Source organism: Brachypodium distachyon, chromosome 3, assembly GCF_000005505.3.
Source record: "Brachypodium distachyon strain Bd21 chromosome 3, Brachypodium_distachyon_v3.0, whole genome shotgun sequence".
NCBI lineage: Eukaryota > Viridiplantae > Streptophyta > Magnoliopsida > Poales > Poaceae > Brachypodium > Brachypodium distachyon.
The window spans coordinates 23,771,025-23,842,820 of NC_016133.3; the positions used below are offsets into that span (position 1 = coordinate 23,771,025).

Consider the following 71,796-nt stretch of genomic DNA (forward strand, 5'->3'; position numbering starts at 1 on the left):
TCCTGCCTCCTAGCCCCCGGGCACAGAAGAGTCGACCTGAGAGTTGGGTGTGAGCATTCTCATACTTCCATGGTTCCTTACCGGCATGTAGCACGTTGGGGATGGATTCGGCAACTGCTAGGCCTTGTTCCGGGGCGTCTCGGCAACGAGCTTGGTTTACGGGGTTCCAGCAGCCTCCTGCTCACAGCCAAGGATGAGGAGGCAATTCTGTGCACCTAGAGCAGGAGACAAAAGCTCACATTAATAATAAAGCACCATATTCATTGAAACGACACTTATCTTTATTCATTAAGGGGCTTCCCAGGCAACCGTCTTGGGATTGACAGAGGCACCTTGCTGCGTTCCGCTGCCCACTTGGACAGTTCATCCGCAACAAAGTTGTCCTTGCGCTTCACGTGCTCAAACCGAAGTCCCTTGAACTTGGACTCCCGTTTTCGCACTTCCTCCACGTACGCTGCCATTTGGGGGCAGTCGTAGTCCTTGTTTACCTTGTTGATCATGAGTTGGGAGTCCCCGCGAACAACCAGGCACTTGATGGCGAGGGCGATCGACGCGCATAGCCCGGCCAGCAGCCTCTCGTACTCTGCTGTGTTGGCGAAGTCGAGCTGTATCACGAATTTGAGATGGTCTCCAGTGGGCGACTCGATCACAACTCCGGCACCGGCGCCCTGCAGGCAGAAGGCGCCGTCGAAGTACATGACCCAGTACCCTTCGTCCAATCTGCCGGGAAGGCTTGCTTCCGGCTCTTCTTCCTCTATGCCTGTCGGTACTCCGCGATGAAGTCGGCGAGAGCGGCGCTCTTGATGCTTTTGGTATTCGCAAAACGCAGCCCGAACTCCGCCAGCTCCATTCTCCACTCGGCCACCCTCCCGGTGGCTTCACGGTTGATGAGGGCCCACTCTAGGCAGAACTCCAACACCACCGTGATGTTGTGCGCCTGAAAGTAATGGCGCAGCTTCCGTGAAGCGAGCAGGATCCCAAGCAGAAACTTCTGGACCTGCGAGCCAAGGCTGCCGACGACAAGGAGGAGAAGAAGCGGGCGATGAGGGCCACACTCGCCTTCTACCGGCCCGGCTACAATGGCGAGGCTCTGGCCAAGATCCGGCAAGCCGTTGCCTCCGGATTCAACGAGCACGGGGAGACCGTAATTTTCCCCGCGCGCGCTGACCACCCGGAAAACAACTTCCGGGTGTTCGGGCGCTTCATCCTCACCGGGTTGGTGCCGCCCTTCTCTCTGTTCCTCCACACACTCATGGAGTCGTACCAGCTGCGGGTGGCGCAGCTCAACCCCATGTCTCTCTACCTCCTCGCCACCTTCCAGTTCCTCTGGGTAGCATTCGTCGGGGTAATGCCGTCGGTGGCACTGGTCCGGCATTACTTCTACCCCCAGATCGATAGGGTGGTGTTCTGCGCCCGCGACCGGATGAAGTTAGAGTTCACCGTCCGGTCGGAGAAGAAGATCAAGAGGGAATGGCGGGGCGACTGGTGCTGGGTCCAGGTGCAAGACCCCGAAGAGTTCATCCTCTCACCCACCGAGCTGCCGCAACCCAACAGCGGCTGGCGGGACCGATACCACCGCGACGCCGATCTCCTCCCCGTCATGGAGAAGAACAAGGCATTGCGGCTGGCAGGGCTCATCGACGTCGATGTGGTGCGAACCTTCATCAGCCGGCGAGTCGCGCCGCTCCAACTGCGCTCCCGCCCCACGTGGATGTACACGGGGTCTAGAGACAGGACACGCCTCCACCGCGAGGGTGTAGACCCGGAATCCCTCCAGGTGTGGGTGAAGGGGATCTCCGGCGAGGACATCCCCGCCACGGGGTTCCCACTGGGGATTATCCCCCTCCACGCCGGTGTTGCGGGGCTCAACGACATCGTCGCCTCCTTCCCGCCCTGCAACGAGTGGGGGTTGATGGACGACTCCCCCACTCGGACCCCGCACGCTCCTGCGCATGCACCTCGCGGGAAGCAGGTGCTTGAGGAGAGCGGGGGCGAGTCGCAAGTTAGCGGGCCCTCCCTTCGGTCCTCAAACGACGAGGCGGGCCAGCCTACCGCGTCCCAGGTAGTCGTCCCCGTGGACGATGACGAGGAGGACAGCGACGACGCGCCCCTGATCGTGCGAAGATCACGGGCGCACGCAGCGGCCGCGGCGACCTCCACGGTGGCGGCGGCGGCATCCGCCCGGCGGCGGATCCCAGCTCCGCATCGGCGGCCGCCGGGGGCACGTCCGCCGGCCCCTAAGCGGCGACCACACCTGCAGCGGTTGCCGGAGCCTAAGCGGCCCCTAAGCGTTGACCACAGCGGCCGCCACACGGGCGATGGCCCCCGACGTCGCGGCGGCCCCGTCGTTGGTTCCCGCGGTGCCCCGAGACGCGGCCAACCCATGGGCACCCACGGCCCTGCCCGCTCGGGGGATCTTCCGGGGCCTCGCGCTCCGGTGCAACGCGCAGAAGGCCGATTCATCGGCAAGCGCCAGCAAGAGGGGGAGGGACGACTCCCCGCCTGTCGCGCCGAGCAAGAAGGCGCGCGCGAACGCCGGCAGCGTCGCCGACCCGGCCGGCGCCGGAGCTAGCGGCGTAGCCACCGCGCCTGCCGGTGACTCAGCCCCGACGGAGGTGGCGCAGGCAATAGGTTGAGCTCTTTCCCGCTTCCTTACCAGCGTTTTCATTTGTCAGTTAACCATGTAGCTGTACCTTCTCTTTCCGTAGGCGACGCTCCGCCCGCAGCAAGCCTCCTGGAGACCCCTGCCGGGGCGGAGGAGGAGGGGGAGGCTCCCCCCGCAAGCCCAACGGCCCTGCAAGGTAACCATCCTGAGCCCCCGCACCGGGGCCGCCGCCGAGGCACCCGCGGCCCCTGTTGCCGCGGATGCCGTCCGAATGGTAGTTACCCATCCGATCCAAGGAACAGTGGTTGTCTAATCCTACCCTAGGGTCTTAGGCCCCTAGCAACGGAGGTGGCACCATGCACGCCATCAGCTCACCGGGGGGAGTTGCATGCCTCCCCGTTGGACACTTGTAGCTCATGCACCGTGGCACATGTGGCATCCCCTTATGTATAAAAGGAGGACCCATGCCGACGGTCAAAGGGGTTAGTCAGTTAGTTGGTTCGGACAAAGCTCGCTCGACAGACGCTTAGTGGCTCCAGTAGGCAGCCAGCAGAGAGCGGTGAGGAGTCTCTAGCCACTGAGAGAAAGCTCGGGAGCTTGCCCGGCAGCTTGTAGACATTTGATCCATAATCAATATCAGCTCAGACAGGCAGGACGTAGGGTTTTACACCTCCGGGTGGCCGGAACCTGGGTAAAAAACGTGCATGCATCTGTTCTTGGACTAGCGCGTACCCCTATCACTTCGTCTCGCCGGCCCCGTAGGGCCTCATCGGCCGTGCCGGCGATCACCGGGTCTCCGCCCCAGACGCCCCTACCGAACCTAAAAGGGGGACGTGGCCGCACGCCCCCGGTGTCGGAGCACCGAGCGACGACACAGTGTTTTTCGTCGGAGTGAAGAATGAACCATTTCAGGCTTCACAGAAACTTCCGCATGAAGTCTTCACTCTGATTTCGCTTTCGTTTTGACCACCTAATCTAACCGTTATGAGACAAAGAGATAAATTGTGAGCTGGAGTCTCAGGGATCACTTTATCCAACGGGTCACAACGGCTGGATCAGCCGTGGCCAAGGCTATGTAAGACGACCCACCCCGAATGAGTTTGGTGGTGATCCCCAGTGAGTTATTTTGAAGAACACCAGATAAAACTCTTAGAGCTCAACTGAGCATGAAGAATGAGATCCCCTCTCTAGCCGAGCACTTGAATCTTGTTACTCTTGGTGATTGGCATCACCTAGACGGCTAGGAGTCAGTGTTTAAGAGCAATTGAAGCTTGTGATTTGCCATTTACCAGTCTGTGAAGGTCCGGAGATCACCTCAAGATCTACCACGAGTAACTGGGCGAGACTTAGGTCTTAGCTCAGGAGGATTGGGTGGACTTGTGTGTCCGTGAGTCTTGTGTGACTCAGCCCCCTCAACGGAGACGTATGATTGTGCCAACAATCTGAATTTCGGAAAACAAATCCCCGTGTCTTCGTGTTCTGGTGATATTGTTCCTCAATCTTTTACTCTCTCTTGAAGTACAACTATTCTTACTGTTCTTGTCTTCTTTGCTACTGCTTAACTTGTTCATCTTTCTTCATTCCGCTGCAACTCTAAAATTTGCTAAGTAAAATCGGAAAACAAATCCCCGTGTCTTCAGTCCTGATGATTTCGTTCCTCAACCTAATACTCTCTGTTGAAGTATGACTGTTCAAATTGTGTTCTGTCTTCATTGCTATTGCTATAAACTTGTTCATCTTTCTTCTTTCCGCCGCTACTCTAAAATTTCTAAGTGTAATCACTGTTGTTGAAGTACTGTGACTGTCTTCAGTCTTCAGTCTTCATTTTTTGAAGAAAGATTTAAAACTGGTCACATTCACCCCCCCCCCCCTCTGTGACGTACTCGATCTTTCACTTCGTATCAGAGCAAGGCTTGCTTGTTTTGGTTTAACCACCTGAGGAAGAAGTATGTCTAAGGAAGGAAAGTTACTTGTTCTTAGATGTACCAATTATGTTTTTTGGAAAAATCGCATTAAGACTCACATCATATCTACTGACCCCTTGTGCTTGGGAAGCAGTCACAAACGGCTTTCTTGTTCCTCAGGGACCCATCTCTGGATATGATGCTATTTTTTTGAAGAAGTATCAAGCAAATGCCAAAGCTTGTGATATCATCTTCTCAACTGTCAGTTATGTTGAGTTCAACAAGATCAGTAACCTTGTTGATGCAAAGAAGATTTGGGATCTTCTCGCTGAAGTCCATGAAGGGACAACCACTGTCAAACATTCTAGAGTTACTCGCCTCATGAGTCAGTTTGACAGACTTATGCTTGAGGCAAATGAGACTGTTTCTTCACACTATGATCGCATGAGCACCATTGTGAATGAGTTGAATACTCTTGATGATCACAATATCACTGACTTGATGCAAAATAGAAGGTTTCTTCGAGCTCTTCGCATGGAGTACACCACTGTCTATGAGTTGATCAAGCATAGGCCAGACTTCAAAGAGTTAACTCCCACCTGGGTGCTTGGAAGAATTGTGTCCTATGAGCTTGACCAAGAAGAAAAGAGGTTGATCCATGGTTCGGGATCCAGTTCGAAGAAGAACAACATTGCACTCCAGGCCAAGAAATCATCCAAGAAGATTGTTAGCTCCAGTGAAGAATCTGAATACTCATCTTCGTCTGATGAAGAATCCAACTCCAGTAACGAGCTTGCTCTGTTTGTGAAGAGGTTCAATAAGAAGTTTGGAAGAAAGTTTGGAAACAAACTGAAGCAGTAAGGTGAATCCAGCTCCTCCAAGTTTCGGAAATCTGCTCATCAGAAGAAATCTGAGATGGCCAAAAGAGCTTGCTTCAATTGTTGCAAGAAAGGTCACTTCATTGCTAAATGTCCCGAGAAAGCTGATGAAGACAAGGAGAAGAAAGGATTCAAGAAACACTCTCACAAGAAGGGCCATGACCGTCACAAGAAGAAGGATTGGAATAAGGACTCTGCTCACAAGAAAAAGGGAAAGTATTACTGTAGAGCACATGTTGGTGAATGGAACTCAAATTCTTCATCATCTGAAGAATCATCTGACTCTGAGTCTGAAGACGGCGTCGCCGGATTGGCCATAGCTATTTCATCTGCCAGAGAGAAGACTTCACTGTTTGACTCTGCAGATTCATCTGAAGATGCCTCCGGAGACGATCGCACCTCGACATCATGGTTCATGGCAAAATCCTCTAAGGTATCATCTCCTAGTGAAGTTGAAGTAAATTCTAGTGATAATGATGAAACTGATAATGAAGAATCTGAACCCATGACATATGAAAGACTTCAGTTCATCGTTGAGAAGCAAGAAGACATGCTTATGACTGAGATCAAGAAGAACACTAACATGGCTAATGAACTCAAAAGACTCAAGTGTAAGTTTGGGGCCATGGAAGTGGCTCATAAGGATCTGAAGAAAACTCATGCTGAGATTAGTCTTAACTATATTTCGATCAAACTCGAGCATGATAATCTGAAGAACTCTTATGAGGACCTCAAATATGAGAATCTTGATCTCAATGCTAAGCTAGTCAACTTACCTCAAAACGGTGATTCCTCTGAAGTATGTTCTAAATGCAATTCTTCATTGAACAACATTCCTCAAATCACTACTTCATATGATGTGACTCAAACTGATTTCCCTGCTTCAATTGATTCACCTGATATTGCTTCTAGCTTTACTACCATTGGTGAATCTTGCACTGCTGTCACTAACCCTTCATCTAGTGATCTCTCACTGGCTGAAGAAAATGCTAAGTTGAAGAAGCAGATTGAGTCTGGTATCCTCAAGTGTCACCAAAGGACTGAAACCTTGAACCAGATTCTTGGTCTTCAAATTCCTCGCCGACGCAAGGATGGTATCGGTTTTGAGAGAAAGTACAATGTCAACGGTGATGCTTGGCTCCCTGAGCAATATTCCCCTACAAAAGTTGTCTAGGGAAAAGGGAAGTATACTAAGGTTCCTCCATTTGTGGGAAATCTGAATCCCCGCAAGGATGCTTCAAAGCGTCCCAATACTTCACGTGCTTACCCGATATTCCATGTTAATGAATCTTACATTTTGAAGATGGGTAAGGATAATAAAGTGAGAGCTAATTTCACTGGAACCATAATGCGTGGAGAACATGCAAAACCTCAAATTTGGGTGCCAAAATCTGTCATTGCATTTTTCCGTGATGCCTTGTGTTCTTCAAGTTCTACTAACATGTAGGATCCCATGAATACATGGGTGCCTAAACGAGCCTAACTTTCTTCGTAGGCATATGCATCCGGAGGAAGAGAGTGGGTCATGGACTCAGGATGTACGAATCACATGACCGGTGAGAAGAAAATGTTTAGCTCTTTAGAACTTGGTCCTCAACATCATGAGAACATCACTTTTGGTGACAATGGTAAGGGAAAGGTAATTGGTCTCGGCAAAGTTGCTATTTCTAACGAAAATGACTTGTCTATCAATGAACTACTTCTTGTTGAATCACTTAGATATAATCTTCTATCTGTTGCTCAACTATGTGATCATGGACTAATCGTTTGTTTCACAAGACCATATGTGTATGTTACTTCAGAAAAGGATAACTCTTTTGTCTTCAGAGGGCGAAGAAAGGATAATCTCTATCTTGTAAATTTTGAAGACTCCTCATACTCACCCCCTACATGTCTAGTTGCAAAATCATCACTAGGGTGGCTCTGGTGTAGAAGACTCGCTCATGTGGGCATGAAGAATTTGAGTAAACTTGTCAAAGGCGACCACATCCGAGGCTTGAAGAACGTTTCCTTTGAAAATGATCGTTTATGCAGTGCGTGCCAAGCTGGGAAGCAAATCGGAGCGTCTCATCCCATGAACAATGTCATGTCTACTTCAAGACCTCTCGAGTTGCTTCACATGGATCTTTTTGGTCCTGAGGTAACTCATATGGATTTGTGATTGTTGATGATTATTCACGTTTCACTTGGGTGTTCTTTTTGGATGATAAGAGCATAGTAGTTGAGATCTTCAAGAAATTTGCACGAAGAGCCCAAAATGAGTATGAAGTATCCATCAAGGGGGTGCGAAGTGACAATGGTACATAATTCAAGAATCTGATGATGGAAGAATTCCTCGATGAGTTTGGCGTGAAGCATGAATTCTCTGCACCTCATGTTCCTCAACAAAATGGGGTGGTGGAGAGGAAGCATCGCACGTTGATTGAAATGGCCCGGACTATGTTGAACGAGTACAAGACTCCTAACCGTTTCTGGGCTGAAGCCATCAACACCGCTTGCCATGCTTCAAATCGCTTGTATATTCATCGACTCCTGAAGAAAACTCCATACGAGCTCATCTCCAACCGCAAGCCTGATGTGTCATACTTCAGAGTCTTCGGAAGCAAATGCTACATCCTCAACAAGAAGAATAGACCAGCTAAGTTTGATTCTAAATGTGACGAAGGTTTCTTCTTGGGTTATCCCTCGAATGCACATGCTTATCAAGTCTTCAACAACACCACAAAAGTTGTTGAAATTGCTAAGGATGTGCACTTCGATGAAGCTAACGGCTCCCAGGAAGAGCAATTGCCAATGTCTGTAGATATTGAAGAAATTTCAGGAAATATCCAAAAGATGTCCATTGGTGATATTCGTCCCGAAGAAGTCAAGCAAAGTGAATCCAGAATCAATAATGAAGAAGGTGCTTCACAAGCTGAAGAACCTAACCAAACCGGAGCTTCCACCCCAGCTGAAGAACAACCTCCTGCTTCAAATGAAGCACAACCTAGCACTGCTGGTGGTGAAGTACATCATCTGAAGATCTGCAAAAGAATTCAGACGGATCATCCTGTCGATCAAATTCTTGGAGACATCAGAAGAGGTACTCAAACTCGCTTACCTGTTTCAAATTTTTGTGAGCACTTCTCTTTTGTGTCTTCAATTGAGCCAAAGACAACGGATGAAGCATTATCGGATCCGGATTGGGTAATGGCTATGCATGAAGAACTGAACAATTTCAAGAGAAATCAAGTCTGGACCCTTGTTGAAAGGCCAAGGCAAAATGTCATCGGCACCAAGTGGGTCTTCAAAAATAAGCAAGATGAAGACAGAATCGTCGTGAGGAACAAAGCACGTCTGGTTGCACAGGGCTTCACTCAGGTTGAAGGTTTGGATTTTTGTGAAACCTATGTCCCTGTTGCACGTCTTGAATCCATTAGAATTCTTCTTGCATATGCTAATCATCATGACATAACTTTATATCAAATGGATGTGAAAAGTGCATTCTTAAATGGTGAAATTGAAGAACTTGTTTATGTTGAACAACCTCCTGATTTCGAAGATTCAGAACATCCTAATCATGTCTATAAACTTGATAAGGCACTCTACGGCTTGAAGCAAGCACCTCGAGCCTGGTATGAATGCCTCAGAAAGTTCTTAGTCAAAAAGGGTTTGAAAATTGGTAAAATTGATCCAACACTTTTTACAAAGAAAATGAATGATGATCTCTTTGTGTGTAAAATATATGTGGACGATATTGTGTTTGCTTCCACTAACCCTGATTTCAGCGAAGAATTTGGGAAGATGATGACGGAGAAGTTTGAGATGTCTATGATGAGAAAATTGAAGTTTTTCCTCGGTCTTCAAATCAAGCAAATGAAGAATAGAATCTTCATCTCTCAAACGAAGTACATCAGGGACATGCTGAAGAAATTTGGGATCGAATCTGCCAAGGAAATTGAAACTCCAATGCCCACAAATGGTCATCTTGACCTCAACACAACTGGTAAACCTGTAGATCAAAAGGTTTTTCGTTCCATGATTGGGTCTTTATTTTATCTTTGTGCATCTAGGCCAGATATCATGTTAAGTGTTTGCATGTGCGCAAGGTTTCAAGCAGATCCCCGAGACTGTCATCTCATGGCTGTGAAAAGAATCCTCAGATATTTAGTTCACACCCCATTCTTCGGTCTCCGATATGCCAAAGGAGCTTCTTTCAATCTTGTTGGCTATTCTGACTCAGATTATGCTGGTTGCAAGGTTGATAGAAAATCCACTTCCGGCACTTGCCAATTCCTCGGAAGATCCTTAGTGAGTTGGTCTTCAAAGAAGCAGAATTCTATTGCTGTGTTGACGGCTGAAGCAGAGTATGTTTCGGTAAAACCGTCAGTCTTCAAAGTTCTGAAGAATACAACTTTAACGGAATCTCTGTTTTAGCCGTAGTCTTCACGAATCTTTCCGAACAGTAAAATCTTATCCCTGAAGAAATTTAAACCGTACGGGGAAACCCTAACGGAAATTTTGGGATAAAAAGATACCGGTAAGATCCTCCTTTTTCACCTCCCTATATAAGGACAGCTTACCCCTCCTCAGAAAATCACTTCCACCAAATCCACCGCTCTCTCGCGCCCGGAAGCTCTCACGACTCCTTCTCTTCGCCGCGAACGCCCGGACGTGTTCCTCATGCCCCATATCTTCAGCGCCGCCGCTGATCTACGTCGATTCAAGTCGGGAATTGCAGGCAAGCGTCGTTTTCCCTTCTTAGATCGATTCCACCTAGCAAACACATCTTAATATCTCCGTTTGCTGCAGTAGATTGACTGCTCTCGCTGAGTTAGGGCTTTGCGGTTAGGGTTTTGGTGATTCCTCTGTTCTTCACCAAGCTCATCCTAGGTACACTTCAAGTCTTCATTTAGTTCCTAGAATTAGATGAATCCTCACTGTTCTGTAGATTGCTATGTTTGCGTATATTGATTTACTCTGAATTTCCGAAGGTTTAGCTAAATCAGATCTAGGTTGAAGCTCACTCGTAGAATTTCAGTTTAAATCTGTGTAGCTTTCTTCGTTGAAGAACTAAGTTGTCATTCTTCACAAACGTAGTCAATTTGCTTCAGCTAAAAACTCTTGCCAAAATTGTTTTGTTTCTGATAATTTGTGTACTTGTTGCCAATTCTTCGTGCCCTCTATTTCACAAGTGTCACCATGTCTGATTCAACCCGCTCCAGCAATGACTCAGAGAGAGAAAGGCAGTATCTGTTTGACTCAACGCTTGAGCCCTCACCGCCTGCTTCTCCCAACGTCAATATTGAGGACTCAGATGAGGAAGTTGAAGAACCTGTGCCTCTGAAAGTGACACCCTCTCCCGGAGTTTGTCAAAAGTACGCTATCAACTCCCCACGGCCCGATGAAGTATTGCCCAGTCGTGGAAAGAAAGTGGCGATGAAGCCCAAGGCCAAGAAGAAAGAAAAGGCCAAGAGATTTAATGATGTGCCTGCTCCCACTGCTGAAGAGATCTTCGTTTTCTATTCTTCAGAAGACGATGTTGAAGGGGAGACCAGGATGAAGAGGAAACACCGTCTCCAGAATATCAACCGAAAGCACTCCCATGTGCTTGCAGCTGAGATTCGGAGAAGAACCAAGGAGGCGGAGAATGCCAACATGTACTTTCCTACTCCCAAGCTGGGAAATTTCAAGATTGCCCGCAAGGAAGGAGGACCTCACCGTGAGGAATTCAACAGGAGAGCTCTGAAGATTATCAGAGACATTAACTATGTTGACATCTCCAAGAAACCTAAGTCCAAGAAAACTTCAGATGCTGAAGACAGTGACGTTTTTCCTGTCTGAACCCTAGTTGAGCTGCGTGGTCCTGCCAGAGCATCCATGCTCAGAGGTTCTTCACTGCCTCCTCCTGTGCCTCGCAACAAGCCCAATGAAGACACTAAGGGCAAGGCAAAGATGCCTGAGAAGAGAAAGGGCTCTGAAGACGCAGAGAAACAGTTCAAGAAGGATCTGAAGAAAGCTAAGAGAGCCTCAGATGTTGGACCTGGTTCTTCATCGAAAGATGCTGTAGATGCTGCCAAAATGGCTTCTGTAGAAATTCCATATCCTCCTCAAGTCGTTCAAATCGACCTAGTTCTTCTTGCTGCCTTCAATGAAGGATCGCTCCGAGAGACCCTCATGAGCCATGTTGAAGGTCTGATCGTTGCCAAGGCTCAGGCCGAAGAATGGGAGCAGAACCGCAGCTTATGTGTTGCCAGAAGGTTGGATGAAGAAGAACGTGCAGAGAAGGAACGTGTTGAGAAGGAGAAGGCAGAAGCTGCCTTGAAAAGAAAAGAAGAGAAGAAAGCTGTGGAACTTCAGAAGAAGAAAGCTGAGAAGGAAGCTGAGGAGAAGAAAAGGGCTGACCTCATCGCCCTAAAGAAAGAAAAAGAAATTGCCTTAAAGACTCAAGCTGAGCTTGAGAAGAAGAAGAAGAAGAAGGCTCTGCTCGCTGAGCAGATGAAGCAAGCAGCCGAAAGTATGAAGGCTGATAAGGCTAAGAGTGATGCCAGGAAGAAAGCCGCTGAGAAATCTCCTGAAGCACAGGGCGGAAATGAAGAAGTTGACCGATAGAAGACTGAATATGAGAAGACGAGGGATGCCGATCGTGAGATACGTTGTGAGATTTGTCTCAAGGCCAGGAATGACCCTGCTGCCCCCTCTGACACTAAAGAAAGTCAGGATTTACAACCGGCTGTTCTATCAAAGAAGATCACAATGACTCGCCAGGCGTCAGAGATTGCTAAAGTGAAGAAGACTGCTAAGGAGTTTGGTCTGATAATCAAAGTCCCTGCTGGAAGAAGTCCCTCCACTTCATCATCTGTGGCTGATCCTCGGAAGAAGAAGGCTATTGACACCCTTGTGCCAGATACATCCAATGTCAAGCTTACTTCACTCTTTGAGGAACAGGAACAAGCTGCTTCATCACCAACAGTACTGTCTGAGCAAACTGCCCAGCAAGAAGAAGGAGATGAGGTACTGGGGAAGCATAAGGAAGACCTCACTCGTCCTGAAGAACCCCTTACCAGCAGCTCGTTGCCTCGCACTGAGTCTGTGGATGCCTCTGCTGAAGAAGGAAGAACTTGTGACTTCGAAGCTGAAGCCACTCGTGACTTAAACGTCAATGACGCAGAGACTGATGCAGATGCCCCAGTGCCTACGCCGGAAGTCCGTGTGAGGAAAGCCGTTAAGAAGAAGAGTGTTGCATTGTCCGACCCGTCCAAACCGTCCTACCCAAGCTCCTCGAGTGATGAGGAGGAAGAAGAAAAGAAGGAAGAAGAGAAGGAAGAGAAAGAGAAAGAACCCGCGCAAGAGTTTGATGATCTGATGGAGATTTACCGTCTGCCGGAAGATCTATTGAAGACTGCACCGAAGAAGAAACGATCTGGAGTGGCTAAGGATCGTGAAGACAGGAGACTCTCGCTGATGCTTGTGAGAACTCAAGCCATGTCTGAGGACAACCGTGAGTTACTGTCTCCGAAGCCCAAGATGCCAATATCCTCTGATCATGAGAAGGTTTACTTCAAGGCCCTGAAGAACGCTGAGCTTCGCCTCGTGAGGCTGAACAACGGGCTGAAGTACAAAGATGAGAGATCAGCTGAAGACCGGAGATTTTGGTCTTTTGAGCAGTAGGATTACCATGCGCAGATTCTTCTGCCCAGGACACACTTTGCGAAGATGAAGTATCTCAATGATGATTGGTTCGCCTACAATCGTCAAAGTGGTGTCATGCCTACAGCCAATGCGATCAATGATCTGCATCTGCTGAAGTTTGTTGAGACCTGCCAAAACTGGAATGATGAGCTAATTCTTCAGTTCTATGCTACTTTTGGCAGAAAGGTCTGCAAATTTGAAGACAACTCCAAAGGCTACAACATCTATTGGATGACTGATGGTGAAAAGCACAGTTGCACCTCCCGGCACTTCAAGTAGTTTCTTGGTCTCGCTGAGTTCGATGGCCAGCCCAAGATCCATGTAGAACAGGCTGCCTCAGATGAAGAAATTGCTATTCTTTATGAAAAAGGATTCTCTGGCGCCTATGGAGGACTCTCTAGGTTGAAGCCTGAAGTGAAGATCCTAAATGACATTCTCCGTTTCACTCTCTCTCTCTCTCCCAAGCAAGGCAGCTCCAGTGAAATTGCCGGTCTTCACCGCAATCTGCTGCTTGCAGTCTACAAGGGTGAGAAGAAGGATTTTGGAGATTATATTCTTCAGACGATAACCCATGCCTCAGCCGATCGTGTGCGTGCCCTGCCTTATGCACCTCAAATCATGAAGATTATCTTGCAGTTGTCAGAGAAGCGTTTTGAGTTGGAGCATCAGCACAAGTACTTCTCGCTGAAGCCTCAAGATCCAGAGCTGTATGTGCTTCCTCTCACCTCAGTATCTGATCGCCCGTCCAAGGAGTCTTCACAGCCCATTCCGTCGCAACCGCAGCTGAAGCAAGAACTTCGTCCATCTGATTCTCAGTATGAGACCAGCTCCGACACAGATGGTTCCTTGAAGAATCTGGTAGTGAAGCTCTCCCGCAAGGTTGACGATCAGCAGGATCTCCTTGAGAAGCAGGCCGCTCTTTTGAAGAATCAGCAAGTACTGCTCAAGAAGTTGATGTCCCGCGAAGAAAAGACAAGTGGCATGATTCAAGACTTCCTCGCCAAGCACTACCCCGACGTCCTGAAGCCTGAAGACAGCGAAGCTACTCCAAGCCAATAGTCTTCAACCTTTTTGGCGTCTTGATGCCAAAGGGGGAGAAGGAGTGAGGGGGAGGGTTTTTCTTTATTTGACTCTGGGGGAGTTTGCTTTTTATCCGGTCCTTCGTCGTTTTAAACTTTAAGTCCTATCCGTTCTTGGTTAAAACTTTGGTTGTGTTGAAGTACACTTAATATTGCCTCTTGCATCAGGATTCTGCAATGCCTGTAATAAATTTAATCTTTATGCATTTTTCGTTCCTCATGCATGCATGTTTACTTCAATACTTGTTGGTGCTGCATCTGTTTACTTCAATTTATGAGCATGTATGAATTCTTATTATTTTTGCTCTAACCTTGTACATGATGCACACCCTTGCTTCTGAAGAATATGAAGATTTCCTCACACTCCTAAAGCTCTTTGCACTTGCATTCAAAAGCAATCTTAAATAGTGCATATCTTCAGGGGGAGTCTTCAGATAACTCAGAAGCTAAATCCTTCACACTAATTTTTCCCATCTTTGAAGCTTTAACCAGTGTTGTCATCAAACACCAAAAAGGGGGAGATTGAAAGGGAAACCTTGCCTCTGTATGGGTTTTGATGAATAATGACAGCATGGTTGAGGAACTAATGAGTTACGCGAAGTGTTTCAGGTTTTAGTTCCTCAGAAGAGTTGGTTTAACCAGCATCGACGACCCCTAAAAATTGAAGTACAGGTACTGGCTTGAAGTATGAAGAACTCAGTGAAGAACGGTGAAGAACATGAAGCATAGCTTTCTTCATAGGTCTTTCCGTAGTTTTTTTCTTCACTTGAGTATAGGAACGCCATACTATTAAGGGGGGTTTGAAGTGTGGAGCTGGTTCAGGTGAAACCTATTCTTCATGTTCAGCTTAGGCAAAAACCATTTTCTGTGTGAGTGTTTTTCGTCGGAGTAAAGAATGAAGCATTTCAGGCTTCATAGAAACTTCCGCGTGAAGTCTTCACTCTGATTTCAAATGTGTTTGAAAATCTGTCGCTTTCGTTTTGACCACATAATCTAACCGTTGTGATACAAAGAGATAAAGTGTGAGCTGGAGTCTCAGGGATCACTTTATCCAATGGTTCACAACGGCTAGATCAGCCCTGGCCAAGGCTATATAAGACGACCCACCCCGAACGGGTTCGGTGGTGATCCCCCAGTGAGTTGTTTTGAAGAACACCAGATAAAACCCTTAGAGCTGAACTGAGCGTGAAGAATGGGATCCCCTCTCTAGCCGAGCACTTGAAGCTTGTTACTCTTGGTGATTGGCATCACCTAGACGGCTAGGAGTCAGCGTTTAAGAGCAATCGAAGCTTGTGATTTGCCATCAACCAGTCTGTGAAGGTCCGGAGATCACCTCAAGATCTACCACGAGTAACTGGGCGAGACTTAGGTCTTAGCTCAGGAAGATTGGGTGGACTTGTGTGTCCGCGAGTCTTGTGTGACTCAGCCCCCTCAACGGAGACATAGGATTGTGCCAACAATCTGAACTTCGGAAAACAAATCCCCGTGTCTTCAGTCCTGGTGATTTCGTTCCTCAACCTAATACTCTCTGTTGAAGTATAACTGATCAAATTGTGTTCTGTCTTCATTGCTACTGTGAAGCGATCCCCCCCTTCACCAAGGGTTCGATCTCTGTGCTTACTGTGCTAGTCCCTGGATCGACTCACTAGCACACACAGTTTCATGATGAAATATACAGAAACAAGGGTCAAAGTACTTTATTACATCGCATCATCCAGCATTTAATAGTACTTACAACCTCGCATGACCTCTGGGGCCATCATAAAACAAATATTGTTTCAACATCATAAAACAATATTTCAAAATACTGCAGCGGAAAAGGGTAGAACATAAGGGCCACACTACTCCAAGGTGAGAGCATGTTGGAATGTAAGCACATGACCCATGACAAAACGACGAACCTCACTCATCGTCGGATCCACCTGCATTGTTAATTGCAGCCACTACGTGGTCAATACATTTGAATGTATTGGCAAGCTCACTAGAGTTATAAAGGTCCTACCAAGTACATGCATAGTTTGGCTAGGTGGGGTTTGACTATTTTGCATAAAAGCATCATTATTCAAATCCTATCATTTTTAGACAAATAGTTTTGAATTCTATTGGACACGGGGTAGAAACACCCATGCTCCTATTAACCTAGGCACATTGAGTAGAAACATCAATGCTCCTACCCAGTTCAAACCATTCATTTTATTAGGAAATTTGAATGAGTGAGACTTTCCTTACAGCTTCAATACCTAGTTGCTCATAATCGTCCGTAACCGGGGACACGGCTAAGTACTTAGTTTGACACTCTCGAGAGGTGGTACACTTTACCCACAAGAAATCGACGTGTTAATCCCTTGCTGTCCTCCAGATGGAGTAGCAACGGCATCGATTACAGGAATTTTCAGAACATATTTCCCCAAACCACCTGAGGGACGCGTTCCAACCTACACTGCTACATACCCATGTCACCTCGGATCCAGGTTCATATTTCTTACATCCATCCTGGCAGAGCCCATAATACCATGTGGTTGTACTGGAAGCTAATAAACAGGAAACTAGTCCAGTCTCTGGTTATCCCGGGTGGCATCCCACATTGTGACGCAGGCGCTCCCCGAATCGCACGGGAAGACGACCATGGACGCTGCCGAATCACACGGAGAGACGACTCAGCGGGCCCCATAGAAATGGACCTAACGTCACGACATCCAAAAACTCAAAGCAGCCCACCCAGGACGATTCATTGAATTACTTGTTTTGCCATACACTAGGAAAATCTATATTTGTAATTCAATAGTATCACATTGTAATAATACCACCCTCGTATATTATCATAGCATAGCATTTTACTACTACGATGGCAATTGGTGGTGAAGTCATGGCAAAGGTATCCTATACTAGTAGGATAGATCATAGCTAGCATAGATACAATAATAATCCTGACAATGCAACTAATAAAATCTAATGCATAATAAGATAATAGGGTAGATGATCAAAGTGAACTTGCCTTGATAGTAGTTGGAGTTCAAACACTCGTCACATTCGCAAGGTTCGCTCTCCGAGAATACTATACCATCAACAAACATATACACACACATAAACACACAATACAAACATGACAAAAGAATATGTATGCCATGATGCGATGCAAAACATGTGACATGAGTTTGGTTTATTTTATTTTAGTGATCTGCTGATCCAATGCCTTGAGAATTAAACACATGTAATTAGGGTTTTTAAGAAAAAGCAAAAGCTAGGGTTTAAAACCTAAAATGAGGTTTTATTTGCATCTGCAAAACAATTTAATTCATAATATTTATTTCTCTGCCCCATTGGACAGAGGACATTAAAACAAAATTTTGGGCACTGGTTTCATTCAAAAAGGACTTCTAAATAATTAGTTATGATTTAAATGGCATAAAACCCTAATCTGTAATTTGAATGTGATTCAAATATTCAAATTTGAATTTGGACAGTGCCAAAAGATTCTACATTTCCTAAGGATTCCAAAAAGGTGTGGATCACTAAATTTGGCCAAACAGATTTAAAATTGTGACCATTTGAAGTTACAGGGGCCTATCTGCAAAAATGCCTTTTATTAATCCGGAGAAATAAAATTACATTTTTATTTTATAACTCGGGTGCCACGTGGCGCATTCCTATTCGTTGGTACCGGTTCGGTTTAAATGAATAAGGACGATCTAATCTACACCGTTGGAGACGGATGGACGGACGAGATCGATCGGGGGAAGCTCACCGGCGGGTTAGGGTTCCGGCGACGGAAACCGGCGGCGGCGCGGGCGGGGCGGCGCGGGGGTGCTCCGGTGTCGGGGCGTGACGGGGATGCAATGAGAATAACTCGCCAAGATGCATTTGTTGTACCTAATGGTATGACTCTTTGTCTTGGCTTTTTTTTTTGGTTTACATCGGTTGTTAGCTAACTTACTTGCTTGACCATAAGAAAATATTACTTGGCTGATGCTGGTTACACAAATGGACCAGGATTTCTAACACCATTCAGGTCTACTCGGTATCACTTGAAAGAGTGGGTATCAAGTCAACAACAACCCAAAACAGCCAAAGAGTTGTATAATTTGCGTCACTTTTGGGTTGTGGAAGAAAAAATGGGCTATCTTACGTTCTCCAAGTTTCTTTGACATAAAGTACCATAAATGTCCATATGGTGTTGACTAAAGGCTAACTAAAATAAAAATGCTTACTTGGAATTAAATATTGTTGCAGATCTGAATTATAAGTGCTTGTTGTGTGTTGCACAACTTTGCAAGGGATAGGTAGCGTGTGATGGATGACTTGCTGCTTCCTGAAGTGGATGCTGAAATAGCAGCTCAGCCAATCGATCATGCAGATGATGCTGGTTACATTAGAACTGTTCAAGTCACGAACGAATGGACTAACTTCAGGAACCAATTAGCTGATGGCATGTTTGCTGATTACCAAGTGGCCCATGCGGAACTAGAGGCGGAGTAGGATGCATGAATTAGCTAGCAACGTTGGATATTTTGTACTAGCTAGCTGGAATAGGCTTTTGGATATTGTGTGCTAGCTAGTTGATGGTGATATTTTGTAGATGCATCATGAGGACGAACAAAGTAATTTAATTTGTGTGGCTGATGTACTTGTGATGTTTTAATATAATTTGTGTGGCTTTTGTACTTGCTTTTCTTTAATTGTAGGTCCATGGCTGAAGCGGGAGGAAAGAAGTTCAGTAGAAATTATGTGCAATGGACTCCTGAGATGGACCGTGCATTGTTGGACGTGCTTGTTGAGCATCACAACAATGGTGATCATGCCCAAAATGGATGGAAGCCACATGTGTACAATAACGCCATAAAAGCTGTACGTGAGAAGTGTGGAGTGGATGTCACGAAGGAGAAAATTGTATCAAGGTGCAAAACTTTTGACAAGCATTATGAGATTCTTATGGATAGTGGATTTGGTTGGGATTGGGAAAATAAGGTGCTGCTTATGGATAGTGAGGAGGTGTGGGACAAATATGTGGAGGTGCGTCACATGCCATTTGCTCATTCTGTATTTTTTTCAAACATAGCAATGGAACTTTATTTTCTTTTCTGTTTGTAGGCTAATGAAAAAGCAGCTATATACCAGAACAAAGTTATCCACAACCGGCATGCGATTTTTATTGTATACTCAAAAGACAAGGCCAATGGTGAGGGTGCTAGGACTGGTAATGAGACCGAGGTTGATCCAACATCACAAGAAAATGATATGTCTCCAGGTATTGTTGAGCCAGCACCAAAGAGCCAGCGTGCTAGTGAAGCACTGTTGTGCATGGTTGGAGAGATGAAGACATCATTCAATGATGCCTTGAAGACAACCGAGCCATTAACAATTTCTCATGGTCCTCCTACTAGTGAGATGCTGCACTTAATATGATACCTGGGTTGTCTTGTCCTGACAAGCTGAGATCCTATTCGAGGCTAATCCAGAGTGAACGTAAATTTCGAGCGCTTATGGATCTCCCCATGGACGAGAGGAAGGAATGGCTTTTGTTGATGTTGGCTGATGGGGTTTGAAAGTTTGTGACTTCTTATTATGCTCCTGTGTTCACTTCGTATGAGACTATGTATTCGTATGAGACTATTTAATTTGTGTGAGACTTTGTATTGTCTGAAGATGGTTAAATCTGGAACTTCATGTTATGCTATTGTGTTCACTTTGGTGGATTATGCATGTCAGTTTTTAGTACATGTCCATGTTTAAAACAATTATTTGCTTCTGGTCAGAATTACTACAATGTTGTGGCTGCCGTGAAGAATTTTGTATTGTTGAAATGTTACACATATACACATTTGCCATACGTACAGAACAATGTAATCATCGTATAGTTTCAATGCATCACTTTGGCCCTCCAAACAGGATTTGGCATTCAACCTCAATATCATGTCTGGGTTCCGAATATCAAAACATCCAAACAAAAGTATTAGCATTCATTCTCAATATCAATACATCATGATATTGGCATTGGAACCAATTCAATGCCAAGCATCCCAATATCTACATCCAAACAAAGCCCAAGTGTAATCCCTGTTGTTGAAGTACTGTGACTGTCTTCAGTCTTCATTTTTTGAAGAAACAATGAAAACTGGGTCACATTCCCCCCCCCCCCCCCCCCGTGACGTACTCGATCTTTCACCGTGTCAGGCCCATTTAACCCCGCAGCTAACTGGCGGAGCTTCGCCAGATCCTGTTTCGGCGGGTGATTTCTGAGCAGGTTCTGCCTGGTCCAGCGCTCGAGTGCTCGTTCGCGTCCTTTTCCTCAGTTCCCGTTTGTATCGTTTCGGTCCAGCGCTTGGCCTATTCCCGTGCTCGCGCTCTGCTTTATCCACGCGTTGGGCCTCGCGCTAGAACCCAACGATTGCAAGCCATCTTCAGGCTTTTCCTTTTTTTCCCATTTTTTTATTTTGGAAAAGTGCTGTTGTTGGGCTTTATTTTTTTCTTCCTATGTTCCCTTTTGTCGAGCACATGCGCGCTGCTCTCCCTCCTGTGCAGAGTCAAGTTGAGAGCCCAGCTCGTTCTTGGGCTTTTTGCCCTCTTCACTTTTCTGATCTTGCAATATGTAGGCTCCTTTCCTCTCTTCCCCTTTTTTCAGCTTTTTTTAAGCTAAAAAAAACATACAGAAAAAACTAGTATGTTGGACTTTATTTTTTCCCTTTTTGGGAGAGTGGTTTTTAGGGAGTAAAATGGGTGGGGAATAGCACTTTCAATCACATTTGCTAGACACTATCAATTGGGCGGAGCTAATTGGCGGAACTTTGCCTAGTTGTGTTTCGGCGGACTATTCCGACTAGGTGCCGTCTTCCACGCTGGCGCTTGTCCCGCGCATAGCCTCTTCCGTCCCGTTCGTTCCTCAGTTCCTGTTTTGGCGGCGGCCCGCGCTCGCGCTGGGCCTCATCCGCGCTGGGCTATGGAAAAGTGTGGCTGCTTGACCACGTGCTGGAGCCCAAAGTCGTGCTAGATCGTAAAAAGCTCATCACGCAATCTTGAAAAGCTCCTGATGAGATCATTTCAAATTCATCATGAACTTAGAAAAATAATTGAAGTCATGTCTCAAGCATTTTTGAAAACTAAAAGCACATGATGCGTTTGTTAAAAGCTCATCGCTAGAATGCTAAAAAGCTCATTATAAGATCGTTAAAAGTTCAAGGATTTTTGAAAAAGAATGTACAAGACTTATTCATTAAAAAAACTAATCATGGGATCATAAAAAAACTAATTATCAGAATATTAAAATCTCATCACAGGGTCTTTAAAAAGCTCGTCATTATAAAGGTAAAAGGCCCAATGGTTTTTGGAAAAATTAAATGCTCATGATGAGAACCTTGAAAGTTCAGGTTGAGATCGTTAAAAAGCTCATGATGAGATCGTTAACAAGGTCACGATGAGATCGTTAAAAGTTATTGATGAGATCGTCAAAATCTCATGACACCATCGTCAAAATCTCATGGTGAGACCGTCAAAAGCTCATCACGAACTTATAAAAAAAATTAAACATGTCTCAAGTATTTAAAATTAAAAGCACATGATGCTTTCTTTAAAATCTCATCATGCGACCTTAAAAGCTCATCCTTAAAATGCTAAAAAGCTCAGCATAAGAACTTCAAATGTTCAAGGGTTTTCGAAAAAAATGAAATGTACAAGACTTGTTCATTAAAAAACTCATCATGTGATCATCAAAAAAGCTCATCATTAGAATATTAAAAGCCCGTCATGCGGTCTATAAAAAGCTCATCATTACGAAGTTAAAAGGCTTGACGATTTTTGGAACAATTGAATGTGCATGATGAGAACCTTTAAAACTCATGTTGAGATCGCTAGAGCTAATGATGAGATCGCTAAAAGGGTCATGTTGAAATCGTTGAAAGCTATTATGCAATTGTTAGAAGCAAATGATGCGGTCGTTAAAAGCTCAAGGTCATGATGAAATTGTTAAAAGCTATGATGAGATTGTTAAAAGGTCATGATGAGATCGTTAAAAGTTATTGATGAGATCGTCAAAATCTCATGACCCGATTGTTAAAAGCTCATCATGAACTTAGATTTTTTTTTTGAAAACATGTCTCAAGTATTTTAAAAAATTAAAAGCACATGATGCTTTCGTTAAAAATCCCATCATGCGATCCTTAAAAGCTCATCGTTAGAATGCTAAAAAGCTCATCACAAGATCTTCAAAAGCTCAAGGGTTTTCAAACAAAAATGAAATGTACAAGACTTGTTCATTAAAAAAACTCATCATGGGATCATAAAAAAGCTCATCATTAGAATATTAAAAGCTCATCATGCGGTCTTTTAAAATCTCATCATTAGGAAGTTAAAAGGCTCAATGATTTTTGGAAAAAATAAATGTTCACCATGATAACCTTTGAAGCTCATGATGAGATCGTTAAAAGCTATGATGTTATAGTTAAAAGCTCATGATGCAGTCGTTAAAAGCTCATGGTGCGGTCGTTAAAAGCTAGGTCATGATGATATCGTTTAAAGCTATTATGAGATCGCTAAAATCTCATTATGCGGTCGTTAAAAGCTCATGACGTGATCGTTAAAAGCTCATGATGAATTTAGAAAAATAATTGAAAGCACGCCTCACCTTGCGAGATGGTCCCCATAAATCAGAATGCACATAATCCAAGATACCTTCTGTTGTATGAACCGAAGTATTGAACTTCACCCTCTTGTGCTTGCCAAAGATGCAATGCTCACAGAACTTCAGCTTGCCAGTGCTATATCCATCAAGAAGTCCTCTCTTGTTTCATTCTGCCAAACCAAGTTCACTCATATGTCCGAGACGCGTATGCAAAAGATTAGCTGGATCACAATCAGATAATTCATTTGAAACAAGCATTACCTTCAATTGTCGTACCTCGTAAAGACCGTTGGCCTTCTTTATGTCACCCAAGGATTTTTGAAAATAAAAAGGATATGATGCGTCATTAAAAAAATCTCACATGGGATCGTTAAAATCTTATTGTTAGGATGGTAAAACCCATAGTTAACCGCTAAAAGCTTGAGGATTTCTGAAGAAATCATAGTATATGATGGGATCACTAAAAATTTCATCATGGGAACATTAAAAATATCATCGTTAGAACGTTAGAAAATCTCATCGGAAAGATCGTTGAAAGCACATGTAGAACACACAAGGAAAAATGGCCTTACGATAAAAAATTGAAAGCACATGTCAACGATGTTTGAAACTCGAAAAGTACATGATGGGATTGTTAAAATCTTGTTATTGATGATATCATTATAAGCTCATGTAGAATGAACAGAAATAATGAACTTGGAAAAATAATTGAAAGCACGTCTCAAGGATATTTGGAAAATATTAAAAGCACATGATGCGTCCGTTAAAACCTTATCATTAGGATGCTAAAATCTCATGTTAGAAAGTTAAAAAGTTCAATGGTTTTTGGAAAAATTGAAAGCTCATTATGATATAGTTAAAAGCTCATCGTGAACTTCGAGAAATAATGAAGTTAAACATGTCTCAAGGATTTTTGAAAATTAAAAACACAGGATGCATTCGTTAAAAAGGTCACCATGGGATTCCTAAAATCTCATCATTAGAATGCTAAAAAAATTTCATCATTAGATCGTTAAAAAGCTCATGAATAAAAATGCTAAAAGCTTATCATAAGACACAGTTACATGGAGACATGTGGTGCTGCACACAATAAATGATGGGTTTTTTATTTTAAAAATGGGAAAGGTAAAAATCCCTAACAAAAATTTTAGATGATGTACTTTCGGTTTGATTAATTTTCACTCTACTGAAACATGCATATGCCTTCTTAAAACTTAAATGTAATAATGCAATAGCAAATAAGTACTGCGTGAAACAAACGCACAACAAGCATTCTAAAAAAACATGTAAAGAAATTGTAACTGGCCCAAAAATGAGAATTGATTGCCAAAAATATGAGTCATGGCATGCCATTTTCTTGTTCTGCCGTGGTACACCGACATAATGAACTTTTGAAGTCCACGGTAGGAATTGCCTTGAAGGAGGATGCTCATGGTAGGAACTTTGCGCGGTGAATTTGTTTCCAGATGGTCACTAACTAGGACAAAGAGTGAAGATGTGCAGGAGGCAACACCTGAACTGAACATTGGTGCAAGTGTCGAATTTTTCAGAAGTTTCAGTTAAAACAGAACATAACGATCGCCCTGATTGATAACTAACAACTGCTAGGGAAGATGGCGAACCGACAACCCTGATTGATTCCCGACTACTAGTACAGATCAAATTCAGATCTTTCATACGAGCTGACGTTCCTGTAGGTTATTGCAACTTAACATACAAGCAAATGCTACATACGTGCTGGTATTCTGAGATCCCAGAGTACTATTGCTCTTTGACAAAGAAATATGATGCCAATTCGCCTAGAATCATAGGCCCCGTACCCAAAATTACCCCTTGTCCCAAACCATTGACACTAGAATCACCAGAAGCAATCGATTCAATCAAAAACATACTTATCAGCTCTAGTCCTGGAGCCAAAGTTATCTCTCCCCTGTCTGGGAACATGATCCACCAAAAGTAGAATTAGATCGATGGAACAAAAATCATGAATCTATTGTATGGAGAAACAGGGGGCGAAGATCTCCTGTTCAGGCTTCAGCTGTGAGACGGCAACATCCACGGTACAATAGGGGAAGGGATATGCAGATATAAACTAAAACTGAGATAGAAACATAATTTAAGACATACAGAAGGTGTTTATGTGAAGCACAAAAGGAAGCAATAATCAGGCTCATTGCCTATCAAAGATAATGAAATTTACGGCATGCCTCCATACATCCTTCGCATTTTACTTATGTCTTTAAACAACTAGAATGTTTATTTTACACTCAATTAATAGAGTAACTTTTGTGGACAAATCAATCCAATTGTAACGAAAAATGCTTAATAAGCTGAAGCTATACTGACATTACAAATTCTATACATATAGCAACATTTACCCACATAGATGAGACATTTATCACAAAATTCAGAAATCGAGTGCCATGCCACATCACTCCTATTTTTATTGACAAAATTATTCACCTCGATTATGTTTTTAGGTCTTCTCTTCCTGTATGTACTCCATTTTGTTACCTCTTGCTCTACTTACATGCTTGCTTCTTCCAGTAAGAAATCAAAATCTGAAACTGCAACAGTACCACAGGGGAACCACGTACCGAGGAACTAAAATACAAATTCTAACCCTTTATCAACAGCACTGACAGATGTTTGTCATCACTCATCAGCATTAACAAAAACATAACAGTAAATGGATGCATATTAACCTTTTCTATGTCCAGAGCCGGCTGATTGCACGAAAAGTATCCAGATCGATGAACAAACAGTCGTGTGCCTCCAATACAGCCAAAATTGAAAAAATCACTCATAATCTTTAAAGTTGATTCACAGAAAAATCAGATCAACTGTTGCTAATGCGTGAACTGAATAGTATTGGAACTCTAAAAGGGAAGGAAGAAAATAAGGGAGAAGCATACACCGCTTCAACCTCCAGGCAACGGCACCCATGGATCCAGGGTTTTTGGAGGAAGGGAAGAGCCGATGCTGAGAGGCCTGGCAACGGCGCAGCCGCAGGCAATCTTGCATTCCATTGGAAGGCCCGACGCCTAGGTCTTGCACCATCAATAGCTAGGATCTCGCGCTGCAGCCCGGGAGGGAGGAGGGCACCACGACACCAGCTCCGTAGTATGATTGGGACCGAGAAAATCTGGCGAGGAGAAGCTCAGCGAATGCAGCAGCCTAGAAGCCCCTAACGCGGCGACGATGAGGATTCGCGCCGCTCTTGGAATCGCAGAATCAGCATCCACCCACGCCGGCGACTCGCCTGGCGACCACCACCCAACGATGGCCCCCACCCGTGCCGCCAGAAAATCTCGTGGATGAAGGCAGCTTCCGTCCACAACGCCGAGGATTTGGACGATCTCTGGAGAGAATCGGCGATGGAAGAGCGCGGCGGAGTCGAGGAGGAACAAAGCCGATAAAAAAAATTGAAAAAAGGGGAAAAAGGAAGGGAGGAAGAGGTACCGTTTGGGAGGGAGATATTTTGGCTAATTGGAAACGGGAGGCCGGGACAGAAGAGGAAACGGCACGGAAAAAGAAAAGGGAAAGGAACGCGGGCGTGGTCGGCTTTTTGTCCGCGCGGCGCGGACGAGCGCCAGAGAGTTATAGCGATACCCCCTCTCCTTCTCTTAACAAAAAAAAAGAAAACCTATACCCCCTGTCCCCATCTCCTTGCCGAGCCCCCACAGCCCCCTCGCTCCGTGCATCTTCTTCCTCCTCGCGCGAGCGCCGCCACTCATCCCGCTGCCGAGCGCCCGAGCCCCCTTCGTCTTCCTCCTCGCTCGAGCGCCTCCACCGCAGGTTGATCTCCCCTTCGATTCTCTCGCTCCCGACCGTTTCTCCTCCCATCACACCACGAACGGATTCCGCCCTTTAGATCCCCGTTTCATAATCTTCCCCAATTCGTAACTGAGGCAAAATCAAGGTAGGGCGGGCGCCCTACCTTGCCCTACTGGGTCCTCCGCCTGTCCTGCTGCTGTGACTTGCATCAACCTTGCTTTCGTTTTGTGGTCAATTTGGTGGAACCTATTTTACCCTTTGCTTCAACTCAATGGTAATAGTCTTTTTCTGTTGTTCTTTGTCCATAGGTTTCTTACTTTTTCCAGATGATGTTCTGCCGCGTTGATTTAGGTCCTATTCTTCATATACACATCTTCCTTGAATCGGTCTAATCAATTGCCGCAGACCTTTTCGGACTTGATTTGTCCAGTTTTCTCGTGAAATGAGATGATTATTCTCTTTATTAGTTTCCTAATGGGTCCTATTCTTCATAAACACATTTTCTCTTTATTAGTACATTGCACGAGAAGAGAAACAAATAGGTTACAGTTACGTTTTAAATTGAACACATACATTATTTATAAAATTGTACACCGACCTAGCACTAGCTTGGCATTCCTGTCCTCAGATCAGTTGTTGGGTGGCTTAGGAGCCATTTATTCATATGTAAGTATATGTTCAAATTTGATTAGTGTAAAGTAGTAATTGCTGCAAGAATAAAAATGAGTCCATATGATGGAGAGGCAAAGACACTTAAAATCTAGGCATCTAGGCACCAAACAAGACATGAGTACATGCCAGATACATATGGTATGAACTCTGAACATCCAATGTCATCCTGAATACTGTTTTGCACTGAAGTTTATGAAGGAACCAGTAATACACATAGACAGAACTAAAAGAATAGCTCTAGTTTGTACCTTGCCTACAACATTTGCTGGTAGATGCTTCTATCTTCTTTGATCTTACGAAAGCAATGATTAGAAAATTAGAATCAGCAAACTATATAATCAGGTGTATTTTACATTGACCAGATCATTCATGCAGCTAGTTTGTCGACAATATACAGTTAACACTTCAGCCTTACAGGAGCTGAAACACACCTACTATTTGTTACTTACCTGGGTTGTGCTTACTTTTGAAAGAAGTGAAGGTATACTTTAATACGGAAATAATAATTAACATACGAAAAATAATTGGAAACAGTAGGAGAATGGGCTCTTCATATTTACTGTAGCTATGCAAGGGGACTTTTACCGATACATGCAGCATCTGGTTTTCATGTTGGATTTCATCTAAGAAAATTCCAGTCTTCACAGATGAAAAGATATAATAAAGAAAAACAGGGATGAATCATAAATCTTGGGGTCAATCTCAATCATCACAAATGAAAAAAATACAAATAGTAAACCAAATCATGGGGAAATCAGCCTTGTATCTCACAAATCCTCTGAATATTTTGGTGAATAACCACTCTATCAAGATTACTGACGGGCGGGCAGACAGCAGAGGCTGCAATCTGCAAGATCTCCTGGTGAAGCTGAGGCTGCTTGGACAATTGGAAAAAAGGGGATTACCATAATGGGTTATTACCTACTCACAGGCAAACATGTCCTTGGTGCCGTCAAAATAGGTAGGACGGGGAGGACATGTCCATGAAGCGACGGCTAGAGAGACGGTGTTCTTGACGGACTGACGGTGGAGACACCAAGAGACGGTGCTGCAACGTCATCCACAACCGTCCATGATGCTAGCCTCCATCTCGATGGGGCCATGACAGATGAGCGCAGAGCCCGTAAGTAAGGGTCCATCTCCAACTCATAGACCACGTCCCTGATAATGTCTAGCGTGAGCGAGCCAGCATGGGGAGCGTCCACGTTGACCTTGAGACACCAGACCAGCAAGCGCTTTGCCTCCTCCTAATTTGCGCCGTCCAGCATGTTGATGGTAATGCCACGGGTGCAGTACCTCTCGATAACGGTGGAGAAGGGGAAGGGATGGATCACCAGTAGCGGCTAAGATTCCACTCAGGTGCTTAAAAGGCGGCTCCATCCGTAACTCATGTGTTTGCTTACTGGCAAAATCGAAGAGCTCACTTAGCGAAACAATAACTGTGACGATCTCATAAATATTTTTTAGTGATGACATGTCGTCATTCGAAAATTAGTGATGGTTGATACTGCTGCTGCTGATGTGGCTGCTGACAATCCAGGTACATTAGATAGTGGGGATAGATTGTATAGGTATATAGGATGACTCAGTGCATTATTTACTATGCCTGTTTCAGGTGTCATGTTTTCTCCTAACTTCTGAGGTAAAATGACCTTTTTTAGCTGTCTCGACATCAATTCGTAGTGAAATTTGCTTATTTCATTTGGTAATAGGAACTTCCATTGCACCCTTTAGTCACATAGTGAAATTTGTTTATATCATGATCTTGTTTGGTTGTAGTTGCATGATTTCATAAGCGTTACTAAGTCTAGGAGATACTGTAAGTTTCTTTGAATTTGTTAGCTTAATTTGACATTTTTCTTGAACGAGTGGGTTCGAGAGATAAACTGCACATGTATCCTTTTGTTTATACCCATCTCATGATCACAATATACTAAATATGTTTGTAATAAAGCTGGCAGGATCGACTCCCTGTTGGGTATTGTCGTAGAAGGTTGCAACCAGCAGTATGTGGGCTAAGGCTTCAGACCACACATACCGGCGCTCAGATGATCAAAGAATGGCATACTACAACAATTCAGTGCCTTCACGAGAAAATGGAAGGTTCTATGTAGCGCAGAGTCATATAGATCTTCACTACACGTCTTCCGATGATGGGTCACAGAAGATTAGATCCAACCCTCAAGTATTTGAACCGCAATACTGTACCCTGGAATCATCATCAGGAAATGGTGTGTATCCCACCCAAAGCTCCACTTCGTCTCATAGCATCTCCCCTATAAGTGGGAGCCCCCTATCCCAGCATGATAGTCATTCAGACCACATATATGGATCGCCCCCAAGTGCTTCCTGTGTTACTGAGGTTGCGGATCTCCAGGTTAAACTAAAGGAGCTAGAGGATGCAATTCTTGGACCTGAATTAGACATAACTTCTGACAGCCCTGAGAGCTCCTTGCAAGCCATCAATCCTTTGAAACCAGATAACTGGAGACAGCTTCTTGGAATTTATACAGGGGACTTGAAGGAGGTAATCATAGCATGTGGTAAAGCTGTTGCTGAGAATGATGTATTTGCGACAGAACTACTCATATCAGAGTTAGGTCAACTGGTATCTGTCTCTGGTGATCCGATGCAACGACTGGGTGCTTATATGTTGGAAGGCCTTGTTGCCAGACTGTCTTCGTCCGGGAGTAAAATATATAAATCGTTGAGATGTAAACAACCTACAGGCTCTGAGCTCATGTCATACATGTCTCTTCTTTATGAGATCTGCCCATTCTACAAGTTTGGTTACATGTCAGCAAATGGTGCTATTGCTGAGGCTATCAAAGGTGAGAACTTTGTTCACATCATTGATTTCCAAATTGCACAGGGAAGCCAGTGGGTAACTGTTATACAGGCTCTTGCAGCGAGGCCTGGGGGTCCTCCGTGCCTAAGAATCACTGGTATAGATGACTCGGATTCTATTTATGCCCGAGGTGGTGGATTGGATATAGTTGGCACTAGATTGTATAAAGTTTCTCGAGCATGCGGTCTGCCCTTTGAGTTCAATGCTATTCCAGCTGCTAGCCATGAGGTCCACCTCGAGCATCTTGATATAAGACCTGGGGAGGTTATCGTTGTGAACTTTGCCTATCAGCTGCATCATACTCCTGATGAAAGTGTGAGCATGGAAAATCACCGGGATAGGATTTTGAGAATGATCAAGAGCCTCTCTCCTAGAGTGGTGACTCTAGTTGAGCAGGAGTCAAATACAAACACAGCTCCATTCTTCCCGAGATATTTAGAGACTCTCGACTACTATACTGCAATGTTTGAGTCGATAGATGCTGCTCTCCCAAGGGATGATAAAAGACGGATGAGTGCAGAGCAACACTGTGTTGCAAGGGATATTGTTAATTTAATTGCATGTGAGGGTGCTGATAGGATTGAGAGGCATGAGGTGTTTGGAAAATGGAAGGCGAGATTTGCAATGGCTGGATTTAGGCAATACCCGCTAAGTTCAGTGGTAAACAACACCATCAAAACACTTTTGGATAGTTACAACAACTACTATAGGCTTGAGGAGAGAGACGGTGTCCTTTACCTTGGATGGAAGAATAGAGTATTAGTTGTGTCTTCTGCATGGTGGTGATATGTCTTCACAAAGACACTCATGTATGTACACTGTTTGCTTCCTCCTTCCTGAATTTTATGATTTTTGCTAGATTGTTCTGTATGACTTTATACACCATGATTCCAATTAAGACATCAGTATTTAATAAATCATCGTGTTTGTTACTCCCCCCAACCCATAGTACTTGTCTCAAATTTGCTTTAAAAAGCGTCTAGATACATATAATATTTCGACAAGTAATTCCGGCCGGAGGGAGTAGTTAAATTTACCCCCTAGGCCTGTCTGTTTAGGCAATGAAATTTATTGCTGGTTTTTGAGACGATGAAAATTTAGAGGAAAATAGCCAGTGCTGTTGTGCCAATACGAATTATGGGGTTTCTAGAGGATTTATACGGGAAATGTGGACAGCCATGTGACCTAGTGTTAAAGCATACTACACCTGTAGTTGTTGATGTCTTGGGTTCAAGTCCTGCACTCCCCTTAAAAATAGAGATAGTTAGTTCCTCCTACAGTCACCTATTCTTATGTTTTTCGGATCACTTTCAGACGTTTATCGGCGATAAATCGAAGCACTCAGTGTTTAAATTGTTTGTTCTGAACACTGTTCATGTGGTCACCATTTTAATAGCTGGATTGCAGTTTAGGCCTCTCCCAATGCAAGGATCTTAGCACGCAATCTTAGACGTTTTGCTGATGTGTTATGCTATTTAAAGATGAAAGAGAGTGTTGTTGTCTCTTACTAGAGTTGCACCTAGACATAGACAAAAATATTCATTACTCCAATCAAATTCAAGTATTGCTCCTAAATTAATTAATACAACCATTTTAAGATACAACAACTAAGAGATGTTGCATTGTGACGGTTATATCTTATGCATCATCATCGCCTAAGATAACGCGCTGAGAAACCATGTATTTTATTTCAACACTAGTGTCCTTCCTTACACTGTGGTAGCTGAGAATAGCGATTCTCTTACTAATTTTTTTTTGTTCTGTATTGACTATGGCTATTATCTCTGAAGTCTTAATGTTATATGAAAAACAATGGAAGCATGCAAAATTGAAGAAACACAGATCACACATGTTTGTACATCTGAAATCACGTGACTTACTTTCTTCCTATTTGCCTCTTCGTAGGTCTTGTCAGCGTTTTGGTCTCCAGCTCGCAGATGGAAGACAATCTGAGATTCTTGTCTGTGTTAAGTTATCAACACAGCTATGCTCACGGGCCATCTAATGCAGCGTCATCTCAATATCCTCGCGGCAATCCTGGTGACGTTGTTGTGAGGCATAACTGTGATATCTTCGTGATTAAAGTATATGCGTAGGAATTTGTTGTTGATCCGTGGCTAGTTGTTGTGCTCTCCTTCTAGGTTTTACATGTTGTAACGTTCAGAGGTAAGCTAAGACAGGCATAAGATTGCCTGTTAGTCTCTACCTGTCAGTGTCGACCCCTTACGGCCTATATTTGTGTAACGCCATTATGATTTGTTGTAATACAACTTCTGGTTAATGTATCATCACGTCAGTCTTTAAATCTTGTGCTGTAGCCTGCAGTTGGTGCAGATGTTCAGGAAAATGCTTCCTTGCAGCTGGGTGCATCCACACTCTGAATCAGCACCTCTCAGTCTGGGCTTTAAGATTGATGATGTGCTATATTCAAAATGTATAGTTCATATAAAATTATGTATATGCACCTCTCAGTGCGGCCCACGGGCCCACCACCTCGGCTGTTCATGAGCACAAGTATGACATATCTACTCTTCTCTCTTCCCTCCATCCCTAGGCTCCAATGCCACACCAGTTCGCAATCACAACTTTCAACTCCCTTGCTCTTTTTGCTAAGGCAAGGTCCTCCTTGCATCTTGACTCTGTGATGGTGATGAATAACGGCACAATAAGCTGTATATTTAAGACATGTGACAATGGCAATATTTTTCTCAAATCAACAACGGAACTGAAAATGTGATCAGACTTTCAATAATTCATCGGCAATATTCTCCGATCATATATATAAATACAAAATGCTTTTGAGGAAAAATTACAAAAGTTTCTAATAGCAAATAAATGATTAAATGCACATTATAATTGGCTTGGATAGAAGAACCAACTAATTATGAAGAATCTACTTTATCTTCCCACACCTACGAGTGGTACAAATTTGTTTCGTCGGTTGCAGCTTTTGAAGTCGAAATGATCCCAGAAATACCACGCACAAAGAAGCTATGTTACGACGACTAAATGACTCACGACATCCCTCTTTCTCCCCCTCTTCGATTGGCAGTGTTGTCAGTCCGCTCTGCTTCAAATACAACAAAACTACAGATTAACAGCTAGGAGAGTGAACGTAGATAAGCATACATACACTAAGGCATTTATTCTTTCAAGAATCGAAACAAACGATGGGACAAAATAGCCATAATACAACAATTCATTCTACACTACAGTTTGAAGTTTTCAATGAGAGGGCCATTTGCAAATTAGAGGAAGCTACCTCAGTATAATCATAAGGACAGTAATTTCCAGTTCTGACGAACCTTATTTGCTGGCCATTGCTTTCTTTTTTGTTCTTAACAGGCTAATTGGTGTGTACCCTCTGATTTTTTGCAACCACTGGAGAAATTCCAATTAATATAGCATCCTCCATCATTGTCACAAATGAATAATCTTTGTAGTCCCAGAGATATTCTGAATATTATGCATTCTTCGTAGCACAAGTTGTACTTAGACTTTGTAAACTAATACTACGAGCTAGCTTGATATAACACCTTATAACCCATTTGAGAGCAGTTACGATGCTATGCCCTCGGCAACTTAGCAATACATAGTTTAGTTATGCTCAGTGGACGCAGGCTAATCCCCTTTAAACATTGGTGATATGGACCAATAGAATATATTAAATGTTATGGATATCATCACAGTGGTTGATGTAATTTAAAATTCAGTGTATCAGCATGTTACGCTTATCAGATATTCACCACAGATCAAAGGATAAATTGATATCTGTAGCACATAATCGATCTGCAGGGATGTACCATGTGAGACAAATATATAACATCTGAACTTTGAGGATACATCAAACATAATAAGAATAAAAATGGATAGGTATAAGAAGAATAAAAATGGATAAGTATAATAACAATAATAATGGATAAGTATCCTGTTCATAATACTTGAATATATATTACAGGTCTGTGAGAAAACAAACAATGTCATGACTTCAAAGTAGAGAAAGAGAAAAAAAAATGGAATGTTGGAATCTGCAGTACCTATTACCTTGACATCAAATATTGGACCTCCGTAGCTTGCTTTGTACTGATACTCCTTCTGCTTTACTCTGCTCTTTCACATTAGGAGGCGATTTTCATTTGCCTTTTACATTGACATCAAAAGTTGGACCCCTGTTGCTTGCCATGTGCTGCTACTCCTTCCGATTTACCCTGCCATCCACAACAGAAGGCGATCTTCATTTGATGACAGAGATTTCGTATAAGCTCTACACAAACATAAAGAATGAGATGATCTGAAACTGCTAAAGACAATGGTTCAATTAAATGTCACGGCACTACCTCAGCAGAAATAAAGTTTTCTTTGTGCATCAACAAATTGTGTGCTCGTGGTTTGCCTTGTGCTGCTAATTCTGCTAACAGTGACACATGCATGACTTTTCTATACTATTCCTGGAGTCTATATGGTTAAGCAAGTGACAACAAACAGAAGATTGATCCCCAATTAAAAACCCTAGAAAATAGGATCAAACGAGGCATTCAGAAAACATATGAAAATGGGATCAAACAGAAGACAGAGTTTGACCGATGAACGGTAATAATTTGGCGGCTTAAAGCTAACTCCGAAGCAGTGGTAGATTCATATCAAGCAAACAGATTATCCAAGTGTTCTCTTTTTTCCTTCTGTGTCGTAATTCTGAGCTATCATCTACAAAACAAACTTCTAAAGTAAGCTTCTTCTAAACATAATGGAAAGTAAGAACCCAGTTGTAAGACACCATGATGTTTAAAAACTCTGAGCAGTCTACTTTCATTGTCCCCAGTTTGGTCTAAGCACAGCACAAATGAATATAATTGGAATCTCATCTCTAAACAAATACTTCCTCCGTCCAACAAAGGATGTCTCAAGTTTGTCAACATTTGAATGTATCTAGACATGACTTAGTGTATAGATGCATTCAAATTTAGTCAAAGTTGAGACATCATTTGTTGTACGGAGGGAGTAGGAAGAAACAATAAGCTAATATTTCTTTCTCATGGCCTTATGACTTTTAGTAGCCTCGTTGTTAAGATCCCTCTCTCCTTTCCTTACGAATCACGTTCACGTTGTTAAGATCCCTCTCTCCTCTCTTCTAAGCCTAAGGTTGATATTAAGTTAGTACCTCTAACACAAAATACAAGCGATGTCAAATTCTAGTTTGAAGACACTACATTTCTAAGGAGCATTTCCTCAAACATGTGACATGCATCATCAAGGCTTCTCTTCGGAGAGGCCGAGAGCCCGAGAGCCCGAGAGGGTGTAGATGTTCATGATATACCTGACGAGGTAGGTCAGTGAAGTCCATGGCGGCCTTCTCATGGGCGTCAGAATCTCTTCCCTTAATTTCCTACACATCACAAGAACACTGAAAAGAATTGAGAGACAGTGAGAGAACGGGGAGGAACGGTTGAGGGAAAATGGTAGAGGAAGGGAGCACCTGCAGCCGGCGACCTAGCAGGCCTAGAGCACCGTGAACCCCTTGGGGATGGGAGGGTCGGGGCTAGGACGGCGGGGATGGAGGTCGCATGGACGCGGCGTGGCGCTGTCGTGCCAGTGGCACCCGGGGTACCACCGTTGCGCGACGCGTGGATCGCATCGCTGAGTTCCTGGGAGGATCTCACACGGGTGGCAGCTAGCGGGCTGCCCGGCAAGCCACCAGCCCGGAAGGGCTCGCGGGGCTTCAGGAAATATTCCCGCCTGGCCGCCTTCCGGGAAGTCACTTGCCGGGAGGGGAGGTTCCCGAGCGCAGGCTCCCGTCGTAAGGGCGGGGCCGAGCGAGCAGAGCAGCGGTGCCACATGGGCGCGCACCAGGCGCCCAGTGTGCAGTTTTGCCAGGGCAAGGAGTGAGGCGCACGGCGCATTAAATGAGCCGACAGAAGGGGAGTTACCCCTCCAGTCAGGTGAACAGTGGCTGTCCAATCCTACCTGTCGGGCTCTAGACCCCTAGCAGCGGAGTTGGCGTTCATGCTCGCCACTTGTAATACATGCACCGTGGCACCTGTGGTATCCTCTTGCCTATAAAAGGAGGACCGCCAACGGTCCAAGGGTTCGATCAGCTCACAGTTAGCCTCTAGCATTAGCAGAGAATAGTAAGGAGCACTTAGCCAAAGGGAGAAAGTACCCTGGAACTCACCCGGCAACCTGTAAACACTTGGTTTTGCGATAATACAAGCTCAGACAAGCAGGACGTAGGGTTTTACACCTCCGGGTGGCCCGAACCTGGGTAAAACGTGCGTGCATGTGTTCCTAGCTTGCATGCATTCTGGGTGCACCTCTTTGCAGGTTACGTATGCCATCGACCACGGCGGCGATCGCCGGAGCGATCCCCAACGCCCCTGCCGAACCTAAAAGGGGGTGTGCCAGCACGCCCCCGGTGTCGGAGCCCCGTGCAACGACATCTGGCGTGCCAGGTAGGGGGTGCGAGAGGAGAGCTCGCCGGTGACCGCCGACGGTAGTGTCTACATCGACATCGGCCTCGTCTTCTTCACCGACAGAGCCGGCCACCATGCCCCCCAAGCGGGCTGGTGACCCTCGGATTGAATCGCATGAGGCCCCAGCGGCACACACACGGTCGCATGACGCGCAACCCGCGTCGCGGGTTCAGGAGAATCCTGAACCCTCGCGAGTGCAGCAGTCGCAGCTACCTCCTCCACCTCCTCGGCCGTCGGCAGACAACAGGCTGAGAGGGCCGACGGCCCTCAGCGCTGGGGCCAGCCGCGCGAGCGGGCATGGTGCCGTCCACACCGGCCAGCGAGTCGAGTTGCGGGCCGAAGGCACGCAGCGTCAGCTGCGCCACGAGCATACTGCGTTGCGAGCAACGCCGGCAGGGTTGCACCCTGCGCACCTGAGTGCGTCTGGGGATAAGGCGGAGGGCAGCCGCTCAGGAAACCGACCGCCTCCCGCGCGAACCCCGGCGGAGGCCCTCATCTCCGCGCGCGTCATGGTGCGATACGAACCGCAGCAGGGCACGCCGGCGCACGAAGCGTGGGGCGAGGAGTTGGACGCGCTCCTCACACTCGCCGCCCAACAGCCGCAGGGCGAGGGCGTCCCGGCAGGCTCCGGCCGCGGGCAGACCCCGGAGCGCGGAGATGCACCCCGCGTCTCACGACGAGGAGAGAACCCTCCCCCGCGGGGAGGCCAGGGAGACGGGGACCCGAAGGGGTCCTCAGACTCGTCACTTTGATCATATCACATTATTATTGTTGTTTTAAAATACTTATGCATTAGTGTTGTTGGTAGAGATGCATTGATAGCACTATTACTCGTACCTCTATGCTAGCTACAAATCCCATGTAGTATATACCCTCGCCCTTACCTTGCCACCAAATTGCCATCGTTTGTAGTTGAATGTTAGGCTATGGTAGTATCGTGGGGGAAATAACTACATTATGATATTGTTATGCCGTTGGCTATATGAAATGTTTTTGTTAGATGTAAGCCAAAACAACTAATTCAATGAACCATCTTGGGTGGGCTGCTTTGAGGATTTTGAGGATTAGCGGCGTCAGGTCCATTTCTATGGGTCCCTCTGAGTCGAGTTCCTGTGGATTCAGGAATGGATCGTCCATGGACGTCTCTCCCGTGGATTCGGGGAGCGCCTACGTTGCAAATGTGGAATGCCACCTGGGGTAACAGAGACCGGACTAGTTTTCTGTTTAGTAGCTTCCAGTACAACCACATGGTAATATGGGCTCTGCCAGGATGGATGTAAGACATATGATCCAGGATCCGAGGGATTGTGCAGATGTAGCCGTGAAGGTGGGAACGTAGGTCCCTCAGGTTGTCTGGGTGATTATGGTCTGAAAATTCCTGTAATCGATGCCGTTGCTACTCTACCCTGAGGACAGCAAGGGATTAACATGTCGATTTCTTGTGGGTAAAGTGTACAACCTCTCGAGAGTGTCAAAACTAAGTACTTAGCCATGTCCCCGGTTACGGACAATTTCTGAGCAACTAGATTTGGGGGCTCTCATTCCAATTTCTTAAATAAAATGAATGGTTTGAACAGGGTAGGGGCACTTGATGAATCCACTCAATGTGCTCTAGGTTAATAGGAACATCGGTGTGTCTATCCCGTGTCCAATAGTTAACAATATTATAGCATTCCTTTGTAGTAGGGTAATTTATGTTCTGCTTCCACGCAAACAGCCTGAACTCCACCTTGCCAAAAACTGCATATACTTGGTAGGTTCTGTTATAACTCCTGGTGAATCTTGGCAATACATTCAATCTATTGACCCTAGTGCCTGCATCGTTTAATGATGCAAGAACCTCCAACGACGAGTTAGATGTATGTTCTGCTTGTTTGGGTTACGGGCCTACATTCCAACACGCTCTCACCCCGGTGTTGATGTGCCCTTGTATCTTTCGCTTTCCGCTGCTAAACAGTTGTTTTATTTCTAGCTAACCCATGGGGTTATGCGATTTGTAAGTACCTTTTAAATTCTGGATGATTCGTTGTAATATTGAGACCTTTGTTCTATGATATTACATCTTGAAACTGTGTGTGCTAGTGAGTCGATCCAGGGACTAGCACTAAAGCACAGAGATCGAACCCGTGTACGGGGGCTGTTGCTTCAATTGTAAATCCCAAGGATTTCCTCCTGACCTACACGTTGGGGATGCATGCCGTCGGCGCTGACGACAAGGTCAGAGCCAACTGGTTCCCGATGGTCCTGAAAGGATCAGCGAGAACCTGGCTGCTCCACCTGCCCGCGGGGTCCATCGCCACTTGGGCGGACCTGCGCGAGCAGTTTGTGAGCGCGTTCCAGGGCGGCTACAAGCGCCCGGGAACCATGGCGGAGCTGCACACTATAGTGCAGAAGTCGGGAGAGACGTTGCGGAGCTTCGTCAACCGCTTCTCCAACCTCTCCTACTCCATCGCAGAGGCGGAGGCAGCCGCCATCATCAACACCTTTGCCATCAACGTCCGCGACCCCAAGATGCGCGAGAAGCTGAGCACGCATCAGATCCGGACGACAGAGGACCTATACACCTTGGTGCACAAGTGCGCCATGGCCGAGGAAGGGCGCTTAGCACCCGAACTCGCAGCTAAGGCTGCCGCGAGCCCAGGAGAGGGTTTGCAGAAAAAGGGTTCCCGCAAGTGCAGTGGGAAGCAAGTCCTCACTGCAGAGTCGGGGCTCCTACTGCGAGGCCTGCCAAGACGGCCTCGTCCGGTGGCGGGCCTGGTGGCAAGCAGGGCGACGCGCCCCGCTGCCCCATCCATGCCAACTCCACCCACGATGCGCAGGACCGCCGCATCCTGCAGGGTATCAAGCAGCGGCGCGAGCAGCACCACAAGGAGCGCCGAGCAGCCGGCGCCTGCTTCAATTGCAGCGACATCGGGCATCTCTCCCGAGATTGCCGAAACGACCCAGAGCGGGGCCGAAGCCTGCCGGCGGTAACACCGGCAGGGAGGAAGCCCAGGGGGCACGCGGCCAAGCCCGGACTGGCAGGGAGCACCCCCCCCCCCCCCCCGGGGACGGGATAGGGCTCGCGCCGAGGAGCAGCGCGAGTCTGATTGTACTAGCGGCGATGAACCGGGCTTCCAGGAGCCTCGCTACATCGCCTGCATCCATGGGGGATCTTACGCTCTCCCATCTCACGCCACGGTGAAGCGCCTCACCCGCGACGTCTGCGCGCTGTTGCCGGAGGCGGAGCTGCAGTAGCCGCTGAGCGTTTAGGATCGAACACATAGTGTTCGACGTGGCGCACACCCCGTTGCCGTACAACGGGATCCTTGGTCGGCCGGCGCTGATCAAGTTCATGGCGGCTACGCATTGCGCCTATGGCGTGATGAAGATGCCGTCCGTGTACGGAGTCCTTTCCATCAGGTGTGACCTCAAGGACGCGGCCTGGTGCGTGGGCGAGCTCGTCAGGGCCGCAGCCGCGGCCGACGCCGGTGCCGAAGGCGTCGCCGGAGACGAAGGCTCCCTGGGCGACGGCCTAGCAACGAAGAAGGCTCGCACCGCCCCGCAGGAGCTTGCCAGGGGAAGCGCAGGCTCGAGCTCGTGCTCCGGCAAGGGCCAGAAGCTCCGGGAGGAGGCCGCCAAGGTGAAGAAGCTGCCCCTCCAAGCCGGCAACAAGAGGTGCACCGTCACCGTCTGTGCGAACCTTACTGCCGAATAGGAAAGCGCCCTCATCACTTTCCTTCGGGAGAATGCCGACGTGTTCGCTTGGGAGTCGTCGGATCTCCCCAGAGTCCCTAGGGAGGTGATTGAGCATCGACTCGCAGTGCGTCCAGACGCCCGCCCCGTCAAGCAGAAGATTCGACGGCAAGCTCAGGAGCGCAAGGATTTTATCAAGGTTAAGGCTGCCGGGGCTATCAGGGAAGTTCTGTACCCCACTTGGTTAGCTAACCCTGTAGTGGTGCCTAAAGCAGGGAATAAGCTTCGCATGTGTGTAGATTTTACTGATCTAAACCGTGTGTGTCCCAAGGATCCTTTCCCTGTACCCCGTGTCGATCAAATAGTTGATTCCGCCGCTGATTGTGACTTGCTGAGCTTTCTAGATGCTTTCTCCGGCTACCACCAAGTTAAGATGGCGGTCGAAGACGAGGAGAAAACGGCGTTCATCACCCCGGTTGGCTGCTACTATTATACGTGCATGCCTTTTAGGCTAAAGAATGCGGGCTCAACATTTTAGCGCGCGTTGCACGAATGTTTGGGACCCCAGCTAGGCCGGAACGCGGAGGCCTACATGGACGATATCGTCATCAAATCGAAGCGCGAGGACTCGCTGATTGATGACCTGCGGGAGACGTTTGATAACCTCCGCAGGATCAAACTCAAGTTGAACCCCGATAAGTGCACCTTCGGTGTAGACTCGGGACAACTTCTGGGTTTCTTGGTTTCGCACAGGGGGATACAAGCCAACCCACAGAAGATAGAAGCTATCGAGAAGATAGAGGCTCCCCGCAAGGTGAAGGATGTCCAGCGCCTCAACGGCAGCGTTGCCACGCTGGGCCGCTTCATCTCAAGGTTGGGCGAACGCGTCCTACCTTTCTTCATGCTGATGAAGAAGAAGGGCCCGATAGAATGGACCCCCGAGGCCGAGGCGACGTTCCAGGATCTGAAACAGTACCTGAAATCGCCGCCCGTCCTCGTCGCCCCCAAGCCGGGCGAGCGGCTGCTAATCTACCTAGCGGCGACTGACCAGGTGGTCAGCTCGGTGCTGGTTGCTGAGAGGGACGAAGATGTTCCGGGGAACAAGGTTGCGGGGCAGGGGGCTGAACGGCCCTCGGCAACCACCTCAGAATCGGGGACCACCCCCGAGCCGGCAACTCCAGCACCGCGCAAGTGACTCGAGCAGCACCCCGTGTGCTTTGTCAGCACCGTGCTACGTGACGCCCGTACAAGGTACCCACAGGTGCAGAAGCTCCTCTTGGGGATTCTCCTTGCATCCCGCAAGCTGCGCCACTACTTTCAAGCGCACCGCGTCACGGTGGTGTCGGGACCAACCGCGAAGCCACTAGGAGGATGGAGCTGTCAGAGTTTGACCTCCACTTCGCCAACTCCAAGAGCATCAAGAGTGCGGCCCTGGTGGACTTCGTCGCGGAGTGGACGTCGACGAGCATGGAAGAGGAGGAGCCGGAGACCAGCCTGCCCGGCAGGCTAGACGAAGGCTACTGGGTCCTCTACTTCGACGGCGCATTCAGTCTCCAAGGAGCTGGCGCCGGGGTCGTCATCGAGTCACCAACAGGGGACCAGCCATGGTTCGCTGTCCAACTCGATTTCCTGAACTCCACCAACAACACGGCGGAGTACGAGGGTTTGCTCGCTGGGTTGCGGGCAGCGATCGCCCTCGACATCAAGCGCCTGATCGTTCGCGGGGACTCCCAGCTCGTGATCAACCAGGTGAACAAGGACTACGACTGCCCACAGATGGCGCCGTATGTGGTGGAAGTCCGCAAACTAGAACTCAAGTTCAAGGGTTTGCGATTCGAGCACGTCAAGCGGAAGGATAACTTCGCGGCTGACGAGCTGTCCAAGATGGCAGCAGAGCGTCGGAAGCCCCCGGCGGGGGTGTTCTGCCACAAGAAAGTGGCTCCTTCCGTCGCCCCCGAGCCGGTTGCCGGGGATGCCCCTCCGGCAACCGAAGGAAACCCCGCAACGGCAGGGGTCCATGCCGCTGACGTAGCGGCATGCGCTTGCAGGGAGACCCCTCCCTGGGCGGTGGAAATCGCCCGCTACTTGAAGGGGGTGCACATGGGGTTAAGCTCATCTGCGTGCCGCAAGACGAAGGGCGCGTGCTGTTGGAGGAGATACATCGAGGCACATGCTCCCACCATGTGGCCTCCCGGGCTCTAGCCGGCAAGGCGTTTCGGTACGGCTTTTACTGGTCCACGGCCCAGGCCGACACGGAGCGGCTGGTGAAGACGTGCGAAGCATGCCAATTCCACTTGAAGAAAAGCAACTAGCCGGCGCAAGCCCTGCATGTCATCCCGGCCTCGTGGCCGTTCGCGGTCTGGGGGCTGGACATCGTCGGCAAGCTGCCAAGGGCAGTTGGCGGCTACGAGTATTTTTTCGTGGCCATCGACAAGTTCTCCAAGTGGGTGGAAGTGGAACCAGTGCGGAAGGTGATCGCCCAGGCGGCCATCAAGTTTTTCAAGAACATTGTGTGCCGGTTTGGTGTGCCTAACGGCATCATCACCGACAATGGCACGCAATTCATGAGCGCGGTGTTCCAAGCCTACTGCAAAGGCATGGGCACCAAGTTGCACTTCGCGTCCGTTGCTCACCAGAGGAGTAACGGGCAGGCGGAGCGAGCTAACGCAGAAGTGTTGCGGGGGCTCAAGACGAGAACCTTTGACAAGCTCAAAGGCCACGGGAAACACTGGGTTCAAGAACTCCAGCCCGTGCTGTGGTCAATCAGGACCACACCCAGTCGGGCAACGGGCGAAACCCCTTTCGCCCTTGTCTACGAGGCAGAAGCGGTGCTGCCCCTCGAGCTCAAGCACGGATCTCCCCGAGTACGCGCGTACAGCAACACCAAGCAACACAAGCAAATGGTTGACGATCTAAACTTCATCGAAGAGCTGATGTGCGAGCGGCGCGCTACCAGCAGAGACTCCGTTGTTATCACGACAGGCAAGTCCGTCCCCGGGGGCTCGAGAACGGAGACCTTGTCCTCCGCCGGATACAAGGAACGAAGGCCGGGAACAAGTTGACTCCGAAATGGGAGGGCCCCTTTCGGGTAGTACAGGTGACCAAACCGGGGACTGTCCCGCTGGAAACCGAAGACGGCTTGCCGGTGCAAAATAGTTGGAATATTTAGCACTTGCGCAAGTTCTACCCGTGAAGCGGCGGAGCCCGGCCCTCAGGTGATGCCGCCGATGCATACCTCTCGAACTAGTGTAGCCGAGCAGTGCCCGTGTGTAAACCACTAGTTATTGTGAATAAAGATAAGTGCTTTTCCCTGAATTTTAAGGTTGCCTTGTTTATTTGCATGTTCCTCCTCCTTCTGTCTCCTGCTTTGGGTGCATAGAAGTGTCTTTCCATCCTTGGTTGTGAGCAGGGGGCTGCTGGAGCCTCGAAAGCAGAAACCTGTTGCCAGATCGCTCCGGCACAGGGCATGCAGTTGCCGGGCTTCCCGCAACGTGCATCACATGGCATGCAGTTGCCGGGCTTCCCGCAACGTGCATCACAGGGCATGCAGTTGCCCGGCTTCCCGCAACGTGCATCACAGGGCATGCAGTTGCCGGGCTTCCCGCAACTTGCATCACGGGACATGCAGTTGCTGGCCTTCCCGCAATGTGCACCACGCAGCCGCTGTGTCTGGGAAATGAGTTGCTCACATCCAAGTTTGGCATCGACCCTTCCGTGCCCGGGGGCTGGGAGGCAGGAGATTACGATTATCCATACTGCTTTGTGTTTTTGTGAATTTCAAAAAAAAATTGCAGCACCTCGGGTTTGGTAAGAATCTAACGTGCAGGGCAAAGCTGGAATCTAGTGTACTGTAATGCTCGTGGACCGTCCACGGGCCGTGGCGTGTAGCAGTGCCTTGTGGTGCGGAGTGACCGCACCACGAGAGACCGCCGCACTCCGGGGTCCTTGACTCTGGAGGAGGCCGCCACATGTGCCACACCAACTTTGCATGTAGGGTGGCGAAGCCTATACCGTGCTTCAAGGGGCAGGGTGCCATGGGTACTGCGCCGATCCATCGCGCGCGGTGGCAAAACCCTCCCCCCGTGCCTATAAAAGGGGCGCCTTGGCCATGGAACGGCTCAGAGCTCAGCCGGGGAAAAGGAAGGGAGTGGAGCCGCAGAGGCACGAGGGTGGTGCATCCCATGAGCGCTCGGCGCCGATGGGTGCACGGCCGTCGCGCCTTTGCCGCCTCACTCCACCGAGCCCACTCCGAGGGGCGTCGCAGAGATACGGTGAGAGTGCATGCCATCCACGCTTAGCGCCGACGGGTGCACTGCCGCCGTGTCCTTGCCACGCCTCCTCTAGCGAGCGGCTCCGGGGCGAGGCCTGTCGCGGAAGCACGGTGGTGGTGCATCCCATCAGCGCCCCGCGCTGACGGGTGCACCGCCACGGCGCTCCTGCCGCATCCCTCTAGAGGGCGCCTCCATAGGCGAGGGTTGTCGCGAGGATGCTGCGATGGCGCCGGTGCCAGCGTGCGCCGTTCGCTCCGGCCCCCCACAGCGTCCCTGCTCCGGCCCTCGGGCAATTTTACTCCCAGGCAGCGAGGGCTGCTGCGGGGACGCCGTGGCGTCCTTGCCGCCCGCGTTCAGCGGTGGTGGCGAGGAAGCCACGACGTCCCTGCTGCGGCCCTCAGGCAGATTTTCTCCCAAGCAGCGAGGGTTGCTGCGGGGACGCCGTGACGTCCTCGTTGCCCGCGTTCAACGGCGATGCCGAGGAAGTCACGGCGTCCTGCCGCATCCCTCGGAACTGGCTCCCCTGAGACCAGGGGCTCCCCCAAAGGCAAGGGTTGCCGCGGCGACGTGGCGGTAGCATCGTCGTCGGCGCTTGACGCCGGCGGTGATCCTGCCACGGCGTTCCCGCCGCATCCCTCTAGCAGGCATATGCAAGGACAGTGAACCAGGGGAGCACCTCCGGCAAACGCTTCGAGCGTGAGAGCAAACGAAAAGCTAAGTGCTTGCACCTGGACGACAAATTCACTAAGAAATAAACGAAATTGAATGCTGCCTCGCCAAGTGTGGCCCCGGAACCTGTGCGTGGCCGGAGTGTTAGAAGGACGCTTGCGGGGGGAGTGCGCTCCTCGTGTGGCTCCCGGGTCCGTCCCGAGAGGGCATGGCTTGGAGTAGTTACCCCACAAGGGGAGTGGCTCACCGCTACCGCTTGACCCAGGTCGGCACTTCGGGTCCGTCCTGGTTCCCTGGTCTGGTCAAGGGTGAGGCACACGAGTCCCCGGCAACACAAAGCATAACACGCGAAGGCTAAGGGAACCACCCCGCGAGGCAGCCCATGAACAAGGAGCAAGCACTAAGCAGAATTGAAAGCTTGATTATTGAAGCAGCGAATGATTACAAAGACTAATCAAAATGTAATTGTTCAAACAGCGCAAAGCGCCACACTTGCAGGACAAAAAACGAAAGAAGACACACCAAAAAGCAACAAGGACGGCTGGGGGCTACGGCAACTAGTTGCTGATGTCTTCCGCCGGGGGCTCCGGTGACGGTTCGGGGTCTGGCTTCCTCTGCATCCGCTCGACCACCTCGGCGAGGAACCCACGCACCGCTCGAGTGTGGGTGGGCTCGTCCTCGCTGTCCGACCAGGCGTCCAGCAGAGACTCGAAGGGGAACTCCGAGTCCCAGAGTTGTATCCTCGGGAGGATCGTCCCGACAACCTCCCGGGCGCAGTTGGCAACCTCGTTGGCGCCATACTGGGTGATCCAGACATCGAGCGCCCCGAGCTTTCCCACCAGGTCGGAGAAGAAGGGGATCAGTGTCGAGAAGCCCGTGTCGTCCACCGCCGCGGCCTGCAACTCGAACCGGGGCAGCAAGTCGCGCAACGCCTGGGCGATCTTGAGAAGCTTCTCGGTCTCTATCTGCCGCTGCCTGATCAGTGTGCCATGGTGGAGCCGGGCGTCTTGCGCTGCCTTCTTGGCCTTGCGGAGGTTGCACTCCAGCGCGGCGAGCTTCGCAGTCTTGACCACGTTGTCATTGCCGGCCTTGGTGACCTCCCCCCGGACGGTGGCCAGCTCGGTTTCAAGCTTGGCCGCCCTGTCCTTGGCAGAGCCGAGTTGGATCTCATGCCGGGCCGCTGCTTCCACCGCGCTCTCGGTGGCCTTGACCTGCACCTCCAGCTTGACGTGCAGGCCCTGGATCTCACTGCGGTAGTTGGCAATCAGATCGCTCTTCTCGTCGAGTCGGCCCTGGGTTGCCGCGAGCACCCCGGCATGCTCCTTATTGGTCTCCTCGAGGGTCGCCGCCAGCGAGTCCAGCGCCCCCTGAAGCTCGGCGCGCTGAGCCTCCAGTCGCCGGTAGAGCTCAGCCTCCGGGACGACCGGTTCCTCGGCGTCCTCCAGGGCTTCCCGGGCAAGGCACGCCTCCTCTCTGGCGAGGCGCGTCTCCTCGCACAGCCGGGACAGCTCTTGCCGCTCCTTCTCCACGGCTTCCCGCACCTCGCCAAGTTGGCTCTTGGCGATGGCGTGGTGCTCCCTCACCTCGTTGAAAGATTTGACGAAGGCCAGTTGTTGGTCCCTGACGGTGTGCCGGAACCGGTGCCCTCGCTCGAAGACGCTCGGATCCTAGGTGATGGGATTCCAAGCCACCCCGGCAAGGGTGCCGAGGTCGGTGTTGAGGGAGGCGGCTAATGACGACGAAGCCCTCGCCGCCATCGTAGAGGTGAGCGGGGGGTCGTCTGCTTGTGTCGGGGCGTCTTGTCGCCCTTCCCCGGCAACCTCCCCTTCACCCGCGCCCAGAGACTGCGGGGCTGGTGAAGCTGTCGTGCCCCCGATAGGGGCCGTCCCCTGCTGGGCAGCAGGCGAATTCGTGCCAGCCGCGTCCGCGGCAGCTGGCGTGTCGCCAGGTGCTGTCCCGGCGGCGGCGGCGGTCACCGCTGCCGCTGTGGCCGGCGCGGCAGGGCTTGGTGCGGGAGCCGTTGCCAGATCCTCCGCCGCCCCTTGATCTCGACATCAGAGTCAAGCTCAACCATGGTAGCTCCCGCTGCTAGTGCGGGTGCGTTGGGCCGGCAGCAACAAGAAGTGTGAGAATCGATGAGCGAAAGAGTAGCCGGAAGCGAGAGGAAGGGGATCAGGGCGGTTACCTTGCAAGACAGTTGGACTTGCGGGGGGAGCTTCCCCCTCCTCTTCCGTCCCAGCGGGAGCCTCCGAGAGGCTTGCCGCGGACGAAGTGCCACCTGCTGAAAGAGAAGGTACGATAGTGTGACTAACTGGCAATTTAAAATGCAGCAAAGAAGGAAGGAGCCGTACCAGTCGCCGGTGCCACAACCGCTGGGGCTGGGTCGTCAACAGGTGCGATGACGGGCGCCGCTAGCCCCTGTGTCGGTCGGGTCAGCGGCGCTGCCGGCATCCACGCGCGCCCTCTTGCTTGGCGTGGCGGGCGGGGAGTCGCCCCTCCCCCTCTTGCTGGTGTTCGCCGGCGAGTCGGTCCTCGGGGGGTTATGCCGGAGTGCGAAGCCCGGGAAGATCCCCCGAGCAGGTGGTGCCGTGGGCACCCGTGGGGTTGCCACGGCCCGGGGCGCCGTGAGAACTGACGACGAGGCTGCCGCGGTGTTGGGGACTACCCCCGGTGTAGATGCCGCCGCGGCCTCGGCGGCTGCTGCTGAAGCAGCCGCCGGCGAGCCGCGGCCGGTCATCGCCGCCGTGGCCCCGGCGACCCCCACGGGTGTGGCCGCCGCCGAGGTACCGACGGACGCCCCTAAGGCGGCTGCCGCCGTAGAGCTGGCAGCCGCTGCTGGGGCGGATGTCGCCGCTAGGGAAGGTGCCGCCGCAGCCGCCGTGGAGGTATCCGCGGCCGTTGCATACGCCCTTGATCTTCACACGACCAGGTGCGTGTCATCGCTGTCTTCATCGTCATCGTCCACCGAGACGACTGCTTGGGACGCTGCAGGCTGGCCCACCTCATCATCTAGAGACTGGAGGGAGGGCCAGCTGATTTCTGACTCGGCCCCGCTCTCCTCAAGCACATGCTTCCCGCGAGGTGCTGGTGGGGGAGCGCGAGGGGTCCGAGTGGGGTATTGTCCATCAACCCCCACTCGTTGCAGGGCGGGAAGGCGGCGATGATGTCGTTGAGCCCTGCAATGCCGGCGTGGAGGGAGGTGACTCCCGGCGGAACCCCGTTGCGGGAAGGTCCTCGCCGGAGATCCCCCTCACCCACACCTAGAGGGTTTCTAGATCCACGCTCTCGCGGTTGAGGCGTGTCCTGTCCCCAGAACCCGTGTACATCCATGCGGGCCGGGAACGCCGTTGGAGCGGCACGACGCGCCGGGTGATGAAGGTGTGCGCCACGTCGCCGTTGGTAAGCCCCGCCAGCCGTAGAGCCTTGATCTTCTCCATGTCGGGGAGAAGATCGGCGTCGCGGTGGTACCGGTTCCGCCAATCAGCGTGGGGTTGCGGCAACTGGGTGGGCGGAAGGATGAACTCCTCGGGGTCTTCTACGCGGACCCAGCACCAGTCCCCGCGCCACTCCTTCTCGATCTTCTTCTCCGACCGGACGATGAATTCAGATTTCATCCGGTCGCGGACTCGGAATACCACCCCCGACGACATCGCGTTCGCGTTGTCAATCCGGGGGTAGAAGTAATGGAGGAAGAGCGCCACCGACGGCATCACCCCTACGAACGCTTCGCAGAGGAATTGGAAGATGGCGACGAGGTAGAGCGACGTGGGGTGGAGCTGCGCCACCCGCAGCTCGTATGACTCCATTAGCGTGTGGAGGAACAGCGAGAATGGCGGCACCAGCCCGGTGAGGAGGAAGTGCCCAAACACCCGGAAGTCATTTTCCTGGTGGTCGACGCCCGCGGGGAGGATGTGGGTCTCCCCGTGCTCATTGAACCGGGAAGCGACGGCCTGCTGGATCTTAGCCAGCGTCTTGCCGTTGTAGCCCGGCCGGTAGAAGGCTTGCGAGGCCCTCATCTCCTGCTTCTTCCGGTCTTTGTCGGCGGCGGCCTTGGCGGCCGCCTCGCTTCTGCCGGCCGCCGCTTTCCTGGGGACCTTTCCCTCTTTTCCCTTCCTGGTGGTGGGAGGCGCCATGGGGAACGAAGGCAGGAGTTAGCAAGAGCACTTGGGCGCAGGATGCGAAGGAGGTGGAAGACGAAGGCTGTGGGAGGCAAAGTGCTTTCCCCTTGCAGCAGCAGTAAAAACTTTATAGCACCCGGCCATTTGGTAATGGCCGGTTCCGCACCCTACGGGTGCACGGGGATAACTCCTAATCAAAAGGAGTAATGCGGAGAGTGGCCTTAACTTCCCTGTTTAAGGGGGAGGTTATGGCGGAAATCACGCACCCACCACTCCGTCCGTGACGGCAAGGAACGTGGGGCGACGAAGAGACGCGGGCCCAAGGCAAGTTGGGACCCACGCGTCGGTTGGGGCGCAGCCCGGCAACTGACCAGGGGAGCAGTCACCCGGGAACTAGGTGTTGCCGGCCCATGCCCGGGGGCTACTGTCGCACCAGTGGCACCCGGGGTACCACCGTTGCGCGACGCGTGGGTCGCATCGCTGAGTTCTCGGGAGGATCTCACCCGGGCAGCAGCTAGCGGGCTGCCCGGCAAGCCTCCAGCCCAGAAGGGCTCGCGGGGGCTTCGGGGAATATTCCCGCCTGGGTGCCTCTCGGGAAGTCACTTGCCGGGAGGGGAGGTTCACAGGCGCAGGCTCCCGTCGTAAGGGCGGGGCCAAGCGAGCAGAGCAGCGGCGCCACGTGGGCACGCGCCAGACGCCCAGTGCACAGTTTCGCCAGGGCGAGGAGTGAGGCGCACTGCGCATTAAATGAGCCGACAGGAGGGGAGTTACCCGTCCAGTCAGGTAAACTTTGGCTGTCCAATCCTACCTGTGGGGCTCTAGACCCCTAGCAGCAGAGTTGGCGTTCATGCATGCCCACCAGCACACCGAGGGGAGTTGCCCTATCTCCCTGCTCACCATTTGTAATACATGCACCGTGGCACCTGTGGTATCCTCTTGGCTATAAAAGGAGGACCCCCGCCAATGGTCAAAGGTTTCGATCAGCTCACAATTAGCCTCTAGCATTAACAGAGAATAGTAAGGAGTACTTAGTCAAAGGGAGAGAGTACCCGGGAACTCCTTGGTTTTCCGATAATACAAGCTCAGACATGCAGGACGTAGGGTTTTACACCTCCGGGTGGCCCGAACCTGGGTAAAACGTGCATGCATGTGTTCCTACCTTGCATGCATTCTGGGTGCACCTCTTTGTAGGTTACGTACGCCATCGGCCAAGCTGGCGATCGCCGGAGCGATCCCCGACGCCCCTGCCGAACCTAAAAGGGGGTGTGCCAGCACGCCCCCAGTGTCGGAGCCCCATGCAATGACAGGCGCGTGGGCTCGGGTAGGGACTGCGACAACGACGGGGGACGGTGGCGGTCGTGCGGGGCGCGATGATGACGGAGGCGGGACGGGGTGAGGGAGGCAACGGGAGGCGTGCGAGGAAGGGATCAGGAGGCGCTGGGAGGTGGTCGGCTGGTCGGGCCGCGGAGCTCTGCCCTCTTGGGCGCGGGGGGTGGGGGTGAAGTGCTGCAGCACCATCGCGCCAAAGGGGGCACAGGTCGACCAGCGGGAGGCCGGTGGCGGCGGGCGGGCAGCCGGGCAGTGGCCGGTGGCGAAGAAAGAGAGAGGGAGATGAGGTGCGGGAGGCGATGGCCGTCGGCCCCAGATCCGCTGACCGCTGAGGAGGGCGTGAGAAGCAGGCGATGACCAGAAGTGGGGAGGAGGCAGTAGCGGCTAGGAGGGAGAAGTGCTACCCCAGGCCCAGGCGTCCTCTGCGGATGGGAAAAAGAAGGGCAAGCCCATGCCTGATCTACGGCAAGGTCTAGGGGCCAGGAGCCTATGGCGGAGGGAGGCGAGGTTTGTGGCGGAGACTCTGACGAAGGAGAGAGCTCAACGGACGCGTTTGGATCTAGCGAGCGAGGCAAACTTTGGTCCCACATGCAAGTTTAGGGGGTGGGGTGACGACGTACTGCCGCCACCAATTGCCTTATTTAGAAGAGTAAATAGATGCATTCAAATTTAGTCAAAGTTGAGACATCATTTGTTGTACGGAGGGAGTAGGAAGAAACAATAAGCTAATATTTCTTTCTCATCGCCTTATGACTTTTAGTAGCCTCTTTGTTAAGATCCCTCTCTCCTTTCCTTCCGAATCACGTTCTGTTGTTAGTTTACACTCTGAAAACTGAAAGCCTAAGGTTGATATTAAGTCAGTACCTCTAACACAAAATACAAGAGATGTCAAATTCTAGTTTGAAGACACTACATTTCTAAGGGGCATTTCCTCAAACATGTGACGTTAGAGAGGCCGAGAGGGTGTAGATGTTCATGATATACCTAACGAGGTAGGTCAGTGAAGTCCATGGCGGGCTTCTCTTGGGCGTCAGAATCTCTTCCCTTAAATTCCTACACATCACAAGAACACTGAAAAGAATTGAGAGACAGTGAGAGAACGGGGAGGAAGGGTTGAGGGAAAATGGTAGAGGAAGGGAGCACCTGCAGCCGGCGACCTAGCAGGCCTAGAGCACCATGAACCCCTTGGGGATGGGAGGATCGGGGCTAGGACGGTGGGGGACAGAGGTCGCAGGGACGCGGCGTGGCGCGTGGGCCCGAGCAGGGACTGCGACAACGATGGGGGACGGTGGCGGTCGTGCGGGGCGCGACCACGACGGAGGCGGGACAGGGTGATGGCGGCAATGCGAGGCGTGCGAGGAAGGGATCAGGAGGCGCTGGGAGGGGGTCGGCTGGTCGGGCCGCGGAGCTCGGCCCTCTTGGGCTCGGGGGGTGGGGGTGAAGGGCTGCAGCACCATCGCGCCAAAGGGGGCGCAGGTCGACCAGCGGGTGGTCGGTGGCGGCGGCCGGGTAGCCGGGCAGGGGCCGGTGGCGAGGAAAGAGAGAGGGAGATGAGGTGGGGGAGGCGATGGCCGTCGGCCCCAGATCCGCTGACCGCTGTGGAGGGCGTGAGCAGCAGGCGATGACCAGAAGTGGGGAGGAGGCAGCAGCGGCTAGGAGGGAGAAGTGCTGCCCCAGGCCCAGGCATCCTCCGCGGACGGGAAAGAGAAGGGCAAGCCCAGGCCTGATCTACGACAAGGTCTAGGGGCCAGGAGCCTATGGCGGAGGGAGGCGAGGTTTGTGGCGGCGACTCAGACGAAGGAGAGAGCTCAACGGACGCGTTCGGATCTAGCGAGTGAGGCAAAGTTTGGTCCCACATGCAAGTTTAGGGGTTGGGGTGACGACGTACCGCCGCCACCATTTGCCTTATTTAGAAGAGTAAAGATTGGGGTGGATGGCACAAGGAAAGAGTACAAAGAGTGGCTGGAGCGGCAAGCTCAGGCCTAGCTATGGCGGCCAGGGGAGGAGGGAGGAGCAGACGCTGCTCTTCTCCGACGGTCGGAACACCAACCCTTCTCCTACCTCGAGCTCCTTATGCCTGGTCTAACCCTGATGCCAACTTTTTTTTGGGTGGAAGCCTTGAACCTCCTTTTATAGTTCAAGGGGACACCAAAGTGGCGAACAAGGGCACATGGCATGCGTGCTGCTACAGGGGAACATCCCCAATACAAGACAAATACGAAGCTGGTCGCCTGCTCTGTGGTTTCTGATCAAAGTGATATGTACCCGGTCTGGGGCGCAGAGAAGCTTTCGGCCATGTTTGGGCCGAAACGGTGATAGTCCTGGTGTGGCATGGAAGCTAACCAGTCAAAAGATAAAGGTGATCCTGCCACGCGCAGCTTATAGTCCTTGCCGGCGATTGTCACACCGCAGTCGCGCAGTCCCAAGGACACGTCCAAACGGGCAGATTCGTATCGGTCAATGCTCGTGGGCGCCAAAGCGGAAGCCTAGTGATAAGGGGTGGCCGGATCTTCTCGTTGAGCTCGTAGTAGATAGATGATAACTCGCGAGACGCTAACGAATCTCTGGCTGGTCCCTTGCTGCCAATGCAACAATTCTCAACCCTAGTTGATATTCGCAACACCACACGCTTGCGCACTTAGCCGCCGACCACGAAGCGGTTCTGTAATCTACCACTTCCCAATGGAACAATAGATAGCACTTGACTCTTCAGTAGCAAAAACACCAAATCACAACAAAGTGGTGAAGGTAAAATTCCTGATCGAATGAAAGAGGAATATAATTTCAGATGAATGCTTGTAGCAGTTCAATGAAAGGTTCTGAATAATCTAAACGTGGTCTAACCCTAATTGTGGGCGCCCCTAAACTTATATAGGAGGGTGGACATCCAGCAACCTAATTAGACTCGGACTCGAACTTGGTTCAACCCAAACTTGATACAAACTGACCCAAAACGTTGGGTTCAGCCCAAACTATGAGCACGCAGGCCCAACTCACACTTAGGCAAATAAACCATGTCGTAGGCAGCCCTATGTGTGTCACATGCTTCTCGACGTGCGCTGATGCCTTAAACATGTTTGATGTGTGGTAGGACTTGTCCTAGCATCAGCCACGACAACTTCTATTGCTGGTTGATTTCCTCCTCTTCATGTGGTGCGCCGGCCTCCCTTTCCTTCCTTGCGCTCTTCTTGATATTGGAAATCAACGGCAATGGATCTTGCTGCAACTCTCCTCCTCCACGCACAAGGCTTGAATTATCCTCAAATCTGATCATACATAAATGCATAGACTTAGGTAGTATAAAGCTCTCATCAATTAAAACATCAGATTCAATTAAGAGTGAGTTCACCTGTTGTTCAAGTAGCTTTGCACGTGCTCTTGTTATTGGCCCAAGTCTAACTTCATTGGGCTTGTCTTGTGCAGCACCATCATCCATTGGGCCCGATCAGCGGTGTACTTGCCTTTCTTCTCAATTGCTTCTTTTGTCTTCTCATGGATCTTCTTCACAAAATCTGCCCTCTTGGATGCCTCCATGTTGACGCGCTCTTGCATGGGTAGAGGAAGCAAATCAAGGAGTGCAATGGGTTTAAAACCATAGACCACCTCGAATGGACAGAGCTGCGTTGCTGAGTGTACCGCCTTGTTATATGCAAACTTCACGTGCGGCAAACAATCTTCCCACTCACGCAGATTCTTCTTGATCATGGATTGCAGCAACACTAATAGTGTGCGATTCGCCACCTCGGTTTGACCATCTGTTTGGTGATGACAAGTTGTACTGAACAATAACTTTGTCCCGAGCTTGCCCCAAAGTGTCTTCCAGAAATAGCTCATAAACTTCACATCACGATCAGAAACAATCGTCTTTGATACTCCATGTAAGCGTACAATGTTCCTGAAAAACAGATTAGCAATATGCGACCCATCGTCATTCTTGTGGCAAGCAATAAAATGAGCCATCTTGAAAAAACGATCTACTACCACAAAGATTGAATCATGTCCTCTTCTAGTCCTAGGCAATCCTAACACAAAATCCATGCTTATATCTTCCCAAGGAGTAGTAGGAATAGGAAGAGGACTATACAAACCATCAGGCTTCAGCTTGGACTTCAACTTATTGCAAGTGATACATCGTTTCACAAAGCTGTCCACATCACGTCTCATCTTAGGCCAATAAAAATGATCAGCGAGCATAAGCAACGTCTTCTCACGTCCAAAGTGACCCATCAAACCGCCCGCATGGGATTCCTGCAAGAATAGCAAACACACGGACGATTCTGGAACACATAGTTTGTTAGCTCTAAACAAGAAAACATCATGTATGTGATATTTTTCCCATGCTTTCCCTGTTGTACAAAGAGAATATGTTGCAGCAAAGTCACGATCAGCAGCATATAAATCACGCAAACTCTCTAAACCAGGAACTTTAACATCTAGAAGTGTCAATAACATGTTTTTCCTAGATAGAGCATCAACCACCACATTATCTTTACCCTTCTTATGCTTAATAATGTACAGGAAAGACTCAATAAATTCAACCCACTTAGCACATCTATGTAAATTGGATTGAGCTTTCAAATATTTCAATGCCTCATGATCAGAATGTATGATTAATTCTTTTGGCCACAAATAATGTCGCCAAACCTCAAGAACACGAACAAGAGCATACAATTCTTTATCATAAACAGGATAGTTCAATTGTGCACCATTCAATTTTTCAGAAAAATAAGCAATCGGTCTACCCTCTTGCATCAACACACCTCCAATACCAATTCCACTAGCATCAGACTCAATCTCAAATTGTTTAGTGAAATTAGGAAGTACAAGCAAAAGTGCAGCAGTCAAACGACGTTTTAGTTCATCAAAAGCATTATCTTGGGCTGGGCCGCAAACAAACTCAACACCTTTTTTAGTTAACTCATTCAAAGGTGCAGCAATAGTACTGAAATCTTTCACAAAACGCCTATAGAAACCAGCAAGACCGTGAAAACTTCGTACTTGACTAACATTCATTGGAGTAGGCCAATTTTTAATAGCATCAATTTTAGAATCATCTACCTCAACTCCATGTTTAGAAACAACATATCCCAGAAATATGATCTTATCTTTGCAAAATGTGCACTTATCAAGATTACCATAAAGCTTAAGACCACGCAACACTTGCAAAAGTTGTCGAATATGATCACAATGTTCAGATTCATTGCGGCTGTAAATTAATATATCATCAAAGTACACAACCACAAATTTATCTATGAAATGCCGTAAAACATGGTTCATCAAGCGCATGAAATTACTAGGTGCATTAGTTAACCCAAACGGCATGACTAACCACTCATATAAACCGAACTTTGTTTTAAAAGATGTCTTCCATTCATCCCCTTCTTTCATTCTAATTTGATGATATCCACTACGCAAATCAATTTTAGAGAAAACAGCAGCACCACTCAATTCATCTAGCATATCCTCCAAACGTGGAATGGGATGACGATATCAAATAGTGATGTTATTTATAGCTCTACAATCTACGCACATGTGCCATGTACCATCTTTCTTAGGAACTAAAATAATAGGAACAACACATGGACTAAGACTTACGCGAATATAACCTTTGTCGAGAAGTCCTTGTACTTGTTTCTGAATTTCTTTCATTTCCTCGGGGTTGGTGTGGTAGGGGGCTCGATTGGGCAGCAACGACCGGGTATCAAATTGCTTTGATGTTCTATACCACGCAAGGGTGGCAAACCAGCGGGTATCTCATCCGGGAACACATCGTCGAAATACTGTAAAACATGAGAAACACCAATAGGCAGCGGGGTCATGTCATTAGTAGAAAGCAAAACACCTTTGCACATAAGCACAAAAGGCGTCAAAGTAGGATCCTCGCTGAACTCTCTCAAATCAGATTTGGTGGCTAGCATTACTAAGGAATTCTCTGCCTCACCGTTCTGGTTACCACTCAAATTTGGCTTGTGGCTCTCGCTCACCGAAAGTGGAGTCGCTCGCCTATGTAATCTCTCACGCTCATTCTCAAAATTTACTTCAACTTTCTGCCTTGATTCATTTACGATTTGCTGCGGTGTCATGGGTCTCAAAGTAACATCCTTGCCACGCCAAGGCAAATGATATGTGCTGGCTCTCCCATCGTGACGAACGTTCCAATCAAATTGCCATGGATGACCCCACAACAAGTGACACATGGTCGGGAACCACATCACACTCAACGGTGTCTTTGTATAGTCCAATCTGAAATTCCACACGCACCATATGGCTGATATTCATCTCCCCACTATCACTCAACCATTGAATATAATATGGATTGGGGTGCGGCAAATATTTCAATTTTAGTTTTGCACATAGCTCCTTACTAGCCAAGTTCCGACAACTACCACCATCGATGATCACCTTGCATGCCTTGCTAGGACCAACGATAGCCTTTGCTTGGAATAAGTTGCAGCGCTGATTCTCAGGACTAGGCATGACATTCAGCACCCTTTGCGAACAAACAATAGTAGGAAAGTGTGTCGCGTAGGCATCAACAGCACCTTCATCATAAGCATCTTCATCCTCCAAAGGTTCAAATTCAGGATCAGCATCATCACCGGTCTCATGATCCAGATCCTCATTCACCAACATAACCTTTTTATTGTGTCGCACCAGTGGCACCCGGGGTACCATCGCTGCATGACGCGTGGGCCACCTCGCTTGCTCCCCGAAAGGATCGCACCCCGGGCAGTTCCGCACAAGCTGCCCGGCAAGTCACCAGCCCGGCAGGGCTAGCCGGGCTGTGGGGGTTGCCTTGTAGGGCAGCAAGAGAAATCCCGCCTGGGCGCTTCCCGGGAAGGTTACTTGCCGGGAAGGGTGTTCCCGGGTGCAGGTGTCCGTTACAAGAGCAGGGGCGAGCGGGAGCGACAGCGGTGCCACGTGGCCGCTCGGCGGGCACCCTGTGCGCAGGGTTTGTTAAGACGAAGAGTGAAGCACACGCGAGCATTTAATGCACCGACAGAAAGGGGATTCCCCGTCCAAGCAGCCTACAGTGATTGGCCTGGGGTAAATTCTAGGCGCCTAGGCCCCTAGTGTAACATCCCAAAATTTCAAACTTTTACATATGCATTGCATCCATGAGCATCATGCCACAATTGCATATTTGAATTCAAATTTGAATCTCAGAAGGGCTTTGAAAAAGGTTTTATTTCAATTTTAAACCCTAGTGTTTACACCCATTTGAACTTTGGATCTTCAAACCAATAAGGTTTATTTATAAAAGGGGTTTATTGCATATATGAGCTATCCCATAATTTTTGGATAATTATTTGGAGTTGAAAAAGTATTTTATTTAAATAGTTATATAGCCCTAAAGGCATTTATAGGGCAAATGTATTTTTATATATTTTATTTTGAGGGGAATTACTCCCAAAAGTTGAATCATGGTAAAACATGATTTTACAAATTTTCTAAAATTTCTTTGGACCAATTTGGAATTCAAAATCAAAAGTTATCAAAGAAATAAGAAAAAGGGAAAAAGAAAAGAAAAAAAAAAGGAGAACCGGACCGGTCCGACCGCTTGAGCCGAACCGGCCCAGAACCGACCGCGCCCGACCGCACGCGAGCCGGCCCCGGCAGCCCGGTCTACCCGCCCGCGCCCGCTACCACTGACAGGTGGGGCCCACCTGTCAGGGCTTCGTTCCCGAAGGAAAGCGCCCGCGCCGCCGCCTCGATTCCCGGCCGCCGTCCCCGCGCGCTCACCGCCTCAATCTCCTCAACCCGACCTTCCCAAAACGCGCAGCCCGTGTCCCTATAAAGCCCTCACCGCCGCGCTTCTTTCCCCTCTCTTGCCTCCCCGAATCGCTGTGCCCACGCCGCCCAATCCCTTGCCGGAAAAGCTTCGCGCCGCCGCCGTCCTCGCGTCGCCCTGACCTCGCCGGTGAGTCATAGCCGCTGCGACTTGGCTCTTCTTTCTTCCCTCTCCGTTCCGCACCGTTTGACACGCTCTTTTTGCCGTTTTATGCCCCGTAGCACCGCCCCCGTCGTGACCCGAAGCTCGCCGGAGTTCTGCTCATCTCCGACCTAGGCGTCGCCTCCGACCGCCCCGCGCCATGCCAACCGCGTCCCCGACCTCGCCGTGCCGCGCCTCCCCGTGACCTCCCCGCACCGTCAGCTTCGCCGGAGGAGCCGCCCGCCGCCCGCCCGTGCCCATGCCGCCGTCCCCTCCGTCTCCGGTGACCGCCGCCGCCGCGGAGGTAAAACCCTAGCCGCCCGACCGTCCGATGGTGATCCCACGGTCCAGATTAGATCCTAGGTTTTTATTTTAATCGAACCGGTACGTGCCTATTAGATGCTGACACGTGGCATGGTAAAATAGAAATAAAAATCTAATTCTAATCCCCCGGGTTATTAAAAAGGCACTTTTGCAGAAAAGTCCCTGTAACTTCAAATGATCATATCTTTTAATCTGTTTGGCCAAATTTAATGATCCACACCTTTTTGGAATCCTTAGGGAATGTAGAATCTTTTGGCACTGTACAATTTCAAATTTGAATTTTTGAATCACATTCAAATTACAGAATAAGGTTTAATACTATCTAAATCATAACTAATTATTTAGAAGTCCTTTTTGAATGAAACCAGTGCCCAAAATTTTGTTTTAATGTCCTCTGTCCAATGGGACAGAGAAATAAATATTTTGAATTTATTTATTTGGATGATGCCAATAAAACCTTATTTTAGGGTTTAAACACTAGCCTTTGCCATTTGTTTAAAACCCTAATTACATGTGCTTATTTATCAATGTCTTGGACCAGTAGATCACCCGAATAAAATCAACCCACTCATGTCACATGTTTTGCATTGCATCATGGCATACAGGTTCTTTTGGTTATATTGTGTGTTTATGTATGCATTGTTTGTATTGTTTAGTTTTCTCGGAGAGCGAACTGTGTGATTGCGAAGGGTGCTTGTATACCAACTACTACCAAAGCAAGTTCACTTTGACCATCATCCCATTATTTTATTATGCACTAGATTTTATTAGTTGCATTGTTAGGATTATTATTGTATCTATGCTAGCTATGATCTGTCCTAGTAGTATAGGATACATTTGCCATGTCCACACCACCAATCGCCATCGTAGTAGTAAAATGCTATGCTATGATAATATACGAGGGTGGTATTATTACAATGTGATACTATTGAATTACAATATGATTTTCCTAGTGTATGGCAAAACAAGTAATTCATTGAACCGTCCTGGGTGGGCTGCTTTGAGTTTTCGGATGTCGTGACGTTAGGTCCATTTCTATGGGGCCCGCTGAGTCATATCTCCGTGTGATTTGGGAGCGTCCATGGTCGTCTCCCCGTGCGATTCGGGGAGCGCCTGCGTCACAATGTGGGATGCCACCCGGGATAACCAGAGACTGGACTAGTTTCCTGTTTAGTAGCTTCCAGTACAACCACATGGTATTATGGGCTCTGCCAGGATGGATGTAAAAAATATGAACCTGGATCCGAGGTGACATTGGTATGTAGCAGTGTAGGTTGGAACGCGTCCCTCGGGTGGTTTGGGGGAATATGTTCTGAAAATTCCTGTAACCGATGCCGTTGCTACTCCACCTGGAGGACAGCAAGGGATTAACACGTCGATTTCTTGTGGGTAAAGTGTACCACCTCTCGAGAGTGTCAAACTAAGTACTTAGCCGTGTCCCCAGTTACGGACAATTTTGAGCAACTAGATATTGGGGCTGTAAGGAAGGTCTCACTCATTCCAATTTCATAATAAAACGAATGGATTGAACTGGGTAGGAGCATTGATGTTTCTACTCAATGTGCCTAGGTTAATAGGAGCATGGGTGTTTCTACCCTGCGTCCAATAGAATTAAAACTATTTATTTAAAAATGTTAAGATTGAACAATGATGCTTTTATGCAAAGAGCCAAACTCCACCTAGCCAAATTATGCATGTACTTGGTAGGTCCTTTATAACTCTGGTGAACTTGTCAATACATTCAAATGTACTGACCACGTAGTGGCTGCAATTAACAATGCAGGTGGATCCGACGATGAGTGAGGTTCGTCGTCTTGTTGTGGGTCATGTGCTTACATTCCAACATGCTCTCACCGTGGAGTAGTTGAGGCCCTTTTGTTCTACCCTTTTCCGCTGCAGCTTTGAAACATTGTTTTATGACGATGAAACAGTATTTGTTTTATGCTGGCCCAAGAGGTGATGCGAGGTTGTAAGTACTATTTAAATTCTGGATGATGCGATGTAATAAAGTAATTTGACCTTTGTTTCTGTATATTTCATCATGAAACTGTGTGTGCTAGTGAGTCGATCCAGGGACTAGCACAGTAAACACAAAGATCGAACCCTAGTAAGGGGGAGGATCGCTTCACCTAGTTGCAGGGCTACTCAACCTGCATGCAAGCCAGCGTACCGAGGAGGAGCTGCCCTAGCTCTTTGCTCGCCATTTATCACCCATGCACCGTGGTACCTGTGGTATCCCCTTGAGTATAAAAGGAGGACCCCCGCCAACGGTCAAAGGGTTTGGTTCCGTTCGGATCCACACTAGCTCAGGCCAAGAACAGCAAGTAGCACTTAGCTAAGGAGAGAGAGCACCCGCAGACTCCCCCCCTCGGCAACTTGTAAACCTTTGCTCACTGGTTAATAGGAAAGCTTAGAAGCAGGACGTAGGGTTTTACACCGCAGGGTGGCCCAAACCTGGGTAAAAACGTTATCGTGTTCTTTGTGCTCCCACGCCTTGCATTGGCCTTGCCGGCGATTGCCGGAGCGATCCCCGTCGCCCATTGCCGAACCTAAAAGGGGGTGCTCGCCCATCCCCGGTGTCTAAGCCCCGTGCTACGACATCTGGCGCGCCAGGTAGGGGGTGCGTGAGGAGAGCTCGACGGTGACCGCCGGCGCCATCGACTACAACTACATCGGCTCCATCTTCCCCGACAGCCAAACCAGCCATCATGCCCCCCAAGCGGGCTGGTGACTCGAGGATCGACCCGCGTGGCGCCCTAGCGGCGCACACGCGGTCGCATGATGTGCAGCGCATGTCGCAGGATCAGGGCGATCCTGAGCCTGCCCGGGTGCAGCAGCTGCCACCACCACCCCCTCGGCCGTCGGCAGACAACCGGCGGAGGGGGCCGGCGGCTCCCAGCGCCAGAGCCAGTCACGCGAGCAGCCACAATGCCGCACGCGCGGGTCAGCGAGCACTCTCGTGGGCCGACGACCCGCAGCCATAGCTGCGCCAGGAACACGGCGCGTCGCGGGTGACGCCGACCGATTAACACCCAACTCACCCGAGGGCACCGGGGGACAGGGTGGAGGGCAGCCGCTCAGAGAACCGGCAGCCTCCCGCCCAGACCCCGGTGGAGGCTATCATCGCCGTGCGTGTCATGGTGCGCTACCAGCCGCCGCAGGGCACGCCGGCACATGAGGCATGGAGTGCGGAGCTGGAGGCGCTCCTTGCGCTCGCCGCCCAGCAGCCGCAAGGTGAGGGCACCCCGGCTGGCTCAGGCCACGGGCAGAACACGGGGCGCGGAGATGTACCCAGGGCGGAAACCCTCCCCCGCAGGGAGGGCAAGGAGGCGGGGATCCTGAAGGGTCCTCGGATTCGTCACAACCATCACACGGGGTGACCCGCGCGGCGTCCTGAACGCCTGCCAACAGGAGGATCTCCGCCAGCGCCTGGAGCGTCGGCACCGGCGTGAGGCAGAGTGCCTACGCCCGGAGGAGCAGGAGGATGCTCCCATGGGCGCCAAGGACGGTTGCACCACGTTCACCCGCGAGTTGCGCCGGGTGGACATGGCCCCGCAAGTTCCGAGCACCGGCGCTTGGGACGTTCGACGGGACCGTGAACCCGAAAGATTTCCTCCTGACCTACACGTTGGTGATGCACGCCATCGGCGCCAACGACAAGGTCAAGGCTAACTGGTTCCCGATGGTCCTCAAGGGATCAGCGAGAACGTGGCTGCTTAACTTGCGTGCCGGGTCCATAGCCACCTGGGCGGACCTGCGCGAGCAGTTCGTGAGCGCGTTCCAGGGCGGCTACAAACACCCGGGAACCATGGTGGAGCTGCACACCGAGGTGCAGAAGCCGGGAGAGACGCTGCGGAGCTTCGTCAACCGCTTCTCCAGCGTTTCCTACTCCATCCCGGAGGCGGAGGCTGCCGCCATCGTTAACACCTTCGCCATCAACGTCCGCGACCCCAAGATGCGGGAGAAGCTGAGCACGCATCGGATCCGGACAACATAGGATCTCTACGCCCTGGCGTACAAGTGTGCCATGGCCGAGGAAGGGCGCTTGGCACCCGAGCTTGCAGCTAAGGCTGCCGCGAGCCAAGATGAGGGCTCGCCGAAGAAGAGCTCCCGGAAGCGTAACGCGAAGCAAGTCCTCGCCCGGTGGCGGGTCTGGCGGCAACCCTGGCGATGCGTCCCGCTGCCCCATCCACGCCAACGCTACCCACAACGCGCAGGAATGCCGCATCCTGCAGGGCATCAAGTAGAGGCGCGAGCAGCGTCACGAAGAGCGCCGTGCGGCCGGCGCCTGCTTCAATTGCGTTCCGGGGAGTTGAACCTCCTGTCCGCCAGGTTAGTGGAGAAACTTCAACTGCCGCTAGGGCAGCTGAAGCCCACTGACCCGTTCCGAGGAGTGAACCCCGGGATCGTACGCCCCTTGGGACGCATCACGCTGCCGGTTACCTTCGGGTCCCAGGAAGCGTTCAAGACCAAGCTCCTAGTGTTCGATGTGGAGCACACCCCGTTGCCCTACAACGGGATCCTTGGTCGACCGGCGCTGATCAAGTTCATGGCGGTGACTCACTGCGCCTACGGCGTGATGAAGATGCCGTCCACGTATGGAGTTCTCTCCATTAGGTGCGATCTCAAGGATGCAGCCTGGTGCGTTGGCGTGGTCGTCAAGGCCGCCACCGCAGCAGACTCCGGTGACGAAGACGTTGCCGGGACTGAAGGCTTGCTGCCAGGCGATGGCCCCGCAGCGAAGAAGGCCCAAACTACCCCACAAGAACTTGCCTGGGGAGGCGCAGACTCGAGCTCATGCCCTAGCAAGGGCCAGAAGCTCAAGGAGGAGGCCGCCAAGGTGAGGAAGCTGCCCCTCCAAGCCGGCAATGAGGAGCGCACCGTCACCGTCGGTGCAAACCTCACTGCCGAATAGGAAAGCACCCTCATCACTTTCCTTCGGGAGAATGCCGACGTGTTCGCTTGGGAACCGTCGGACATTCCCGGAGTCCCTAGGGAGGTGATCGAGCATCGACTCGCGGTGCGTCCGGACCCCCACCCCGTCAAGCAGAAGATCCACCGGCAAGCACAGGAGCGCAAAGATTTCATCAAGCAAGAAGTGCACAAGCTTAAAGCTGCGGGAGCCATCAGGGAAGTACTGTACCCCACTTGGTTAGCTAATCTTTTAGTTACTAAAGGGGGAGAATAAACTTTGCATGTGTGTCGATTTTACTGATCTAAACCGTGCGTGTCCTAAAGATCTTTTCCATGTACCTCGCATTGATCAAATAGTAGATTCCACTGCCGGTTGCGATTTGCTGTGTTGTTTGGATGCTTTTTCCGTCTACCATCAAATTAAGATGGCAGCCGAAGACAAAGAGAAAACGGCGTTCATCACCCCGGTTGGCTGCTACTGCTAGACGTGCATGCCTTTCGGGTTGAAGAACGCGGGCTCAACATTCCACCGTGCATTGCGCGAGTGTTTGGGACCCTAGCTAGGCCGGAATGTAGAGGCCTACATGGACGACATCGTCATCAAATCCAAGCGTGGGGATTCGCTGATTGATGACCTACAAGAGACGTTTGATAACCTCCGCAGGATCAAGCTCAAGTTGAACCTTGAGAAATGCACGTTTGGTGTGGACTCGGGTCAGCTCTTGGGTTTCTTGGTTTCGCACAGGGGGATTCAAGCCAATCCAAAGAAGATAGAGGCTATCGAGAAAATGAAGGCTCCCCCCAAGGTGAAGAACGTCCAGCGCCTCAACGGCTGCGTTGCCGCGCTGGGGCGCTTCATCTCGAGGCGGGGCGAACGTGCCCTGCCCTTCTTCAAGGTGATGAAGAAGAAGGACCCCCAAGGCTGAGGTCGCGTTCCAGGATCTCAAGCAGTACTTGAAGTCGCCGCCCATCCTCGTCGCCCCCAAGCCGGGCGAGCAGCTGCTACTCTCCCTAGCGGCGACTGACCAAGTGGTCAGCCTCGGTGCTGGTTGCCGAGAGGGAAGAAGACCACCCGGGTGCTGAGGGTGCGGGGCAGGCGGCGGAGCCGCCCCTGGCAACCGCCTCGGACCCGGGGATCACCGTCGAGCCCGCGGCGTCAGCACCGCGCAAGCGGCTCGTGCAGCACCCTGTGTACTTCATCAGCACGGTGCTGCGCGACGCTCGCACGTGGTACCAGCAAGTGCAGAAGCTCTTGCTGGGGATTCTACTTGCATCACGCAAGCTGCGCCATTACTTCCAGGTGCACCGCGTCACGGTAGTGTCGGGGTTCTGCCTCGAGCGGGCCCTCACAAACCGTGAAGCCACCGGAAGGGTGGCCGAGTGGAGGATGGAGTTGTTGGAGTTCGATCTGCATTTCACCAACACCAAGAGCATCAAGTGTGCGGCTATGGCCGATTTCATTGTGGAGTGGACTTCGACGGGTGTAGAAGAAGAAGAACCGGAGACCAGCCTGCCCGGCAGGTTGGACGAAGGCCACTGGATCCTATACTTTGACGACGCATTTAGCCTGCAAGGAGCAGGCGCTGGGGTTGTCATCGAGTCATCCACGGGAGACCAGCTGAAGTTCACCATCGAGCTCGATTTTCCCAACTCCACCAACAACACGGCCGAGTACGAAGGGTTGCTCGCCGGGTTGCGGGCGGCGATCGCCCTCGATATCAAGCGCCTGGTTGTTCACGGGGATACCCAACTCGTGATCAACCAGGTTAACAAGGACTACAACTGCCCGCTGATGGCAGTGTACATGGATGAGGTCCGCAAGCTAGAATGCAAGTTCAAGGGCCTGCGATTCGAGCACGTCAAGTGTAGGGGAAACTTCGCGGCTGATGAGCTGTCAAAATTGGCATCAGAGCGCCGGAAGGTTCTGGCGGGGGTGTTCTGGCACAGGCAGACGGCGCCTTCGGTTGCCCCCAATCCGGCTGCCGGGGAAGCCCCCCTGGCAACCGAAGGAAACCCCGCAATGGCATTGCGGAGGCCCATGCCGCTGATGTAGCGGCATGCATGAGCGGGGAAACCCCGCCTTGGGCGGTGGATATCGCCCGGTACCTGAAGAAGGAGGCCCTCTCGGAGGATTACGTTGCAGCGGAGCGTATAGCCCGGCAAGCCAAGATGTATGCCCTGGTAGACAGGAACCTCTACCGGGCGCGCGCGAATGGGGTGAAGCTTCTTTGCGTGCCTTAGAACGAAGGGTGTGCGCTGCTGGAGGAGATACATTGAGGCGCATGCTCGCACCATGTGGCTCTGGCCGGCAAGGCGTTCCGGCACAGCTTCTATTGGCCTACGGCGCTGGCTGATGCCGAGCAGCTGGTCAGGACGTGCGAGGCGTGCCAATTCCACGCGAAGAAGAACAACCAGCCAGCGCAGGCCCTGCAAGTGATCCCATCTTCCTGGCCGTTCGCGGTCTAGGGGCTGGACATCGTCGACAAGTTGCCAAGGGCGGTTGGCGGCTACGAGTACTTGCTCGTGGGCATCGACAAGTTCTCCAAGTGGGTGGAAGTGGAGCCAGTGCGGAAGGTGACCGCTCAGCCCGTCTTCAAGTTCTTCAAAGGCATCGTGTGCCGGTTCGGTGTGCCTAATAGCATCATCACCGACAACGGCACACAGTTCACAAGCGCCGTGTTCCAAGCCTACTGCGGCGACGTGGGCACCAAGATCCACTTTGTTTCTGTCGCTCACCCGAGGAGCAACGGATAGGCGGAACGAGCCAACGCAGAGTTGTTGCGGGGACTCAAGACGAGAACCTTTGACAAGCTCAAAGGCCACGGGAAGCACTGGGTCGAAGAACTCCAGCCCGTGCTGTGGTCGATCAGGACCACACCTAGCCGGGCAACGGGTGAAACTCCTTTCGCCCTTGTCTACGGGGCAGAAGCGGTGCTGCCCCTCGAGCTCAAGCATGGATCCCCTCAAGTACGCACGTACGACAACCATAACCAACACGAGCAAAGGGTTGACGATCTAGGCTTCATGGAAGAACTTCGATGCCGGGCTGCTATGCGAGCTGCACGCTACCAGCAGGGACTCCGCCGTTACCACGATAGGCCGGTCTGTCCCCGGGAGCTCGGGTCGGAGACCTTGTCCTGTGTCGGCTACAAGGCATGAAGGTCGGGAACAAGCTAGCTCTGAAATAGAGGGCCCCTTCCGGGTAGTGCAGGCAACTAGGCCGAGGGCCGTCCGGCTGGAAACCGAAGAAGGATTGCCGGTGCAAAACAGTTGGAACCTTGAGCACTTGCGTAAGTTCTACCCATGAAGCAGCGGGGCCCGACCCACAGGTGATGCTCCGGCAGCATGCCTCTCGAGCTAGTGCAGCCGGGCAACCCCCGATTGTAAACCACTAGCTTTTATGAATAAAGATAAGTACTTTTCTCTGAATTTCAAGATGCCACGATCATTTGCAAGTTTTTTCTCCTTCTGTCTCCTGCTTTAGGTGCACAGAAGTCTCTTTCCATCCTTGGTTGTGAGCAGGGGGCTGCCGGAGCCTCGAAAACGAAAAACCCGCTGCCCGATTACTCCGGCACGGGGCCATGCCGTTGACGGGCTCCCCGCAACACGCATCACGCAGGAGCTGCGTCCTGGAATAGAAAGGTGCTCACACCCAAGTTTGGTATCGACCCTTCTGTGCCCGGGGGCTGGGAAGCAGGAGGGTTACCTGTGCTTTACCCATGTTGCGTCTTTTTTCGTGTATTTCGAAAAAAAATTGCAGCATCTTGGGCGCAGCAAGAATTTGACATGAAGAGCAAAGACGGAGTTGTGCGCACTGTAATGCTTGTGGGTCGCTCATGGGCTGTGTCATTTAGCGGTGTCCGGTTGTGCGTAGCAACTGCACTTCGAGGTTCTGAAGCTATCCCCCCCCCCCTCACAGGGTTCGATCTCTGTGCTTATTTGTGCTAGTCCCTGGATTGTCTCACTAGCACACACAGTTTCAAGATGTAATACCAAGATACAAAGGTCAAAAGTACTTTATTACATCGTATCATCCAGAATTAATTGTACTTACAACTTGCATAACCCCTTGGGTCAGCATAACGAAAGTTTCAAGATAACAAAAATAATGTTTCACAAACGGCAGCGGAAAAAGGTGGAGCAAATGGGCCACAACTACTCCCAAAGGAGAGAGCATGTTGGAATGTAAGCACATGACCCAAAGAACAACGACGAACCTGACTCTTCGTCAGATTCACCTGCATTATTAATGCAGCCACTACGTGGTCAATACATTCAATGTATCGGCAAGTTCACCTGGAAGTTATAACAGATCCTACCAAGTATATGCAATTGAGGTATAGTGGGGTTCAGGCTTTTTTGGCGTGGTAGCAAAACATAGTTTATCTTACTACAATAGAATGTTACATTATTGTTAACTAATGGACACCGGGTAGAAACACCGATGCTCCTATTAATCTAAGGACATCGAGTAGACACATCAATGCTCCTAAACCCAAGTTCAAACCATTCATTTTATTTAAGAAATTTGAATATGGGAGACCTTCCTTACAGCCCCCATATCTAGTCGCTCATAATTGTCCGTAACCGGGGACACGGCTAAGTACTGAGTTTGACACTCTCGAGAGGTTGTACACATTCCCCACAAGAAATCGACATGTTAATCCCTTGCTGTCCTCAAGGTAGAGTAGCAACGGCATCGACTTCAAGAATTTTCAGAACATAATCCTCCAGACCACCTGAGGAACACGCGCTCCCACCTACACAACTACCTCAGTACAATCCCTCGGATCTGGGTTCTTATTTCTTACTCCATCCAGCCACAGCCCATTTAGCTTGTGGTTGTACTGGAAGCTACTAAACAAGAAACTAGTCCAGTCTCTGATACCCCAGGTGGCATTCCACATTTGCGACGCAAGCGCTCCCCGAATCCACGGAAGAGACGTCCATGGACGATCCATCTCCGAATCCACGGAGACTCAACTCAGAGGGACCCATAGAAATGGACCTGACGTCGCATAACATCTCAAAATCTCAAAGCAGTCCACCCAGGATGGTTCATTAGGGTTGTTTTGCCAAGTTTCCAAAATCACTCCACATCATCATTTCACAGTGATTGAGATTCCCTCCCACGTTTACTAACATAGCATGGCTAAGCAATAGTAATCACGATGGCTATTGGTGGAGGATTCATGGCAAGGGTAACCCTATAGCTAGCAGGTCAATCATAGCTACCATAAGTACGAGTAATAGTCCTATCAATGCATTTCCACAAACAATTCTAATGCATAAGTATTTTAAAAACAAACAGTAATAGGATAATGATCAAAGTGAACTTCCCATGGTAGTAGTTGGAGTTCAAACACTCGTCGCAATCACAAGGTTCGCTCTCCGAGTAAACTAAATCAAACAAGCATACACACACAAAAACACAAAATTCACATCATGACCAAAGAAAGTATGCTATGATGCGATGCAAGCATGTGACATGATGGCTTATTTTATTCGGGTGATCAATTGGTCCAAAGCATTAGCAATCAAAACAAAAGCATTAGGGTTTTAAATAAAAAGGCAAAACAATGGATTAAAACCCTAAATTATAGTTTTATTGGCATCAGCCAAATAATTTTATTCCAAAAATTTATTTCTCTGTCCCAATGGACAGAGGATAATAAAACAAATTTTTGGGCACTGGTTTCAATTAAAAAGGATTTCTAAATAATTAGTTATGAATTAAAAGCCATTAAACCCTATTCTGTAAATTGACTGTGGTTCAAAAATTCAAATTCAAAATTAAACGGTGCCAAAAGATTCTACAGGTCATGAGCTTTCCAAAAAGGTAAAATTTGTCAAATTTTGCCCAAGGGTTTAAAATTCATAAGCATTTGAAGTTCTAGGGGTGTTTCTGCAAAACTGTCGTTTAATTATTCCGGGAATTAAAATTATATTTTCGTTTTTATTTAAGCAGTGCCACGTGGCATGATCTTATTGGTGCATACCGGTTCGTTTAAATGAATTAAACTCGATCTAATCTAAGCCGTTGATCAAGATCCAACGGACGAGGATGGAGGAGCTCACCTCCGGCTAGGGTTTCGGCCGGAGTTGGAGACGAAGGCGCCGGCGATGGCCTGGGGTGCCGGCGCTGCTGCTCCGGGGGTCCTCGGGCTTTGGGAAAGGGCGGAGGAGGCGCGGCTCGGTGCGGCGAGGAAGATGACGGCGGTGGTGCGTCTCGGCGAGAATGAGGGCGACGCCTAGGACGGCGTCCGTGTCCGGTGGCGGCGGCGACGGCGACGGGCTGCGGTCCACGAAAACGAAGACTACGCGTGTCAAAAGAAGCACACGGACATGAGCATTGAGGAACTACGGTCCATGGGGTCGATGGCGTACCTCGTCGGCGACGGCGAGCGAAAACGGGCGGCGGCCATGGCGAACTCCGGCGAGAGATTTCGGCGGCATGGGCGCGTGCGAGCGAGAGCAAACAGAGGGGAAAGACGAGGGGGAGCTCGAGCTTTATAACGACGCAGGCGGCAAGGCATGGGAGGCACGGGACGAGGAGATTACGGCGGGGATGGCGCGGCAGCGTGTTTGGAAAGCGCAGGCGTCGCGGCGGCGTTCGCGGGCGCCTTCCCCGCGGGGAAGAAGACCTTGACAGGCGGGCCCCGCCTGTCAGTGGCTCGCGGCGGCAAGCGGGCGGTGCTGGGCCAGCTGGGCTGCGGTGGGCGCGCGAGGGAAATGCGCCGGTTCGGATTCGGCCGGGCCGGTCCGTTTCTTCCGGGTTTTTTTCTTTAACCTTTTCTCTTTCTCTTTTTCTGATTTCTTTGACATCTTTTGATTTTGAACTACAAATTGGTCCAAATAAATGGGTGAAAGCCCTAGGGTTTAAAATCAAATAAAAACCTTTTTAAAGCCTTTTGAGATTCAAATTTGAATTCAAATGTGGCATGATGCTATGCAATGCATATGAAAAAGTTTGAAATTTTGGGATGTTACAGGTTCTCACAGCACTCCGAGGTTCCTGCAGCAGGAGGGAGCCACCACATGTGCTGCGGCGACTTGGCGCGCGCGGTGGCAGGGCCCTTATCGCACTTCAAGGGTTGTGGCACTACGTGTGCCGCGGTGACTCGACGCGCATGGTGGCAAGATTTTTCACCGCGCCTATAAAAGGGCGCGGTGGCCATGGAGCAGCTCAGAGCGAAGCCAAGAAGGTGGCTACAAAGGCGAGGGAGGTCGCAGAGATGCGATGGGGGGTGCACGGCCATTGCGTCCTTGTCGCATCCCTCCGCCAGGCAGTTCAGAGGCGAGGGTTGTCGCGAAGACGTGCACTGCCACAGCGTCCCTGCTGCATCCCTCCAGAGGGCGTCTCCAGGGCGAGGGTTGCCGCGGAGACGCTGTGGAGGCGCCGCCACTGGTGCTTGGCGCCGGCGCCGGCCCCGCCACAGCGTTCCTGTCGCATCCCTCAAGCAGGCGGGTCCAAGGCGAGGGCTGCTGCGGCGGCGCTCTGGTGGTGCATGCCATCGGTGCCTAGCGCTGATGGGTGCACTGCCATAGCGTCCTTGCCGCACCCCTCCGGTAGGCATTCCGAGCGCAAGAACGAACAGCTAAGTGCATGATCTTGGACGCTGAACTTTCTGACGCTTAACATTGGCTCGCTGGTGTGGCTCGAGCCCTCCGAGTGGCTGGGGTGTTAGAAGGACATTTGCGGGGCGAGTGCGCTCCTCGTGTGGCTTGCGGGTCCGCCTCGTGAGTGCATGCTTGGGAGTAGCTATCCCGCGAGCGGAGTGGCTCGCCGCTGCTGCTTGACCCCAGGTCGGCACTGCGGGTCCGTCCCGGGTCCCTGGTCCGGTTAAGTGCGTGGCGGGCGAGTCCCCGGCAACACAGGGCATAACACACGAAGGCCGAGAGATCCAACCCGCGAGTCAACCTCGGGAACAAGAAACAAGCACCAAGTAGAACCAAAGAACGGAATTCATAAAGGCAGCAAACAATTACATGACCTAATAAAACGTTAATTGTTTAAATGGCGCCGAGCGCGACGCTTGCAGGAATCAAAG

At 49.9% G+C, this 71,796-nt stretch overlaps 1 protein-coding gene and 1 long non-coding RNA gene across 5 annotated transcripts; one reads left to right on the forward strand and one right to left on the reverse strand.

The window, feature by feature from the left end:
- The first annotated feature begins 26,377 nt into the window (after window positions 1-26,377).
- LOC100831355 (scarecrow-like protein 21) lies at window positions 26,378-32,354 on the forward strand. Of its 4 annotated transcripts, none has more exons than XM_003573821.4 (3): window positions 26,378-26,799; window positions 29,152-30,854; window positions 31,951-32,354. In XM_003573821.4, the coding sequence occupies exon 2, from the start codon at window positions 29,206-29,208 to the stop codon at window positions 30,829-30,831; it is 1,626 nt and encodes a 541-aa protein (XP_003573869.1). In that variant the 5' UTR covers window positions 26,378-26,799; window positions 29,152-29,205; the 3' UTR covers window positions 30,832-30,854; window positions 31,951-32,354. The 4 variants fall into 4 exon arrangements, with proteins under 4 accessions (XP_003573869.1, XP_010234693.1, XP_014756863.1 ...); XM_010236391.3 differs by having other exon boundaries at window positions 26,378-26,546; XM_014901377.2 differs by having other exon boundaries at window positions 26,378-26,546; window positions 29,159-30,854.
- Window positions 32,184-35,306, reverse strand: LOC112271673. The gene is made up of 3 exons (XR_002964965.1): window positions 35,253-35,306; window positions 34,090-34,253; window positions 32,184-33,112 (listed from the first exon to the last, which is right to left on the reverse strand). It is a non-coding gene; the product is annotated as an uncharacterized LOC112271673 (long non-coding RNA).
- Window positions 35,307-71,796: the final 36,490 nt, after the last annotated feature.

Coding starts and splice junctions, on each gene's coding strand:
- LOC100831355 (XM_003573821.4), top strand. CDS start 29,206: ATGTGGGCTAAGGCTTCAGACCACACATACCGGCGCTCAGATGATCAA.